General features: G+C 41.3%; 2 protein-coding genes and 1 pseudogene across 3 annotated transcripts; 2 read left to right on the plus strand and 1 right to left on the minus strand.

Moving 5' to 3' along the window:
• The first annotated feature begins 2584 nt into the window (after positions 1 to 2584).
• HIGD1C (HIG1 hypoxia inducible domain family member 1C) lies at positions 2585 to 16244 on the plus strand. The gene is made up of 3 exons (XM_027543632.1): positions 2585 to 2689; positions 7757 to 7891; positions 14846 to 16244. The coding sequence occupies exons 1-3, from the start codon at positions 2596 to 2598 to the stop codon at positions 14908 to 14910; spliced, it is 294 nt and encodes a 97-aa protein (XP_027399433.1). The 5' UTR covers positions 2585 to 2595; the 3' UTR covers positions 14911 to 16244.
• A 3585-nt stretch (positions 16245 to 19829) lies between these two features.
• LOC113893133 (natural resistance-associated macrophage protein 2-like) lies at positions 19830 to 57171 on the minus strand. Its single transcript, XM_027542849.1, has 17 exons — positions 57092 to 57171; positions 48173 to 48244; positions 45356 to 45507; positions 44522 to 44641; positions 43745 to 43864; positions 42417 to 42523; positions 41595 to 41665; positions 41428 to 41495; positions 38796 to 38951; positions 37994 to 38152; positions 37108 to 37194; positions 36108 to 36227; positions 35807 to 35956; positions 35196 to 35269; positions 32541 to 32694; positions 30466 to 30519; positions 19830 to 20531 (listed from the first exon to the last, which is right to left on the minus strand). Exons 1-17 carry the CDS (start codon positions 57135 to 57137, stop codon positions 20499 to 20501), a joined length of 1743 nt encoding a protein of 580 aa, XP_027398650.1. The 5' UTR covers positions 57138 to 57171; the 3' UTR covers positions 19830 to 20498.
• Positions 57172 to 68705: 11534 nt separating this feature from the next.
• LOC113893775 lies at positions 68706 to 69272 on the plus strand (annotated as a pseudogene). Its single transcript, XR_003511331.1, has one exon. The product of XR_003511331.1 is annotated as a methyltransferase-like protein 7A pseudogene (transcript).
• Positions 69273 to 72089: the final 2817 nt, after the last annotated feature.

The raw sequence follows: 72089 nt of genomic DNA on the forward strand, positions 1-72089 counted from the left end.
TCCATACCTCTTCCTCCCATCATCTCAACAGGTTCTCACGTGACACTGCTTTACTCATCCATCTCCCCAACTTGATTCTGAGCTTCTTGAGGACAGGGCATTTGTCTTAAGACATCTTTCTGTCTGCAGCACTCAATTAACCTTTGTTAAACAAACAGTTGATCCCAGCCATTTTCTTCCTCTGCTGCTCTCAGGAGAAAGTACAAAATCTGAGTTAGACTTTCATTGTTGCTAAGAAATCTCATAATTTGCCCTCAGTTGCCACAAAGGACAAACCTTCACCACACTCATTTCCACAATGTTCCTCTCAGCAGACAGCTTCACTCTTCATTTCACAGAAGGGGGGAAAAAAAAGTCACTGAGTAAGATCAGAAATTTAAGAATCTGCAACTACTAAAGCCCACTGAGCTCTAGAGTTCGTGAGACAAAACTAGAGGGTCCATGGCTTACAATGAAGATCCCGTGTGCCGCAGCTAAGACCCAACAGAGCCAAAGAAACAAATGAATATTAAAAAAAAAAAAAACCAACCCATCAATTCTGTTTCTCTGAAGAATCTTGAGTAATGGACCAACTAAGGAAATGTTCCAGATTAAAGGAGTCTAAAAGACACTTGACAACCAAATGTAATGTGTATTGGAGTGGACTGGATCCTTGACAAGAAAAAAAAATTTTTTTTTTTTGCTGTTAAGGATTATTGGGACCATTAGTGAAATGTGAATAAAATCTTGAGATTATCATATTATAGCACTGTTAATTTCCTATTTTTGCTCTTTGTACGACGGTTATGTAACAAAATGCCCCAAGTGCACACAAAGTACATAGGGGTACAGGCCTATCCGTGTGCAACTTTCTTCAGGTGGCTCATAGGAAGGAAGAAACCATATCCAGAGGAAAATGATAAAGCAAACGCGACTAAATGTTAACAAAGGGGGATCCAAGTTATCAGATATACAGTTTTCTTGTAGTATTCTGGGAACTTTTCTGTAAATCTAAAATAATTAAAAACTTCAAACTTCTAAGGTAAAAGCGCAAACTCTACCTGGTCCTCTGTCCTCCACCTGAGGCGTTCGTGGCTGCAGTTGGGAGACCGGAGTCAGAATTTCTCTGAGGCCTCAAGGCTGCACCCTCACAGAAGCAGCGAAGACAGCGTCCACCACCACCTGCAGGGAAAGACAGTAGCTTTGCGCCGAGCAGGCGCAGCTCACTCACACCGTCTGTCTCCCAGCCCCGGGCCTTCGGATTGGCCGAGGGCGCAGTGATGTCACGTCCTTCCTGGCAGGGCAAGCGTGCAGCTCCCAGCTCCACGTGGAGCTCAGGTGCGAGGGCTTGGCGGTCAGATGAGGTCCCAACAGGCTCGCGGCTCCTCAGCCTCAGATCTCGGCCACCGTGGGCGGCCATCTGGCAAGCGCACTAAAAGACAACAAGAATCTTGGCCTCATAAAGCTAACCCCACTCCCACCTACAAACCCACTGTTGTAACCCTGCCCCCACTTTCCATTCAATTTCTGGACTAGGAGTTGGGTAACGGGGACTCAACCACAGAGGGAATTGGGAGCACCCTTTTGAAGACAGAAGGAAAGGCCTTTTCTTGAAAAGCTTAATGTTTCCTTGAGTGTTATCTTCGAAAACCTAATGTTTGTGGTCCAGGTCCTGCTACTAGTAAGTTTCCAGCTGGGGCTTATGAAACCTTGGCCAATACCAGCCGGCCACTCCCCCTTGCTGGGGCGAGGGTACTGGCTTTCCCATTATCAATTAGTTAGAAATTGCACCTGAACGTGTCCCGTCTTTGCAAAGCCTGTTCTGATCCACGGCTTCCTGCTAAGCGAACACCAGAAGACAGGCTGCAGGTGGTGGAGTACGCTAAAGGTATTGTGCTTCTGCCGTTTACCAGATTACATTTTCTGATGAAAGCTGGTTGATATCAAAGAATGAAGCCATCGTATTTCAGATTTGAGGGTTAAAAATAGAGGGTTGCACGGATAACAAACAGATAATTCCAGCTCATGTTGATTGTGATTATAGTTGCTCTTGCTAGCTTCCTCATTCATCCTATGCAGACAAGGAAGATTATTTCAATTGACTAGGTACACCTGGTACATGGTAGGTGCTTGGTAAAAATCTCAATGACTTTATAGTACCCTACACATTCTGCAGAACTGGAGTGGTCATTCTCCCAGCAACTGTAAATCTGGAGTAATTTTTGCCTATGTTGGCTTTGCCATCATTCTTTGAAACTGTATTTTGTAATAGAAACTCTGCTCTTACTCTTTGTGGAAGTTCTGAGATTCCCAATGATTACAAATGCTGAACAGTGAAAGGGGACTGAGTAACACTCCTATGATGTATGGTTTTACTCTGTATTCATGGAATCTGATTATTATTTACCACTCTGTATATTTCTTTTTCCTCCACCCCTAAACAAAATGAAAGGATTCCACAATGCAGAGGGTGAAAGAAAGATAACTTTATTTCAGTTGAGCAGACAGTCATGTCAAGCAAATGAAGAACACATAAGAGTATATTGGAAGAGGGAAACGGATTCTTTCTGATCATTCATAGCAACCGCATTTATCCCCTAGTTATTAGAGAGAAGAATGTCTTCAGATAACCAGTGGTCAGCAGATGAAGACGAAGGCCAGTTATCCCGACTGATCAGAAAATCTAGAGACTCCCCATTTGTCCCTGTAGGTAAGTACAAGCCTTGACTGGATACTGTAGAACTGTAATAACACAATAATACCTCGACCAGTATCTTTGAGTATTGAAATATTTTATATAATTGAATACTTTCAGATAATTGAAGCTAAGCCCTGCTATGCATGTATGAGTTAAACTTTCAGCACGGTTCCTAGTATATGACAAATACTCAGTAAATGTTAGCTATTATTATTATGAAGCATCAGATTTTTATTCCATTTAATTCATTTTCATTCACAGTCTATTTAAAAGTACTCATTGCCAAGTACTTCCCTGGTGGTCCAGTGGTTAAGATTCTGCATGTCCAGTGCAGGGGGGATGGGTTCAATGCCTAATTGGGGAACTAAGATCCCACATGCCTCTTGGCACAGCCAATAAATAAATATAAAAAATAAAATTACAGTTTTATATAAAAAATTTTTTTAAAAACTTCCCAACCAGTCTAAATAGAATTGAGTGAATAGACTGTAACTTTCCTATAATGATTCAGAATCAGTAGCAGCCAAATCAGTTTATTAGACTGAGTCTGTTAGGAACTATTAAGATGTATACAGAGACTCTGTATACAGAGTTATGACTTTTTGACTTTGAGATGATGAGAAAGCAATGTGCATTCAAGTAGAAATCATCCTTTGAATGTTGGTCTTTTCCTGGGCTAACGATGTGTGATACAATACTCTTATGATGGTGCTGGCTAGCAGCAGCTCCCAGTCAGCCTCACCATCATGAAGGTAAACACCCAATACCTTTACAACCACTCTGTACCCAACATCCTGTTTTTCACTTTCAGTATGATATTCAATCAGTTACATGAGATATTCAACACTGTATTATAAAATAGGCTTTGCATTCAATGATTTTGCCTAACTACAGGCTAATGTAGGTACTCTGAGCACGTTTAAAGTAGGCTCGGCTTCAATAGGTGAGGTTGTATTAAATGAATTTTTGACTTACAGTATTTTCAACTTATGGGTTTATCAAGATGTAATCCCATCACGAGTTAAGGAAGATCTACATATCTCTTTAAGTTCTTGTGTCCAATGTTTATAGATTTTTCTCTTTCTTCCATTACTGTTGGGTACCATCAGAAACTTTTGCTTCTAATATTTTGTGTTGCCAGAAGCTAGATACCCAAGCTCAAAGAACTGTGAGTCAATTCAGAGTTAAGAAGCTCTGAATGAAAGTCTGGGCCTACCTATATAATTGAGAGCATGAACTTTGGTGTTCATTCTCTGAGGCTTGTTGTTGGCTTCCTGATGTGTTCCAGATGCTAAGATTGATGGTTAAATAAATGCTTGATGCAAGAAGTATCAATATTATTATAATTGTATCTGGAGTCTTGGCCTCTTTATCCTTTCCCAACACATTTAATGTGTTTACATTTTTATCAAATACTATATATATGTGGAATTAAAAAAAAAATCTAAGCACCAGTATTTTGTTTCAAAAGCTAAACTTTCTTTTCCTTCTCTTTTGGATACTTTAGCTGCCCTAAGCATTATTAGTGTATACTTCAGCCATCCCTCTCTCCTAGTGTTTAGTCTGGAAACTATTTTTAAAAAAAGTATTTAAATCATACATATATACAGGTAACTATACTCAATATAGTGTGATTAACTATAAATGGAAAAGAATATGAATAAGAATATATATATGTAAAACAGAATCACTTTGTTGTACAGCAGAAATTAACACAAGGTTGTAAATCAATTATACTTCAATAAAATTTAAATGTATATATATATAAATCAGACAAACATAAGTTTGTGATTAATTCCACAAAAGCTTCTAGATAGGTATAAGTCATATGTTTCCATTAAATGTCACTACAAATCTAGCAACTTTATGTGTCATTATTCACGTATCAAAAATAATCAAAATTTTACTTTAAAGTAGTATTCTGTGTTTAAAAGTTTCACTTAATTTGATTAAGGCTTGTAATAGCACAAGAAAGGGAGGCAAATAATTTTATAGTGATTATTTTATCATCTTTAGCATTTTTAACTAGAAAAAAAATTCAAGAACTCAGTGTCACTTGAACAGATCACTATAATGAACAGATTAATCACTGTATCTGTTGTAAATTAAATTGTTTTTCCAGAGACATTTAGGGTGATTAAAGTAGAAAGATGAAAGTGTTTCCAGCTAAACTCAATTATATACAAACTACAGAGATTCTGTATGGAAAACAGTAAAGGGTCTGACTTTAATCTCTAAAAGAAGCAAAACAAATTTCAGTAAGAACAGAGTCTTGATAAGGGAAGAGAGCCAAGTTTTTGCTAGAAAACTAAATGATAAAATTTGTGTTATATATTACTGGTTTGTTTTACTCGTTTTATTAAGAATATCTACTAAGTATTTTCTTCCGCAGGATGGAGTATTCTATGCAGATAATTTATAGAACGTTTTAATTTCTTATCTTGACTTCTGTCGTTATAATTGATTTATATTGTTTAAAATCTTATGCTCACTGCTAAGGTCTAAATAATGACACTTCAAAACATTACATGTTATTTAAACTCTGTGTCAATAGATTATTTATTTTTGCTTCTTTTACTTAATATTTCATAGTAGTATATTATACTATAATGTAAGCATAATTATATTTACAATTTTTTTTACAGCTCTGATAGTTTTTCCTCTGTTTGGGCCATTTGGGTTGTTTTGTTTTTCCTCATTCATAGTGTAGCCATAAACATCTGTGTCAACTTCTTGACTTTTCTTTTGCTTACTTCCTTGGAGTATTTTCCCCAAAGTAGAATTTTCAGGGCATGAAGCATGTTCAGTTTTTTTTTAATTTTATTTTTAATTGGAGGGTAATTACTTTACAATATTGTGATGGTTTCTGTCATATATCAACATGAATCAGTCATAGGTACACATATGTCCCTTCCCTCTTAAACTTCTCATATGTTAGTTTAATATCAATTATTATATCTTTTCAGATTTCTTTCCAGAATGATTTGGCTAAATCTTTACAGAGCTTTCAGCATTGTACCTGTTTCTCAGTGTACCTGCCATCACTGTTTTACTGTAATTTGTTTTTTGCTGTTTTTGTTTGTCATTTTTATTTCAATTTCACTTATTGCTAATTAGCATACAAAATTTTCATATAAATGTGATTATTTACTCTGATTCTTAGAATAAATATATCCTCACCCACCCATAGAGGCAAACACACGCCAACATAGTTAGTCGAAACTTGCTATTCTAGTTAAGCACCAATTGCATTTCCATATACTAACATCAAACACATGGAAGCCAAAATTAAAGCCATGAGACCATTTACAGTCACTCTAAAGAAAACGAAATGATTAGGGTTTTCCTGGTGGCTCAGACAGTAAAGAATCTGCCTGTAGTGCAGGAGACGTGGGTTCAATCCCTGAGTCAGGAAGATTCCCTAGAGAAGAGAATAGCTACCCACTTCAGTACTCTTGCCTGGAAAATTCCATGGACAGGGGACAGGGGAGCCTGGCAGGCTACAGTCCATGGTGTTGCAAAGAGTCAGACACGACTGAGCAACTAACGCTTTCACTTTCAAGCTTCAGAAAACATGTATAAAATCTGTATGGTGAAAAATACAAAATGCTAATGAAAGAAATCAAAGAAGACCTAAATGAATATAGAGACTGTTGTGTTCGTGGATTGTATGACTCAATAAAGATGTCAGTTTTCCCCAAACTCATCTATGGGTTTAGTGTAATTCCTATCAAAATACCAGCAATGGGGTTTTTTTGTAGATGTAAACAAACTTATTCTAAAATTCATATAAAGGCAAAAGTTCTAGAATGACTAAAACAACCTCTTTTTAAATTTATTTATTTTTTATTGAAGGATAATTGCTTTGCTGTATGGCTCAGGAAATTCAAACAGGGGCTCTGTATTAACCTAGAGGGCTGGGATGGGGAGGGAGATGGGAGGGAGCTTCAAGAGGGGATACATGTATACCTACGGCTGATTCATGTTGAGATTTGACATAAAGCAACCTTTTTGAGAAAAAGCGGGAGGAATCATCCTTACCTGAAGTTAAGGGTTACTATAGAGATATAGTAGTCAAGACAATGTGGTATTGATGAAAGTAGGTGCATAAATCAGTAGAACAGAGAGCCCCCAAATAGAGCCACGCTTTTACCATGCAGAAGTTTCCTTTATTCTGTCATCAAAATACAGCATTTTTGTCCTCACTTTAAGTCTACCTTACCCCTTTTTTAGATGTCATAAATATTCTGTTCTATTTTCTTCTAGATTTTCTTAATAAATTTGTTTTGTTTTCATACTTAACTCTAACCCATCCAGAGTTTTTTGGAGGGTCTGGTGTGAGATGTAAATTCAAGCTAATTCAGATAGTCATCCCCTTATTTGTTATATGGTTATTTTGATTTGTCATGGATTAACTTCTCACACTGTTTCAAATCACTTACTAGAATTTTCCCTATTCAGTTGATTGCTATTCAGGTTTCTGTTTTAGAGTCAACTGCATACAATCTTGGTTGTCACAGCTGTATATTCAGTTCTTGACATGTGTAAGGAATACAAAAATATTTGTATGGGCTTCTGGAATTTTTTAGAATCACAGTTCTTCCCAGATTCACAGGCTTCTCATGCAAATATTCACACCTTTTTACCTCTTATTAAAAATCAACAGGTCATTTTCACTTAAGATATTAAAGTTTCTTTCACTTCACTAGATTTACTCCTTATTTAATATTAATAAAAAGTAGAGAGGAATAAAGCCAAACACCCAAAAGCTTTGAATGCTGAGATTTTGGTTGGTTCACTCACTGGTTAAACAGCTTGCCCCAAATAAAAGTCTTACTGCTTACAAATTTGAAACCATGCCTCAGGAAAACACTAGACAAGTTTCTATACTATATAATTTGATTTTTTCTGAAAGAGTCAAAACTGCAGATACTGAATCCATTAATGAAGTATTTTTTTGGTGTTTTGCTTGCTTATCTTCCACATACTGATCCCATGGGCAGCCCTTTATTCAAATTTCTAAGTTCTTGGGAAATTTTAGCCTGCTATTTATATAATCTCTACTTTTTTAATTTACAGGGATAGCAGGCTTTGTGACTGTGGTGTCCTATGGTCTTTACAAGTTAAAATACAGAAGAGATCAGAAAATGTCCATTCATCTTATTCACATGAGAGTTGCTGCCCAAGGATTTGTTGTAGGAGCTGTGACTCTAGGTAACCTACTTAATTTGTATATGATTTAACCATCTTTGAGAGTATTTTCATTATTCATTCATTCAGATTAGAGTATTTTTATTTATTCATTCATTTATATTCATTCATGAATATTGGATCAAGATGATTAATGGAGGAGGATTGGAAAGAAAGGCAGCGATCTTCACTTGGTTGAGGTTGCTGCCCAGTTATAGGCTTAATGTCGTGGTATTTTAAGCACTGAAAAAACCTCAGTAGGCAAAGGTACAAAATTCCAGTTATAAAATGCATAAGTCATGGGGATATAATGTATAGCATGGTGACTATAGTTAATAATGCTGTATTGCATATTTGAAGGTTGCCTAGAGAGTAGATCTTGAAAGTTCTCATCAAAAGGAAAAATTCTGTAACTATATCTGGTGATAAATGTTAACTAGGCTTATTGTGATGATCATTTCACAATACATACAAATACAGAATCATTATGTTGTATACCATAATGTTGTATGTGAAATATACTTCAATTTTTAAAAGGAAAAACCCGGTAAATAACTAAGTTATAGTTTGTATTATCCTCTGTGATAAAAGGACCAGTGAATAGTTTATACCCTATGTAACTCAGCTATTCAGCTTGAGCAATAGGCAATTTTTTTTATTAGTCTGTAAATTAAGTGACATTTACACAGTAAAATCCAAAGAATGGTGTAAAATTATCTGGTTTATTCAGGCTATATCAACAGCTAAATCAGATAGTTCAGATAGACAAAGAATTTACTTTGGGACCTAAATTATCTAGGGTTTTTTGTCTACATTAATAAGAACAAGTCACAATGTTCTTAGCTCCCCTTCATACTGTGCAAAGTAGATTCTGCCTGAGTAGATCTAGGATTATGAGATGATGAGTGTGGGACTTGCCTAGAGGGAGTTATATGGTAATTATCTTCTTACTATGAGTTGTGATATGTGATACTTGAACAAAATACAACAGGAAACGTTACTACAGAGTAATGTGTTCTCATTTTCATCATTCAGCAAACACTGAGCACGTGCTCTGTGCAAGGCACTGTGCTGGTCTAGGGATATAAAAAGTAACTCCCTGCCCTCCAACAGTTTAGTCTCCTTAGGGAGAGAGACCAAGAGCTGCTGCTGCTGCTAAGTCGCTTCAGTCGTGTGCGACTCTGTGCGACCCCATAGACAGCAGCCCACCAGGCTCCCCCATCCCTGGGATTCTCAAGGCAAGAACACTGGAGTGGGTTGTCATTTCCTTCTCCAATGCATGAAAGTGAAAAGTGAAAGTGAAGTCGCTCAGTCGTGTCTGACTCTTAGCGACCCCATGGACTGCAGCCTACCAGGCTCCTCCGTCCATGGGATTTTCCAGGCAAGAGTACTGGAGTGGGGTGCCATTGCCTTCTCTGAGACCAAGAGCAGGAAAAGACAGTATAAAGTCAAATGGACGACAGCAAAATAACACAGGTTGCCATGGAAGCACAAGCACAAAGGAGGGGCATCTAGAGCTGAGAATCCAGGGGAGGCCTCTCTAAGGATGCAAACCATGTGGTGAGCCAAGAATATAGAGGAAATAACTAAGCAGAGAAGGAAGTTGGGGCTCTAGGCAGAGGAAAAAGTCACAAAAGCATGGCATGTTAGTGGAACTCTACATAGCTTGGTATGGTAGGAGATAAATCTGTGTTTGTTGAGACTGTAGAACTACTAGTAGTAACATAAAGTAAGAGAATTGTTATAGGTATTTGGATTTATGTAATCGTAAGGCTCTTGCTTATGTATCAGGAACTGGGACCTGAAGTGGTCAGAGCAAGCAGTTATTAAGAAATGGTAGATGAAAAATGAGAAAAGCAAGGAAAATCTAGAACCTACAAGGATGACCTAGAACACACAGGATATTCTGGAATCCTTGTGGAGTTCTCACCATTTCTAAGCCTTCAAAGTAGATGCTGGGAGTGACATAGAAAAAGCTGATGCCCCTCATCCTGGAACTAAACACAGACCTGGCCAAGGAGTCAGAGAAAGTGAAAGAGGAAAGTCAGCGGGAGCCATGGTAGCTGCACTCCTGATTGCTGCCCCATGCCAACGAAGTGGTCCAGCAGATACGCAAAAACACGCTGCAGCAGTGCCTTGTCGGGTTAAGAGACCTTGGCTGTTGCTTTACCTCTGCCTTCTAGGCTCATGCTAAATATCTCCTGTGCAGTTTTTCAGGGAATGAAAGTGTCAACTTAAAAAAATGCACAATGTGACAGTTGCGAGTTGAGGTTTATTTGGGGCAAAATGAAGATTTCAGCCTGGGAGGCAGCACCTCAGATAGCTCTGAGAAATTACTCCAAAGAGGCAGGGGTCGGGTGGAGTGGGGGTAACATCATTCTGTATGTGATTTTGGTGAAGGGGGAATACATGGAGTCAAACACATATCTTCCAGAAGGTTTCTGCTAGTCTTGTGAAGCTTTCTGGTGGTCACAAAGAATAGTCATCACTATGAAGGATTTTAGTGCTTTTCTAGATAGGAGATATAAGAATTGGGCTCATTAAGTCAGCTCCTGAAAATATCTAACTATCTGAAGACCTGCCTTCCCAGTTTTTCCCTGAGCACAGAGTGCCTCATTTCTGCTTTCTACCCTAAACTCCTTTCGGGGGGTGTTGAAAATCAAGAGCTGCAGCAGCAGCGCACGATTTAATACTTATCAAGGTAGATGGCAAGTTCCAATTTGTAGTTGACAAAAGGAAAGGAATTTTGGAAAACCTAGTTACATTTTAGCTAAGTTGACACAACACAAATCCATCACCTTCTACTACTTGTCCACCTGGCATCCATATATACATCTCTTAATACACTTACCTTCAAATAAAAACAAATGGCAAAATCAAACATGCCTTGTATAACCGAAAACATGCTCTCTCCCCAAGTTTCCCTTTGGGTGATGTTGATTCATTTTTGAGCTGAGTCATGTTCCCTTTTGATATCCTGTGACTTAAATACTGAGATATAAGTTTAACTACTATTAACACTTTTTATATTAGATGGTAGGTAAATGAAAGTGGCAAACAGTAAAAAAAAAAAAAAAAAACAAAAACAAAAACTGGTGAATATACACAAGTGTATTCATATAAAAACAAGGAATAAATATTCCTAACCATCACAGTCTTTGTTTTTGCAACTGGTCAGGTAAGCATGGCTCATATTATAACCATGTTTTTCCACTAGGCATTTTTCCATCCTTTGCCTTCCAAAAACACCTTGGCTATTCATAGTTATTTGACTGGGCTGTTAACCCAAACCTTCATTCTTAAATGATGTGGGTCATTAATCATCCTTCCTGTATTGGGTGTAATTTTCCACCTTCTTTAATCACAGGACATGGGAGTACTAAGAAATGCCCCAGAAGGTATACATTCCAGACACCCTTTTCCCTAGCCTAACAATATAGCAGCAATTTCCCCTTGATAGATCAGATCAGTGTAATGGACTGATATGCTATCCTGTGGAACAGAGATGATCAAGGTCCTACAGACTAGATTGTGGCATAGGGCTGAAAAGTTCACACAGTCCTGAGACTGAACACTGAAAGTATACCACTGACCCTGCCAGATGAAAGCAAACTGCTTCTGACAGTCTTTTTATACTAAAAGGTGTACAGAAAAAAGCAATCCATCAGATTAACAGCTGCAAATCAGGTAGCAAAAATTATGTTGGTTTGCTATAGCACTGAAACCACACCTGTATGATAGCTGCAATTAGACTGATCACCTGATTAAGTTTTTATAAATCCATTATCATTCTCTAAGATCTCTCTGCCTTCTGGCAAAAGAGGCAAAATGAATAGAGATGTGGTAGAAATCGCCACCCTGGCATCTTTAAAGGTGTTGCTGATGACACTAAGCTGTACAGTCCCCCTGGGAATGCAGTATTACTTTGATAATAGATGCATATAGAATGGTTTACACTTAGCTTTCCCTACCATAAGAGCCCTTACTCCACAGGTCAGAAGAACCACTGCTCTACCATGGAAGTATACTAAGGAAGTTCTGGTATTTCAGCTTCATTTAGTGGAGACTACTTTTTGGTCCAAGTTTCAATCTTTCTCAGACAGATGTAGAGGACTGTTTCTCCTGGCAAAGGAGTGTCAGTAAGATATCGGGGCTCAAGGACCCACTTTCACTGAAATCTGACCATATGTCCCCATTTCAATTTTCAGAGTCCCATTCCTTCCAAAGCAATGCCCTAAACTTTAATATAAGAGGTGTTGTGAGGTTGGGAATTCATTTTGTGTTGTGATTAATCACTCACAAGATGAGACTCTGTGGATATTTTTCAAAAGTAGCAATCTCATGGCCATAGGAATTGAGTTTCTTTTTGGAAAGTCATAAAGCTTTCAGATCCCTCCTGCAAACCTGAGCTAGGAATTAAAAGCTATGAGCCCAGGGACTTCCCTGGAGGTCCAGTGGCTAAGGCTCCAAGCTCCCAATGCAGGGACTTGGGTTTGATCCCACATGCTGCAACTTTGTGAGACCTTGTGTATCTAAATAAAAAAATAAATTGCATCTTTAAAAAAAAAAAAGCCATGAGCCCATTGTATAGTTTTCCCAAGTTTTCCAGTACACTTAGAAGTAACCAACTATATTATACTTCATATTCCCACTAAATGTTCTGCGGCAGTATATACTTGATCACCTAAGGTCTTGCTTTCTATAGGCACCTGGTTAAGGGTATCTGCAAGGTGATAATTTTTTAAATGTTTAGCTAATGTATGCCATGGACTGCCAGCATACTCTTAGCCACTGAAAGTGGGGAGAAAGGCCATTAATACCTTTAAATCTAATCAGATTAGAGAACCAACTCCAAATAACCCAGAACTAATTCACAGAACCAATCCTCTGGGTTATGTTATGTTATGTTAGGGTTATGTTCCTCTGGGAGCTTCTAATACCAAATTCTGTATCATTCTGTTCAATCCGATAAGCAAACCTACTAGCTGTTTTTGTTGTTAGTCACTAAGTCATGTCCAGGTCTTTCATAACCTCATGAACTATAGCCAGGCTCCTCTGTCCATGGGATTTCCCAGGCAAGAATACTGGAGTGGGTTGCCATTTCCTTCAAAAACTACTAGTAGTGATATAGAAAAAGGGATTTATTATAGAGATATGACCTTAAGCAATTTGGGGAGCTGGTCAAACAGTCCATGTTAGGCTGTTGGTTATATTTCTAATCCTGGCACCTGAATAACGCAGCAGTTGGGAAGGAAAAAGAAACTAGACTCTGCAAGGATGAAGTGGAACCCACAAAGACAGGTGGAAACTTGAGTCAGAATCTTGTCGACTCTGACCTAGATGGCATGCCTGTTCAGAAAAGCTGGCACCTTCTATTATCCACATCTGGCCCAGGAGCCAGAAAAGCTAATAGAGGAGATTCACAAGGAGCTGAAAGGCCTGTGGGCTTGACTGCTGCCCAACAGTAGCAGAGACAGCCAGCAGATAAACAACACACACAAACTATAATAGCACCTGGTCCTCTATACTAAGCTTAACAAGTGCAAAAAGTATTTGGCAGGTGCTGCTTCACTTTTCACCTTCAGATCTCAAGTCAAATGTCTCTCATGGCCAAGCTAACTCAGAACTATGCAGAAAAGGAGGCTTCCCTAGTAGCTCAGTTGGTAAAGAATCTGCCTGCAGTGCAAGAGACACGAGTTTGATCCCTGGGTCAGGTAAGATCCCTGGAGAAGGAAATGGCAAACTACTAGAGTATTCTTGGACAGAGGATTCTGACGGGCTACAGTCCACGGGATCGCGAGAGTCGGACACGACTTAGCAACTAAACTACCACCACCACCATGCAGAGAAGGGAATCCTGGAAAACATAGTGACAGCTGAGCTAAATTGATATAAAACAGATCCCCCTGTAGATTTTCATGGTTGCTAGTTGAGGAGTAACAAGATGAAGTAAACCAGCGAAGGGTTTAAACAGGGGAGGGTTTAAACATAGTCAGGATAACAGTTTAGAAAGATGCCTGTGGGGGGACTTCCCTGGTAGTCCAGTGATTAAGACTCCCCACTCCCAATTCAGGGGGCATGGGTTCTATCCCTGGTGGAAGAATTAAGATCCTGCATGCCTTACTGAGCTTCCCGGGTGGTGCTAGTGGTAAAGAACCTGCCTGCCAAGGCAGGAGATACGTATTTGATCCCTGGTTCAGGAAGATCCCCTGGAGGAGGGCATGGCAACCCATGCCAGTATTCTTGCTTGGAGAATCCCATGGACAGAGGAGCCCAGTGTGCTACAGTCCATAAGGTCATAAAGAGTCAGACACAACTGAGATGATTTTGCACCCAAGCACACATGCCACACTGCGCAGCCAAAGCCAAAAACAAAACAAAACAAAAAAGATTGATCAGTATATTGACTGACTATAGTACATTTATTTTGTTTATAAGTGTACATTTTGAGGGGCATGCTCAACATATTTGCTTATATACAAGTTTTGGAGACCATCTACATATGGGATGTAGAAATGTCACATTTAATATAGTCTATATGTGGGTCTCACTCTCAGAAGAGAGATCTACTTGCTTACAAGTGAAACAACAGGTGTGAATGAGGTGAGAAAAGCATTGGGATCAGAACTCCAGGAAACACCTACATTTAAGAGGTAGCGTGCATGTGTCCAACTCTTTGTGACCCCACGGACTGTATAGCCCAGCAGGCTTCTCTGTCCATGGGATTTTCCAGGCGAGAATACTGGGTTGGTTCAAGTGTGTTGCTGTTTCCTACTCTGGGGATCTTCCCAACTCAGGGATCGAAGTTGAGTTTTGTTTTGTTTTTTCCTGGAGCCACTTGTATGATCTAAACCCAAAATTAATAAGATAGAGGGTGTTTGTTTTTAATTGTAGGTTAGTTTTAGAAAAAATACAAGTGAAGAAATGCAGTGTTTGTTTCCCGTGAATACTCTATTGATATACGTATTTTGTTTCTAGGTGTTCTCTACTCTATGTACAAGGATTACATTAGACCTCGATTCTTCAATAGGTACAAAAAATGAAGTTACACACAAGAAAAATAAGAAGCCTTCTGAAAAGTACCTACGAAGAATGAGTTTTCAATATGTGGCCAATTATACTGCAGAAGTTTCAGCCAGCATTCTCATAGCCTTCAATTGTGTAAGATGTTGACTTCCAAATCAACAATCATAAATAGTCAACTAAAAAATGTATTTGTTGATGTCTTTTAGAACCTAGGACATGATTTTCTAACTTTTAAATTTCTTATTTTTTAGTTAGTGGCAGAAAATAATCTATATTATGCCAAATCAATCTGAAAATTAGAAGTTATATAATGGCTATAGAAAAAATTTCTTCATATTAAATGTGATGCTGTATTCATCGCTTAATTCTCTCCAGACAGGGCAGGGTAATTAAGGCTTTCACAAAGTCCTTTTTAGAATCGGCAAAAATTACATCAGAGGCAAATGAATGGCCACGTTGTTATTTAAATTTGGTTCTGCCCTGAGGGCCCCTGTGGGGCAGCAGGGCTGTGCACTGCAAGGGGGTGCCAGTGAAATTAAAAAAAACAAAAATTGGTTTACCACTCTACACCTCACTCTCATACAGAAACTTGACTTATTTACCACAAACATAAATGTCTAACATTAAATACTTGTGTATTCATCTTTATACTTTTTGAAAGTATTTCTAAGAATACAAAGGTAAATTGCTACAACAATCCCTTTTCCCTCAAATGGCAGTATTGTGGGAGTGGAAAGATTTAGTCCTTTTGGGCTACTGCTAATCTGGCATGACACTGCAGAAAACACAAGAAACAAAGAAGATAATAAACGTGAAGTATACCTGAGGCCCCAAGCTCCTCTGTAAGCCCTAGGGTTGTAAAAACTAGTTCCATCTTGTTGAAGTCCTAACTGCTATGCCTCAGATTTATTCTGACTCCAGGCATGGGAAAGAAAACCAAAGTGGGGAAAAGAAAGTACCCACTGAGATAAAAACAAGAATGCAAGGTAAAAAAAACAAAAAATACACTAAAATGCATGTAATATGATCTGTGGTGATGATTTCCTCTTCCTTGATATTTTCTGTAGTAGAGAAATACTCTGACTGGAAGGTGAAGTCTAGCGTTTGGGGAAGGGAAAAATGCAGGAATGTTTGAACATCTATCTGCAGTCTAGACACTAACTCACTGTTCTATGTATTATATGCACTCTTCTCTACTGGCTCAGGGTAATTATTTTTAAAGTTGCCATCTGCACCTACTATGAGGCTCTTCAGGTGCCACCAACAAACAGACGTGTTTCAGTCAACACTTTAGAAAACATGATGTGGCCAAAGTACTGGAGTTTCAGCTTTGGCATCATTCCTTCCAAAGAAATCCTAGGGCTGATCTCCTTTAGAATGGACTGGTTGGATCTCCTTGCAGTCCAGGGACTCTCAAGAGTCTTCTCCAACACCACAGTTCAAAAGCATCAATTCTTCGGTGCTCAGCTTTCTTCACAGTCCAACTCTCACATCCATACGTGACCACTGGAAAAACCCTACCCTTGACTAGACAGACCTTTGTTGGCAAAGTAATATTTCTGCTTTTGAATATGCTATCTAGGTTGGTCATAACTTTCCTTCCAAGGAGTAAGCGTCTTTTAATTTCATGGCTGCAGTCACCATCTGCAGTGATTTTGGAGCCCAAAAAAATAAAGTCTGACACTGTTTTCACTATTTCCCCATCTAATTCCCATGAAGTGATGGGACCAGATGCCATGATCTTCGCTTTCTGAATGTTGAGTTTTAAGCCAACTTTTCCACTCTCCTCTTTCACCTTCATCAAGAGGCTTTTTAGTTCCTCTTCACTTTCTGCCATAAGGGTGGTGTCATCTGCATATCTGAGGTTATTGATATTTCTCCCAGCAATATTGATTCCAGCTTGTGCTTCTTCCAGCCCAGCATTTCTCATGATGTACTCTGCATATAAGTTAAATAAGCAGGGTGACAATATACAGCCTTGATGTACTCCTTTTCCTATTTGGAACCAGTCTGTTTTTCCATGTCCAGTTCTAACTGTTGCTTCCTGACCTGCATACAAATTTCTCAAGAGGCAGATCAGGTGGTCTGGTATTCCCATCTCTTTCAGAATTTTCCACAGTTTATTGTGATCCACACAGTCAAAAGCTTTGGCACAGTCAATAAAGCAGAAATAGATGTTTTTCTGGAACTCTCTTGCTTTTTCCATGATCCAGTGGATGTTGGCAATTTGATCTCTGGTTCCTCTGCCTTTTCTAAAACCAGCTTGAACATCTGCAAGTTCATGGTTCACGTATTGCTGAAGCCTGGCTTGGAGAATTTTGAGCATTACTTTACTAGCGTGTGAGATGAGTGCAATTGTGTGGTAGTTTGAGCATTCTTTGGCATTGCCTTTCTTTGGGACTGGAATGAAAACTGCCCTTTTCCAGTCCTGTGGCCACTGCTGAGTTTTCCAAATTTGCTGGCATACTGAGTGCAGCACTTTGGCAGCATCATCTTTCAGGATTTGAAATAGCTCAACTGGAATTCCATCACCTCCACTAGCTTTGTTCATAGTGATGCTTTCTAAGGCCCACTTGACTTCACATTCCAGGATCTCTGGCTCTAGGTGAGTGATTACACCATTGTGATTATCTGGGTCGTGAAGATCTTTTTTGTACAGTTCTTCTGTGTATTCTTGCCACCTCTTCTTAATATCTTCTGCTTCTAATAGGTCCATACCATTTCTGTCCTTTATTGAGCCCATCTTTGGATGAAATGTTCCCTTGGTATCTCTAATTTTCTGGAAGAGATCTCTAGTCTTTCCCATTCTGTTGTTTTGCTCTATTTCTTTGCAGTGATCACTGAGGAAGGCTTTCTTATCTCTTCTTGCTATTCTTTGGAACTCTGCATTCAGATGCTTATATCTTTCCTTTTCTCCTTTGCTTTTCGCTTCTCTTCTTTTCACAGCTATTTGTAAGGTCTCCCCAGACAGCCATTTTGCTTTTTTGCGTTTCTTTTCCATGGGGATGGTCTTGATCCCTGTCTCCTGTACAATGTCACGAACCTCCGTCCATAGTTCATCAGGCACTCTATCAGATCTAGTCCCTTAAATCTATTTCTCACTTCCACTGTATAATCATAAGGGGTTTGATTTAGGTCATACCTGAATGGTCTAGTGGTTTTCCCTACTTTCTTCAATTTCAGTCTGAATTTGGCAATAAGGAGTTCATGATCTGAGCCACAGTCAGCTCCTGGTCTTGTTTTTGCTGACTGTATAGAGCTTCTCCATTTTTGGCTGCAAAGAATATAATCAATTTGATTTCAGTGTTGACCATCTGGTGATGTCCATGTGTAGTCTTCTCTTGTGTTGTTGGAAGAGGGTGTTTGCTATGACCAGTGCATTTTCTTGGCAAAACTTGATTAGCCTTTGCCCTGCTTCATTCCGTATTCCAAGGCCAAATTTGCCTGTTACTCCAGGTGTTTCTTGACTTCCTACTTTTGCATTCCAGTCCCCTAAAATGAAAAGGACATCTTTTTTGGGTGTTAGTTCTAAAAGGTCTTGTAGGTCTTCATAGAACCATTCAACTTCAGCTTCTTCAGCATTACTGGTTGGGGCATAGACTTGGATTACTGTGATACTGAATGGTTTGCCTTGGAAATGAACAGAGATCATTCTGTCGTTTTTGAGATAGCATCCAAGTACTGCATTTCAACTGTTTTGTTGACCATGATGGCTACTCCATTTCTTCTAAGGGATTCCTGCCCACAGTAGTAGATATAATGGTCATCTGAGTTAAATTCACCCATTCTAGTCCATTTTAGTTCGCTGATTCCTAGAATGTCGATGTTCACTCTTGCCATCTCTTGTTTGACCACTTCCAATTTGCCTTGATTCATGGACCTGACATTCCAGGTTCCTATGCAATATTGCTCTTTACAGCATCGGACCTTGCTTCTATCACCAGTCACATCCACAACTGGGTATTGTTTTTGCTTTGGCTGCATCCCTTCATTCTTTCTGGAGTTATTTCTCCACTGATCTCCAGTAGCATATTGGGCACCTACTGACCTGGGGAGTTCCTCTTTCAGTATCCTATCATTTTGCCTTTTCATACTGTTCATAGGGTTCTCAAGGCAAGAATACTAAGTGGTTTGCCATTCCCTTCTCCAGTGGATCACATTCTGTCAGACCTCTGGGTCAAAATAAAAAGCTATAACCCACATGCAGGCAGGCAGTTTGTGACCTGTGGACTAATCTTCCAAGCCCCAGTCTAGTTGTAATCTCATACCACTTGCTATAAATAACTTAAAATGCTTAACATTCCCTAGGAGAGTCAGCATTAGAAACATTAGCCACTACAGAAATAGACTTTGACCTAGAAATCATGTCTGGAGTATTAATGGGAAAAGGGGGAAGAAAAGACATGGTGGGACTATACATACATTAGGAAGAAAATTATCATTATCTTCTGTTGGGCCTTACAAAGCTCAGTGTTAGAATTCTTTTTATACCCACAATGTTAGAATGGGCTGAGTTACAGTGCAGAATGGAAAACTGATCATTGGTTAAAGTATAATTTCTGGATCCTGTTCCTAGGTATTAAGCTCTTTGGAAAATACCATCATATCTCTGGGGAAAAAATTTCAAGAAAAACAATAGAGAAAATGACAATCATGGAGGATACTGACAACCAGGATGAAATATAACTGTCAAATAAAGAAAAGTCTTCTTTGGAAATGATGTGCTAATACTGGAGAAGGCAATGGCAACTCACTCCAGTACTCTTGCCTGGAAAATCCCATGGACGGAGGAGCCTGGTAGGCTGCAGTCCATGGGGTCGCTAGGAGTTGGAAACGACTGAGCGACTTCACTTTCACTTTTCACTTTCATGCATTGGAGAAGGAAATGGCAACCCACTCCAGTGTTCTTGCCTGGAGAATCCCAGGGACGGGGGAGCCTGGCGGGGTCCATCTCTGGGGTCGCACAGAGTCGGACACGACTGAAGCGACTTAGCAGCAGCAGTGCAAATACTAGTAGTTACCAAGGGCTGTTTAATTAAATCCAAGTCAAGTTTAACGGGCCATAGTCAAGTATCACTTTAAAAATAAGTCAATTTGACCAGTTCTTTCTGCAAAAGAACAGTGCTCTTTTTCTTTTGTCATTTGTGATTCAGACAAAATAAATATCTGATTTATCTGAGCAATATTTGTTTTAAAAAATACAACATATCTATCATGTTTATATAAAACTCTACCCAAACTGATATGTTCAGGTTTACATAAACATAGACACATATATATTTTTAAAAAATCTGAAGTCCAGGCAGAAGCCCATAGGGGTGTGTGGCCACCATAGGCTAATCATTTAACTCTGGCAGCTGTAGGACTGTTGTGAGGTGGTGGGTCTCTGGCCTACACTTGACAGCTTTCAGCCTTTCATGCCCTTCCTATGAGGAAATCTTTACCTTTTGTTCAAAATGTTTGAACAAAACTCACCACTGAACAAACATTTATTAACATGACACTTTGCACAAAGGACTGAGAGAAAGTGGGTCATATTAGTTGGTCAGGCTGTCGCCATCTAGACACAAGTGAGTCAGCGTCCGCGGTGTTCACAAGGTAGAGTTCATTCAGGTTGAACTGTCAACCCCAGATGGTGCTGAGGACAAAAAGATGGAAAAGGCTTAGACTGATTTGCTAGTTTCTAAAATTGGAATTTAAGTACCTATAATCAGCATATAAAAGTAGCTCTTGTTTCTGCTATATTGATTTTCTTTCAGAAAATAAATGGCTTACAGACAGATGAATGGTTTATTGTATATAAAATAATCTATATGAGCTAAAATCAAGATTGAGGTAATACTAAATGCAAAATTTTCACTTTAACTATTCTTATGACACTCTACCTCAGGATGGGTGTTTCTGATCAGGATATTAAGAGCAAATGCACTGTGAGCTTTTATACTTTAATACCAAGTGTGTTAGAAATAAAATTTCAGGGAATTCTCTGGCAGTCCAGTGGTTAGGATTCTGAGCTTTCCCTGCTGAGGGTTAGCATTCAGTCCCTGGTGAGGGAACTAAGATTCCATAAGCTGCACAGCGTGGCCAAAAAAGAAAAGAAATCAAATTTCAAATGGTGTAAATCCTGAGCCCTATTATCTGGGTCTTAATATCCTTTGACACCTGAGCCCTATTATTTGGGCCTTAATATCCTTTGACACCTGAGCAGAGAAAAGCCTTTCATTAAAAATAATAATAAAATGGCATGTGCTAAAAGAAAAGGAGATGACTAATGGTCCCAAACGTTTATCAGATTGAATAAGAAGTACTTTAGCTGCTTCTAAAACACATTACCAGGAACTTCCTTGTGATCTAATGGTTAAAAATCCACCTTGTCAGGCAGGAGACGTAGGTTTGAGCCCTGGTCTGGGAACTATGACTCCATATGCCTGGAGGCAACTAAGCAAGCTCTGGCTCTGGAGCCCACAAGCAGCAACCAGAGAGAAGCCTGCGCATGGCAATGAAAGATCCTGCGAGATGCAACCAAGACCCAGTGTGGACAAAAAATAAATATGAAAACAAAGCAAAAAAATATATTGCCAGACTCACTCCTAGAGACCTAATCCCAATGGTTTGTACTGGCATTTGTGAAGTTGTATCTTACTCTTTTTCTCTCCTCTGCATTCACCATGGGACAATCACTGAGTCTCCTTTTAGCCCACTGGTATTACCTGGGGTTTTAGGAACGTTGTTGCCGCTAGGTACCAACAGCCTCTTTTTGGCCTTTCAGTTACTTCATCTGTATAGAGGCTAATTCTTTAGTTGTAAGAATTAAAATGAGATCATATGAGTGCTCAGGACACCAAATGCACACTGTAAAATCATAGAAAGAAAACATTTCTAGTATAGTATAGTGGAAAATGAGATATCAAGGTGGCAGAGTAGAAGGACGTGTGCCCATTGTCTCCTGCAAGAACGCCCAAAACACAACTAGCTGCTGAGCAACCTTCGACAGGAGGATGTTGGAACCCATGAAGAAAGATTCCCCGTGTCTAAGGACCAAGGAGTAGCCACAGTGAGATGGTGGGAGGGGTGCAATCATGTTTCAGTCAAATCCCATACTGGCCAGGTGGGCAACCCACAAACTGGAGAGCAGTAATCCCAAAGAAGATCTCTCACTACTGTGAAGGTTCTAGGCCCCATGTCAGACTTTCCAACCTGGGAGTCCAGCAAAGGAACTGGGAATCCCCAGGGAATCTGACTTTGAAGGGCAGCGGGATTTGATTACAGAACTTCCACAGGACTTGGGGAAGCAGAAACTCTTGGAAGCTACAAACAAAACCTTCTGTGGACCAGGACCCAGGGAAAGGAGCAGTGACCCCACAAGAGACTAAGCTAGACCTGCTTGTGACTGTTTGAGAGTCTCCTGTGAGGCATGGGTCAGCAGTAGCCTGCCACAGGGACAGGGGCACTGGCAGCAGCAGTCCTGGGAGGCACCTGTTGGCATAAGTCCTTTTAGAGTTCACCTTTAGCCCTACAACAGAGCCTATAGACTCCAGGACTAGGCCTCCTCAGGCCAAACAACTAACAGGGAGGGAGCACAGGCCCACTCATCAGCAGAAAACTGGATTAAAGATTTACTGAGCATGGCCCTGACCACCAGAGCAATACCAAGCTTACCCCACAGCCAGTCCCTCCCATCAAGAAGCTTGCACACGCCTCTTATCCTCATCCATCAGAGGGCAGAAAGAAGAAGCAAGAACTACAATCCCACAGACTCCAGAACAAAAATCACAATCACAAAGCTAACCAAAATGAACATATGGATCACAGCCTTGTGCAACTCAATGAAACTATGATCCATGTCGTGCAGGGGCACCCAATGCAGACGGGTTGTGGTGTAAATTCTGACAAAATGTGGTCCACTGGAGATGGGAATGCAAACCACTTCAGTAAGAACACACTGGTCATAGTAAACACTCTCTTTCAACAACACAAAACTCTACGCATGAACATCACCAGATGGTCAATACTGAAATCAGATTGGTTATATTCTTTGTAGCCAAAGACGGGGAAGCTCTATACAGTCACCAAAAATAAGACCTGGAGCTGACTGTGGCTCAGATCGTGAGCTCCTTATTGCAAAATTCAGATTTAAATTGAAGATAGTAGGGGAAACCACTGGACCATTCAGGTATGACCTAAATCAAATCCCTTATGATTAGACAGTGGAGGTGATGAATAGATTCAAGGGACTAGATTTGGTAGACAGAGTGCCTGAAGAACTATGGACAGAGGTTTTAACACTGTTCAGGAGGTGGTGACCAAAACCATCCCAAAAGAAAAAGAAATACAAGAAGGCAAAGTGGTTGTCTTAGGAGGCCTTACAAATAGCTGAGAAAAGAAGAGAAGCGAAAGGCAAAGGAGAAAAGGAAAGATATACCCAACTGAATGCAGAGTTCCAGAACAGCAAGGAGAGGTAAGAAAGCCTTCTTAAGTGAACAATGCAAAGAAATAGAGGGAAACAATAGAATAGGAAAGACTAGAGATCTCTTCAAGAAAATTGAAGGTATCAAGAGAACATTTCACACAAAGATGGGCACGATAAAGGATAGAAATGGTAAGGACCAAACAGAAGCAGAAGAGATTAAGAAGAGGTGGCAAGAATACACAGAAGAACTATACAAAAGAGTTCTTAATGACCCAGATAACCACAATGATGTGGGCACTCACCTAGAGCCATACATCCTGGAGTGTGAAGTCAAATAGCTCAGCTGGAATTCTGTCACCTCCACTAGCTTTGTTGGTAGTGATGCTTCCTAAGGCCCACTTCACTTCACACTGCAGGATGTCCAGCTGTAGGTGAGTGAGCACACCTCTGTGTTTATTTGGATCATTAAGACCTTTTCTGTATAATTCTTCTGTGTATTCTTGCCACTTTTTAATATCTTCTGCTTCTATTAGATATTTACCATTTCTGTCCTTTACTGAGCCCATATTTGGATGAAATTCCTTTGATATTTCCAAAGACATATCAATAGATTGATATTTATATCAAATATCAATAATTGATAGACTCTTGAACAGATCTCTAGTCTTACCCTTTCTGTGGTTTTCCTCTATTTCTTTGTATCGTTCACTGAAGAAAGTCTTCTTGTCTCTCATCACTCATCTCTGGAACTCTGCATTTAGTTGGGTGTACCTTTCCTTTTCTCCCTTGCTTTCAATTCTCTTCTTTCCTCAGCTATTTGTAAGGCCTCCTAAGACAACCACTTTGCCTTCTTGCATTTCTTTTTCTTGGGGATAGTTTTGGTCACTGCCTCCTGTACAATGTTACAAAGCTCTGTCCATAGTTCTTCAGGCACTCTGTCTACCAGATCTAGTCCCGTGAATCTATTTATCACCTCCACTGTCTAATCATAAGGGATTTGATTTAGGTCATACATGAATGGCCTAGTGTTTTTCTCTGGAAGTGAAAGTGTTAGTCTCTCAAACGTGTCTAATTCTATGCATCCCCATGAACTGTAGCCTGCCAAGTTCCTCTGTCCATGGAATTCTCTAGGGAAGAATACTGGAGTGGGTAGCCATACTCTTCTCCAGGGGATCTTCCTGACCCAGAGATTGAAGCCAGGTCTCCTGCATTGCAGGCAATTCTTTACCATCTGAGTCACCAGGGAAGCCCCAGTGGTTTTTTCTACTTTCTTCATTTAAGCCTGAATTTTGCAATAAATAAGGAGCTCATGATCTGAGCCACAGTCAGCTCCAGGTCTTGTTTTTGCTGACTGTATAGAGCTTCTTCATCTTCAGCTGCAAAGAATATAATCAATCTGATTTCAGTGTTGACCATCTGATTTTAGCAACCAAGAGCAATTGTCAGATACATTGACAATTCACTGCAGCCTTTTCTCAAGAGAGCTAAGGTTGGGGGGTGGGTTCGTAGTAAACAAGGGCTGGTTCTTTAGTTCCATGATCTCCAGGTTGTATCATTTGATGACTTAGTAGAGGGAACTCCTTCATTGGAGAAGTTTGTTGTATCTCTGGGGCTAAATGGTAGAGGAATTGGCTAAAACTTTCAAGGGCAGTGCTGTGCTGTGCTTAGTTGCTCAGCTGTGTCTGACTCTCTGCAACCCCAGACACTATAACCCACCAAGCTCTTCTGTCCATGTGGATTCTCCAGGCAAGAATCCTGGGGTGACCATAACCTCCTCCAGGGGATCTTCCCAACCCAGGGATGCAACCCAGGTCTCCTGCATTGCAGGAGGATTCTTTACTGTCTGAGCCACCAGAAAATGAATAAGCTATCAGTTCTTACTTATTGCTGGGATAGGATCATACAGGACCCTGCCACTTTCCACATATACCTGAAAAAGCATTCAAGTAGTTTGGAAAATGTAGGACAGGCCAAACAAAATTAGCCTATCAATTGGCAGCTTTTGACCTAAAACATATTCTAACCCTAATCAGAGTATTAAGCAAAGTATCTTTGATATGGTGCTGTTCTTGGTGCTGTTAAACACCAAAGTTGGTGTCTTAAAGTATATACTATGAAATAAATACTGATTGGTAATGGTAACATGGGCTCTGGAATTTAGCTAGTGAGATTCAAATGACAACTACACAGTTATTAGTGATGTTATTCTACTTTTGGCCCTTCAGTTGTCTTATTTTTGTCTTTTGTTGTAAGAATTACAAGAGATCTTATGAGTGTTAAAGGCTTCCCCAGTGGCACAGTGGTAAAGAATCCTCCTGCCAATGCAGGAGGCCCAAGGACACGGGTTTGATCCCTGGGTCAGGAAGATACCCTGGAGTAGGAAATGGCAACACACACTAGTATTCTTGCCTGGAAAATTGCATGGACAGAGGAGCCTGGTGGGCTACAGTCCATGGAGTCACAAGGAGTCAGACATGACTGAGTGACTGGGCATACATACACACACGAGTGCTTAGACCCCAACTAGCATAGTAATGTGTTAGTCATTTTTAACATTCCAAAGCTAAGATGTCAAAAGAAGGTGACACGTCTAGACTCACTGGTTCTGTCCAAGGAAGGAACAGAAAGCGCTGCAGAGGGCAGAGCTAAAGCAGGATCTTCAAATGGTTATGCATCCTATTTTAGTTCTGAAATTAAACCCAAATAAGGAGTTCCCCATGGCTTAATGGTTACGATTCCAGACTGTCACTGCCATTAGTCTGGGTTCAATCCCTGGGCAGGGAGCTAAGATCACATAAACCACATGGCACAGCCAAAAAAAAGAAAAAAAGAGCTAAATGAGAAAGGACAACATGGAGAACAAAATTCTCATAACTTCTATGGTGGTACTTATAGAATTCAGTTCCTGTTAAGACAGACAGGGGAAGCTTGCAACACAGAAAGGGAAAATGAAGTTCTAGTGACACCTCTGGAGCAAATTAAGTGCTGACTTAGCTTTTCCTGCCCTGTGTTTGGTGACAATCCTAGCAGTTTACTGTTTCTGAGCTTTGTCCCTGTATTTATATCTGGTCTCCAAAAATGTTTTCATTTCTAAGCTAAACAATTTTGGCTTCTCTTTTCAAATACACATACTTTTCACTGGCCGCATATACAGAATATAAAACCCTACATCAATGGTAAAACAAGACTACAGACAGAAAAATGTTCAGTTTAGAGTGGAGAAAGGCAGAATGACAATTATCTTTCAACTTTATTTTTATTTATTTATTTATTTTTTTTTAACTCGCCAGGGAGAAGGGCTCCCCGCGAGAAGCAACAACTCGGCAGCGGGGTTAGGTGAGGCGCCTAAGAGACCCCTCCCCCACAAAGCCTCTTTCAACTTTAAATATGGTAATGATGTCATCTTTAGCAATGGCAAAACTAAATTGGTGATAGAGATTAGTGTTTGGTGTCAACAATTCATCAAGTCTTCTGGGAACTAAACCTATGTTGAGCCTTGAACAACATGAATTTGAACCCCATGAGTCTCCTCATACAGGGATTTTTTTCAATGGTAAATACGACAGAAATACATGATCCCAGACAGGGTGAATCTGAGAATGAGGAACCACAGATTTGGATGAACACTGGCCATGGAAGGCCAAGTATAAACATGAAGAGCTGACTATAAATTACATGCAGATTTTCTATTCCATGGAAGATCGACACGCCTAACCCCTGCATGTCCAGAGATCAGGTGTATACCTCTATACCTTCTAAAGAGAAAATCACTAACAGTATGAGTCTAATATGTCAATCCAAGTGGTAATTGATGTTTCAGTATTTCAAAGTTGGTGTGTGTGTGTGCTCACTCTGTGTCTGACTCTTTGTGACCCTTTGGACTGTAGCCTGGCAGGCTCCTTGTCCATGGGATTTTCCCAGCAAGAATACTGAAGTAGGTTGCCTTGCCCTCCTCCGGAGATCGTCTTGACCAGGATTTAAACCTGAGTCCTCTGCGTATCCCGTGTTGCAGGAGGATTCTTTACCGCTGGGCCACCAGGTGAAAGTAGCTCAGTTGTGTCTGATTCTTTGTGACACCACGGACTGTAGCCCGCCGGGCTCCTCTGTTCATGGAATACTGGAGTGGGTTGCCATTTTCTTCTCCAGGGGATCTTCCTGACCCAGAGATTGAACCCGGGTCTCTCTCATTGCAGGGAGATTCTTTACCACCTGAGCCATCAGGGAATCCCCACAAACTGTTTACATATTGTTAAATGTCAGTAAAAGTTCATTGTAACCACTCCTAAAACCACTAGCAGGACCTCACAGGAACCAAAATACAGCTCTTCCCCATCCCTGTTAATTCCCAGTACACTGTAGCAGCACAGTTTTATGGAGAACAAGGACCAACTTACATACAGTACAATTGTATATCCTTAAACATTTCACACAAACAGAGTGCACACGCTGGCACTGGAAGATGTCAGCTCTAAACACCGTGTACTGTACCCGAAGTAGTGGCTGAAGAGAAAGCACACTTTTCATGTGAGAGCTCAATGGAATACAGCTTGGGAGTGTTGTTAACACTGTAAAATACTACACACATAGTGATATAAACTGCCGTTTAACTGGGAAGAAATTTTCATCATCGCAAGTCACATATATAACTTCTAAAAGAGAACTAACAGCTTTTACCTGGGCTTCTGAATATTTGTAAATCTGAGACTGACTGGACCCACTCAAACTCCCGGCAAAGGTAAATGTTAGTGTACCACCTTTACAAAGAATTTCATCAACATGGCCCTCACCTACTGAGGCCAGATGAGAGCTTAAGAGGTCAGTCCCCGATGTCTCCAGAGTGCCCTTGTGAACAGCTTAGGGGATGATGGGAGGGGAGAGGGAGGAACGGTTGGGGAATCTGTCTCTCAGGATTCTGTGCTATGTCACTGGAGGGGCTGAGGTAAAGGTTTGGTCAGTGGAACACACAAGTTTACCCTTAAAGCCATGTAAAAGACAGTCCATTCAGTCTGTGCTTTTGACTGTGTACAAAGTACTGGAAACAATGCCTTTAGGGGCTCAGGTGATCAGAGAACATCAATCAACAGGCACTTCAGAAGGAAGACACCAGAAATGCAAAGTCCTTCAATTGCATTCCCATTACTGTTCTCACCAAGTCAGTGGCTATAAAAGACCTGATTATTTATCTCCACCGGACAATGTGACTTGGTTTGACATAATCACATGGTGTCAGGCTCTACATGTAAAAACATCAGAAGTGGCTGAAGAGCAGCAGCTCCATGCTGAAGGGACCCATTTCCTCTGACTCCAGAGCTCCACCATCTGGTCTCAAAGTTTTTCCCTCTGAGGGAATGGCTGAAGAGAGGTAGCCCAGTGCAACCCTGCAGAGAAAACTTGGAAACCAGTGACACCAAAGGACTCGCTGAGAGGGAGTGAGCTTTTCAACGCTTACATCCAGAGCTCCTGAGATTGCCTTGCAAGTCGTCTTGGGCATGCCTCAGAAAAACATGACAATTCTGGAAGAAGTTGTTTTTTAGGAATAAAACAGATGGCTCCTCTTCTTTCAAGTTTTTTCTCCTCACTCCAAAGTCTCTTGAGAACATCAATTCATAAATGCTACCATCTTTTTCTATCACTACCATCCTGGAGATGGAAGGGGAAGGTTTCCCAACTCTAATTGCTCAAGAAGAAATACCATCAAGAGAGCTCTGTAACATGAGAGTTATTAAAATCAGGACTCCCAAGAACATTTCAGTAAGCTCTCAATCTCTGAGGGAAATCATCAGAGTGATTTTCAGAAGAGATTAGTATTAGTCACCATGACCACAAGTGAGTTTTACCATCTGTCCATTTATCATCTTAATGCTTTCTCACCCCTCTTAACTTCCACTGAGAAATTTAAAGTGAAAATAAGTTAAAAAAATCCTGAACCTGATAGATGAAGATTATCTCATAGTTAAATATAATATGAATCAAACTACTCTAGTTGAGATTTTATTTTTTATAATAAAAATAATTCAAAGGATTTGTATAAGGAAAGTATTTCTCAGCCCTTTATTTTTTTGCTGTATACTTTTTATTTTTTTCAAACTTTAAACTTTTTGTTTTGTATTGGAATATAGCTGATTAACAATGTTGTGGAGGCGGGGGTGAACAGTGAAGGGACTCAGCCATACATATACATGTGTCCATTCTCCCCCAAATCCCCCTCCCCTGCAGGCTGGCACATAACATTGAGTAGAGTTCCATGTGCTATACAATAGATCCTTGTTGGGTATCATTTTGACTATAGCAGTGTGTACATGACCGTCCTAAACTCCCTAACTATCCCTTCCCCCAGCAACCACAAATTCGGTTTCTTTTTTTTTTTTTTTTTTACTTTACAATATTGTATTGGTTTTGCCATACATCAACATGAATCTGCCATGGGTGTACACTTGTTCCCAATCCTGAACCCCCTTCCCACCTCCCTCCCATACCATCCCTCTGGGTCATCCCAGTGCACCAGCCCCAAGCTTCCTGTATCCTGCATCGAATCTGGACTGGTGATTTGTTTCTTATATGATATTATACATGTTTCAATGCCATTCTCCCAAATCATCCCACCCTCGCCCTCTCCCACAGAGTCCAAAAGACTGTTCTATACATCTGTGTCTCTTTTGCTGTCTCGCATACAGGGTTATCATTACCATCTTTCTAAATTCCATATATATGTGTTAGTATACTGTATTGGTGTTTTTCTTTCTGGCTTACTTCACTCTGTATAATAGGCTCCAGTTTCATCCACCTCATTAGAACTGATTCAAATGTATTCTTTTTAATGGCTGAGTAATACTCCATTGTGTATATGTACCACAGGTTTCTTATCCATTCATCTGCTGATGGACACCTAGGTTGCTTCCACATCCTGGCTATTATAAACAGTGCTGCGATGAACACTGGGGTACACGTGTCTCTTTCAATTCTTTTCAAAAAATATATGAAACAAAGTCTTTCCCAACAAACAGCTGAGTCCTAAATGCAGCCTGTGCAACAGCACATACCTTTGACTATGTTCACACAGTAAACAGTAGAAACACTGGCTCTGATGGCTACCTGTGAATAGTGTTTACTTAGTACAGCCACTGGTGGTTTCTTTGGTCAGCAGGACTTTAGAGACGCTTACCGTGTGCCCACAGTCCAGGAAGGACATGCCCAGTGCAATGAAACACTGCCAACCCTGGAAGAGAAAATATAGTTGGTCATCATTCACTGACCCCTCTGGAGAGCCCTCTTACCCACCTCAACGCCCACACTGCAATGCTCAGATGCAAAACTCTTTGTTGTACTAATTTCAATACTCAGCTCCCTCTGTTCCTACTGCTTTGCATTTGTTTCTTTTATCTGACTGGGAGAGGTCCCTGACAACCACTTTTTTTCAGTCCTACACTATTCTTCACAATATGAGTAATGACTGACTGGCTAAGAACAACTGTGATAGTCTTCTGAATAAAAGAGTAGGATAGTAATTCATTCTAGAATCCGTCCTCAGCCTTAAAACTGGGTCTTCAACAATTTCTATAGCCTCAGGCTGACTGAGAACAATTGAGAGCACCTTCATAACCAATTTGCATACAGGAAGGATCCCCTTAACTTCTACAGAAACTTCCTTTTGGCCATGCTGCCTAGCTTGTCAGAGAAGGCAATGGCACCCCACTCCAGTATTCCTGCCTGGAGAATCCCATGGACGGAGGAGCCTGGTAGGCTGCAGTCCATGGGGTAGCTGAGGGTCAGATATGACTGAGCGACTTCACTTTCACTTTTCACTTTTCACTTTCATGCATTGGAGAAGGAAATGACAACCCACTACAGTGTCCTTGCCTGGAGAATCCCAGGGACGGGGGAGCCTGGTGGGCTGCCGTCTATGGGGTCACACAGAGTCAGACACGACTGAAGTGACTTAGCAGCAGCAGCAGCCTAGCTTGTAGGATAGGATCTCTGTTCCCTGACTAGGAACTGAACCTAGGACTTTGAAGCAAAAGTCCAAAATCCTAACCACTAAGCCACCAGGAGATGTCCTACAGCAAATTGTTAAAACAGTTTCTGTCAAGGCCATATTCAGTTATTTAGGTTTCATAGATTGAGGGCAGGAGGAGAAGGGGGTGACAGAGGATGAGATGGTTGGATGGTGTCATCAACTCAATAAACATGAGTTTGAGCATACTCCAAGAGATAGCAAAGGACAGGGAAGCCTGGCATACTGTAGTCCATGGGGTTCCAAAGAGTAGGACACAACTTAGCAACCGAACAATAACAACTGTCCCTATATTATAGGGTCAGCTTAATCTAAGTGTACCCATGGTTTACCGGGCAAGAAAAAAGAAGAGATATATCTATCCAAGACATAATTTCTCAGTATTCACTAAAATGTTTTTGCAATCAAGACATTGTGGTAGACAATGACATGGGGACTAGGTAAGTGTTATGAAAGTGAGCAGGGCATTTCCACCCTACTGCCTTGCCACGCTTTGTAGTAGTCCCTAATCCTCAACCCTGTGTTTTTTTAGAGAAACCTGCGTAGAATAGGGAGATGGATGTGTTGTTGCTATAGCTACTTTTCACTGATATAAATAATATTACAGAAGAATTGGAAAAGAGAAAAAAATATTTCCATAATCCCACAATCAAAGGCAACTACTATTACTATTTTAACATAATTTACTCTAGACTTTTGATAATTTTTTTATTATCTAGGTATACATAATTCTCTATTCTTTTTCTATGGAGCACTATGTTTTACAACCACCATTTTTAATAATTCATTGAGAGATTATCACAATTTACTTGTGTCGTCATTGGACAGCTGTTAAGCAGTAGAGCTCGCCAGAGCTGTGAACCCACATGTGCTGCCCTCCAAAGATTTGAAATCACACAACACAGCTCCCTTCTCCAACCCCATCTTGTACCACTCTCTACTTTTACAGGGCTGATCTTCTTCAAGTTCTTCAAACATACTACACTCTCTGGTTAGGAATTATTAGAATGGAAATCAGACAGAGTGACAGAAATAGAAAAATGACAGCTCTTAGGAACCAGGGGAAATTTATGGCTAAAAATATTCTTTAGTCACAGCTGATTTAACAATTTCATGTAAATTGTGTCAATAACCTGAAGATAGATTGGTAAGTGCTCTTTGGGATCCTTTTTCTTCTGAGCATTAGCCCCACCTCACCACCCCTGCCCTCTCGCAACTGGACTTACCAAGTAAAACACAAAGCTCAGATAAGCTACGCTGACCACTGCAGCCACCACGTACAATGCCACGTGCCCTAGACCCTGGACATAAACCACGACAAAGTACATGTTGATGAAACAGATGACAAGGACCACAATACCGCCTATGATCCTCCAGCCTCTGTCAAAAGAATCAGCACAGTTATTGGTGGAACAGTTTAACCTATTCATAAACAGAAAAGAACACTGTGTCTTTTGAGGTCACAAGACAGGAGTAAGGGGCATTTCAAAATAAACTGAAAAGTGTTTCTTTTGTCCCGGATTAGATTAAATGAGCAAAAATTACAGAATGATGGGAGAAAGAGAAAAAAAAAAACACTATCAAATAATCTATATCATCAGTTCAGTTCAGTCGCTCAGTGTCCAACTCTTTGCGACCCCATGAATCACAGCACGCCAGGCCTCCCTGTCCATCACCAACTCCTGGAGTTCACTCAGACTCACATCCAGCAAGTTGGTGATACCATCCAGCCATCTCATCCTCTGTCGTCCCCTTTTCCTCCTGCCCCGAATCCCTCCCAGCATCAGGGTCTTTTCCAATGAGTCAACTCTTCGCATGAGGTGGCCAAAGTATTGGAGTTTCAGCTTTAGCATCATTCCTTCAAATGAACACCCAGGACTGATCTCCTTTAGAATGGACTGGTTGGATCTCCTTGCAGTCCAAGGGACTCAAGAGTCTTCTCCAAAACCACAGCAAAAGCATCAATTCTTCGGTGCTCAGCTTTCTTCACAGTCCAACTCTCACATCCATACGTGACCACTGGAAAAACCATAGCCTTGACTAGACAGAACTTTGTTGGCAAAGTAATGTCTCTGCTTTTCAATATGCTGTCTAGGTTGGTCATAACATTCCTTCCAAGGAGTAAGGGTCTCTTAATTTCATGGCTGCAATCACCATCTACAGTGATTTTGCAGCCCAAAAAAATAAAGTCTGACACTGTTTTCACTGTTTCCCCATCTATTTCCCATGAAGTGATGGGACCAGATGCCGTGATCTTAGTTTTCTGAATGTTGAGTTTTAAACCAACTTTTTCACTCTCCACTTTCACTTTCATCAAGAGGCTTTTTAATTCCTCTTCACTTTCTACCATAAGGGTGGTATCATCTGCATATCTGAAGTTATTGATATTTCTCCCAGCAATATTGATTCCAGCTTGTGCTTCTTCCAGCCCAGCGTTTCTCATGATGTACTCTGCATATAAGTTAAATAAGCATGGTGACAATATACAGCCTTGACGTACTCCTTTTCCAATTTGGAACCAGTCTGTTTTTCCATGTCCAGTTCTAACTGTTGCTTCCTGACCTGCATATAGGTTTCCCAGGAGGCAGGTCAGGTGGTCTGGTATTCCCATCTCTTTCAGAATTTTCCACAGTTTATTGTGATCCACACAGTCAAAGGCTTTGGCACAGTCAATAAAGCAGAAATAGATGTTTTTCTGGAACTCTCTTGCTTTTTCCATGATCCAGTGGATGTTGGCAATTTGATCTCTGGTTCCTCTGCCTTTTCTAAAACCAGCTTGAACATCTGGAAGTTCACGGTTCACGTACTGCTGAAGCCTGACTTGGAGCATTTTGAGCATTACTTTACTAGCATGTGAGATAAGTGCAATTATGCGGTAGTTTGAGCATTCTTTGGCATTTCCTTTCTTTGGGATTGGAATGAAAACTGCCCTTTTCCAGTCCTGTGGCCACTGCTGAGTTTTCCAAACTTGCTGGCATATTGAGTGCAGCACTTTCACAGCATCATCTTTCAGGATTTGAAATAGCTGAACTGGAATTCCATCACCTCCACTAGCTTTGTTCGTAGTGATGCTTTCTAAGGCCCACTTGACTTCACATTCCAGGATGTCTGGCTCTAGGTCAGTGATCACACCATCATGATTATCTGGGTCGCGAAGCTCTTTTTTGTACAGTTCTTCTGTGTATTCTCGCCACCTCTTCTTAACATCTTCTGCTTCTGTTAGGTCCATACCATTTCTGTCCTTTATCGAGCCCATCTTTGCATGAATCTGTATCATATAAGTCCCTAACAAATGCAACAAGCCCTACAACTGAAAAGGTCATGAGTCCCTAGAGATACAACAAGTCATTTCAAATACCCCATGTCCTATGGACATGTATATAAAATGTTATTAGCTTATGCCTCTCTCATCAAGATCATTCAACATGGATTTAAGATGCTTTAACCTTCAGTGGCTGAAGTTGAAGAGTTAAACCACTAAAAGCTGAAAAACTTACCCCAGAAATAAAACATGTGCTTGCCCTCCTTTGTTACGTTTACCATCTCTGTTTTCTTTTCTTTAATTTATTAAAATTGAAATATAGTTGATTTACAATGTTGTATTCACTTATTTTTAATTTTGGCCACACCCTGTGGCATGTAGGACCTTAGTTCCTTGACCTGGGATCAACCCCTCACCCCCTGCACAGGAAGGCAGAGTCTCAACCACTGGACCATCAGGGAAGTCCCCAGAAGTCTCTCTTTTCTTAGAGATTGAGGAGGCAGCTCTAGCAATCACCCCTTAAAGCACATGGTCCCCTATGACTTATTTCCTGACTGGCCTGTTTGATGAAGTTATCCTTCCCCCCCACACCTTGGGGAACAAAAAGAAGTACACTCACAATCCATTGGCAAATTCGCTCATCACAGGCCGCAAACTCGTAAATGTGAGGATGGGTATAAGAGCAAAGGGAAGCTGCAAAATAAAAAAATAAGATAGGGCTACAGGGGGTCCTTGTAACACCCCAGAGAGCAGCACTGTTAGCAAAAGGGAACCACAGACCCTGCCTCATCTATTCTGTGAGAAATTATTCCTGTCATCACAACATGCTGGAGGGTTATGTGGAAATCTGTAGCATGAACCCAGCATCAATTATGATCACAGTGTCTTTAAAAAATTTGTATCTGCCTTGTCTTCTTAATCTCCATAAAGCCCAACAGTGTCCTATACATTATTTAAAGTTTGCTAGGATTAACAAACAATGATTGTATTCTATGTATAATTATAGCTTATAATTCCCATTCAACAGGCTTAAAAATAAAGCCATTTCTAAAAGCCTTCTAGATGCCAGAGATTTCATATGCATTCACCGTAGACCAAGACTGTGCCTCTTTCTTCCTCTGAATTTTCCCCACAACCACACTAGGCTTGTTATCTAAAAGCAATACAGAATAAAGGTACAGAATCCTTCCTGATTTAGTGAGATGTGAGTTTCCCCAGCTCCCTTCTCACTTGTAAGCTCTGAAGAACATTCAGGAAGTCATTCATCCCTGTTAGATGCTCCACATCTTGGAAGACAGCAATAAGCAGAGCGGGGATGATGGCAATAGAGCGGGTCAGACTCACTCGGGCGAAGCGTGACCACTTTAGGTTCAGGAATCCCTGGAAGAAAACACAGAAACAGGATGAATGTCTGAAAGGAAATAGCAAAAGGGCTGGGAGGTTTGGAAAGACCTTAGAGGCATGGGATTAAGAAAGAACAAAAGAGCAACGTCCTCTTCCTCTCGTCTATCCCAGTCACAGCAGCACGTACCTCCATGACAAACTGGCCAGAATAGGTTCCTGTCATGGTCGAGCTATGCCCTGCAGCCAGGATCCCCACTGCCCAGATGTAGAGAGCGGCAGGCCCGAAGTAACACCCCAGCACAACACCCTGGAGAGACAAGGGAGAGAGATCACCTGAGACAACACCCCATAGTGCTCCTCTGCGTCACCTCTCCCCATTCCTGGCTACACACCCACCTCTACCAAGCGCTGTGCTGGCACTGTCCCAGAAGCTAGACTCGGGTCCTGACCCCATTCTAGAGGCTTTCAACCTAAATTCTGCTGGATGGGCCCCCATTCCTCTTCAGCCTAGTCCCTTCTCTTCTCTAGGCTCCTAAAGCCTTTATCCTCAACTTATATGTTAACTATTAAAAAAACCTACAACACATTTCCCACATTATATTCCTTAACACAGTATTCTGGAAGATGGTAATAGGAATGAAGAGAAAGCACAAATGAATTTTGGAGATGCTACATATTCTACTCTTGGAAATTCATAATGTAACCAGCATAAAGGGACAGAGAGGCCACAATAAAGATGACTCTACAGGGACTTCCCTGGTGTTCCATTGGTTTAAGACCCTGTACTCCCAGTGCAGGGGGTATGGGTTTGACTGCTGGTCAGAGAACTAGGTCCCACATGCTACACAGCACGGCCTAAATAAATAAAGTGTCCAGCCACTGGGGCTAGGTGGGGAACAAGTATAAAAAATAAATCACTTTACTAAGAACACTTTCTCTAGTCACCCCAATTAATGCCTATAGCAGCACAAGTTTGGGAATTGCTGATTCAATTAACTCATCTTTTCAGCAGATCTTCTATTTCCTTCTACATAATCCAAAAGTCTTATCTGGTATCTGGACCTCTGAAAAAAAACAACACTTCAGAGAAGATATGCTGAGCTCTGAAGTGAACCCACGGCAAAGACCAGATATTATGCTAAGAATATTGATCCAGGAGCAGAGATCAGAAATCTGAACAGGTTTACCCCTTTGTAGATGTCCACAGTCAGTGTTGAGTTATCATCAGGGAAAAGGTGAGCATGGGCACTGCTGCTGTTTTTACAGACCGCAACCTGGAACCAAAGCAGTTTAGGAACAAGTTTTAATTTTGAGTCCAGGACTCAGATAAGAAGCCCTCTCCTATAGATCACACACAGGTCATCTAAGAGATAGATGCTGAAGGTGAGACACTGGGCATGGATTGATGACAGCAGAGACTGGCAGCAATGGCCTTGAGGTCTTCCTTGATAATTTTTCTACACTCCCAGGTCATCAAAAACTTTTCCTGAGTTACAGTATGCATGGTAATACATGAATGTTAGGTCAATTTAAATGGTGACATGAAGTGAGGGTCCTTAGAAGGCTTCAAATATGAAAGGACACCCAGAATAGAGTCCTTATTCAAAGCAGAGCCAGGAATCAGAGGTCCTACGATGGGAAACAAAGGAGTGATCAAAACTAGGTTGGCAATCAGGAGTCAAGAGGACAGAGAATTCAGCGTGATAAAACAGTCTGTCTAGCCACAGATTCTATTTCCTGTGTGTTGACTCCTCCCAACCTGTCATCACCAAATGGCAGGGCTGGAAAGCAGTCAGGAGTTGGAAGCAAAAGGGGATGAGAAAGAGCAAATAGACATGAAGCCACTGACCACAGCATGAGGCAGTCTTTATCTGACTTCCCAGTCCAAAGCTGAGAATGATGGGTGTGGACTTGGCCACTGCCCTAGACTATAAGCCTGACTAGCGCAGTGACTTAGGGGCAGCACTGAGATCCATTTCCCCTGAGCTCTAAGTCACTGTCACGTTTTCCTGCCCCAGTTAGCCTCCTCCTTACCCTCACATTCACTACTACCCAGGTCCCTGGCTTACTTACCACCTGCTTGTTGGTTTTCTCAAAAAATGCTTCGGCAAACACTGAGATGACAAAGATGTTGATGATAAAGGAAACAAAGAGAGCAATGCAGGAATCAATGAAGAAGTACTTATTGGCTTCTTGAACTTCCTGCTTATTGGCTCGGTCTACCTGTCTGGACTAGAGAGGTAATAGCAACAGTCATTTTTTGACTAGCTGAAACAAGTTTCCTTGTAATATTTCATGAGTTAGAGTCAGCTGGAAGTCCTAGAGGTCAAACAATTGACCACATGAAATGTGAGAGACCCCACATACATCCTGGTTCACTGAGTTCAATCATGACCCTTTGATGACATCACACACACCCAAACAGGGGAAAGTGACTGAGTGACTGATGAGCCCTCAGTTACTGTGGCTTGAAGAACCGCTGACCTACAAAAACAACCTGATTTAGATCTAAGGGGGAGTTATCCTTAATTACAAAGGTCTCTGAAATCTTCCAGCAAACAATTGTGTTGGACTGACTGGTAAAAGCTAGGTTGGGCTCCTTCCTCCTGACCTCCATGAGGCCATTGAGGTTTCTGAGATTTAAAGACAAGAGACACGGTGCCCCTTCAGATCTTTTAAGGACTTTAGTCCCTTCTCTATGGGGTCAGTCATCTCTGGTCACCTTGGTGATACAAGAGTGTGGTGTCCAACTGTGGAAAAGCACCGTGCTCCTTCAGGGCTCCAACAATTGTAAACTAAGTATGTGTCCCTTGTAACGAAAGGAAAAGATGCCATGAACTACATAAGTCACTGGGATAAGACAGGTCTTGCTCACCTTGACTAAGGCAGAATGCAGGTATATGTTGTGTGGTGTGATAACGGCGCCCACAATGGCCACAGCCTGAATGATCTGTGGCGTACGACAGCCTGAACAGGATGGCAGGAACATGCCTTGGAGGACCTGGGTCTGGCTGGGTTTCACTGTAACATACTACATACAAAGAGAACAGCTATTAGCCTTTTCTGGAACTTGACACTAGGGAAGTAACACGGTACTAGATAACATTGCATCCTTTACTCCTTAAACCCCTTCATCAACACTATTTAGGAAATAAGGGACATAGAACCATCCAAAAAAAACCAAGCAGCACAAGGTTAGAGAATTTATGACTGGGGTATCCAAACATTTCATACTGTATTTTATATATACTAAATAGATGTGTAAAGAATATAATTAATATTCTAAAGAAATAACATGTCTGCTAATGGCCTTATTGATATTAGTGCCACAATAACTCCTGTGAGACACACCTTAGAATACAGTCAATTCTTGATTACCCACACTAACCATGCTTCTGTGCTCAGTTCAGTTCAGTGGCTCAGTCATGTCTGACTCTTTGTGAACCCACGGACTGCAGACACCAGGCTTCCCTGTCCATCACCAACTCCGGGAGCTTGCTCAAACTCATGTCCATTCAGCTGATGATGCCATTCAACCATCTCATCCTCAGTGTCCCCTTCTCTTCCTGCTTTCAATCTTTCCTAGCATCAGGGTCTTTTCCAACGAGTCAGTTCTTCACACCAGGTAGCCAAAGTATTGGAGTTTCAATTCATCATCAGTCCTTCCAGTGAATATTCAAGACTGATTTCCTTTAGGATTGACTGTTTGATTGCCTTGCAGGCCAAGGGACTCTCAAGAGTCTTCTCCAACACCACAGTTCAAAAGCATCAATTCTTCAGTGCTCAGCTTTCTTTATAGTCCAACTCTCACATCCATACATGACTTCTGGGAAAACCATAGCTTTGACGAGATGGACCTTTGTCAGCAAACTAATGTCTCTGCTTTTTAATGTGCTGCCTAGGTTGGTCATAGCTTTTCTTCCAAGGAGCAAGTGTCTTTTAATTTCATGGCTGCAGTCACCATCTGCAGTGATTTTGGAGCCCAAAAAAATAGTCTCTCACTGTTTCCATTGTTTCCCCATCTATTTGCCAAGAAGTGATGGGACCAGATGCCATGATCTTAGTTTTTGAATGTTGAGTTTTAAGCCAACTTTTTCACTCTGCTCTTTCACTTTTATCAAGAGGCTCTTTAATTCCTTTTTGCTTTCTGCCATAAGGGTGGTGTCATCTGCATATCTGAGGTTATTGAAATTTCTCTCAGCAATCTTGATTCCAGCTTATGCCTCATCCAGCCTGGCATTTCGCATGATATAATCTGCATGTAAGTTAGATAAGCAGGGTGACGATATATAGCCTTGACATATTCCTTTCCCAATTTGGAACCAGTCTGTTGTTCCATGTCCAGTTCTAACTGTTGCTTCTTGACCTGCATACAGATTTCTCAGGAGGAAGGTTAGGTGGTCTGGCATCCCCATTTCTTTAAGAATTTTCCACAGTTTGCTATGATCCAAAATCAAAAGCCTTGGCATAGTCAATAAAGCAGACGTAGGTGTTTTTCTGGAACTCTCTTGTTTTTTCGATGATCCAACATCTGTGCTCACATATGTATATAAAAATCACTTATGCTTGCCACTAGCATCTGCTGACGGAGAAGGCAATGGCACCCCACTCCAGTACTCTTGCCTGGAAAATCCCATGGACGGAGGAGCTTGGTAGGCTGCAGCCCATGGCGTCGCTAAGAGTCGGACATGACTGAGCGACTTCCCTTTCACTTTTCACTTTCATGCATTGGAGAAGGATATGGCAACCCACTCCAGTGTTCTTGCCCAGAGAATCCCAGGGACAGTGGGGCCTGGTGGGCTTCCATCTATGGGGTCGCACAGAGTCAGACACGACTGAAGTGACTAGGCAGCAGCATCTGCTGAGACTCACTCAGAAACACTTCTCATACACTCTTTTTCCTGGTTCAGCATTTCTCTTGGAAGCCTTAGGCCAAGCTGTATCATCTACTTATAGAGTAGACATATATTCAAAAGCTTAGCTAGTCCAATAAACAGAAATCAGTTTATAATAATTGGACACAGAAAGGTGCTGGGTTTCACTTCACTGCATATAATGAATGATAAGATTAGACTTAACCCAATGCAGTTATTGGGGCTGGGGCACAAAACAGGAAACAGGCACTGTTTCATTAACTGTTGCAATACAGAGAAAGTCCAAGCTGGAATTACTGTCAACCAGGATGTGCAAAAACAGAACCCGTCAAGGTAACAAACCAAGAATAACCCTGCAACTCCTCTCCTAATCTTTACCAAGGCTGTTCTGTTGTTGAGATGGCCAATTTGCGACCAGGGAGTCTAGTCTGGAAAGTCCTAGAAATTCTAGTCCCTGCAAAACTTCCTGGACACTAGTCTTTCCTACATCCTTATTCCTTTAAAATTGGCCTAGTGCTGAATTTGGGTTTTGTTAACACACACTGTCTTTTATAATAAAAGGACAAAAATTTTATTTAAAAAGCTAATGAAAAAAAGACAAACAACAGCTAATGATCAGCCTGTAATACTTGCCTCATAGCCAAACGTGAGGGCCATAATAGTGATGAGAAAACCAAAAAACGCTTCTAGCTTCCGCAAACCTGAAGGGGAAAATGTAGCAGTGAGTTCATAGAAGGCAGATTTCCCTGTAAGCCACATGATGGAACTTTCAGTGACCCCTCTGTTCCCACTGTCCTTACCATATTTGTCCAAAAAGAGAAATATAAGGGTATCTGCAATGGTGATGAGAACTCCACCCCATAGAGGAATCCTAGGTCAGAGATTAAAAAGGGAGATTAAAGAAAAGAAAAGAAACATTAAGAAAAAGACTCTCTTCACAACAACACTCTAGATATATGACACTTGAAGGAGCAAGGACCTGGGGAAAAGGGAATAGTGGTAAGGAGGCCAGGCCTTGGGTGTTTTAGGATCACAGCACTAAGCAAAGTAATACATTCATTCAAACTTTATCTACTATTACAGACATTCAGGACACAAAGCTGTAAAGTATGGGTCTTATCTCTCAAGGAGTTCACTTTACAAGTGGGATAAACTACATACAAATTAATTATAATATACATTGCCACACACTGGATAACACAGATATGCATGACCAAACACGAGAACATGGGAAATAAAGAGCCAGGAAGAAGGTGGTTCCAGAGTGATTACACAGAAAAAATAATACTTGAGTTGAATTTTGAAAATTGAAAATGACTTGGGTTTTTGTTTTTTTGTTGTTGTTTCGTTGCTAAGTCATGTCCAACTCCTTGGTGACCCCATGGACTATAGCCCACCAGGCTCCTCTGTCCATAGGATTTCCCAGGCAAGAATACTGGAGTGGGTTGCCATTTCCTTCTCCAGTGGATTGTCCTGACCCAGTGATCAAACGTGCATCACCTGCTTGGCAGGCGGATTCTTTACCACTGAGCCACCTGGGAAGGACTTTTGTTTTTATACTTGTGGGATTTTATACAAAATCCCACAAAATATTGATTACTTTCTGGAGAAAAACCCCTCACCTTCCTACAGACAGGAGATTGATGGCAATAGCTGAGCCAATAACTTCTTGCATATCTACGCCAATGATAGCCAACTCCACCATCAGCCACAGAAGGATTCGTGGAACCTAAACATCAAACAGCAGAAAGATGTGGTTCTAATTAATCATTTCTAAGAACTTCCCCCATAGTTTGGAATTCACATTTTGGCACTGATCCAATAACAGTCCTTCGTTAAACCTGAGGTCTAGAGATGAAGGACCAGAACTCAGCTGCACTTGGCACCCTGCTGGAGAGGGCCAGGCTGCTCTTTGTGGCAGAGCCTGTGAATCAGGGTCAGGGCAGCAGCTGATGCCAATTTCTTTTCCTTCTGTTTTACTTGACAGAAGAATGGAATTTCCATTCACTTTTTTCCACTTAATTTTTGATCTAAAAACAATCCTGAAAGTTTTAGCGGAAAATGAGAATGCTAGGATGGTCAAAGTATTGTTCATGAGAGAATAAAAATACTGCCGAAGAAAATATCTATCCTGACCACAGTTGAAGAGACAAAACAAACGTGAAGAGGCTGGAGTCATCCTTAGTGTAATAATACACAAGTAAGTGAAAAACACAGATAGGCAAAGGGACTCGGGGCAAAGTGATGGGATTGGGTGTCCTATAATAAAATCTGGGATCAAATCTGGTCAAATAATCGAACAGAAAGAAATTTAGTAGACCAGGACTGAGGCCAGGAAAAAAAACAACCTCCATGTATCTACTACCTAAAATATATGTCACAAAAAAACAACCACTAAGATACATGAAGAAAGAGAAGATAAAACAAACTATAAATTACCAAGTTTTTGTTTTTTTTTTTAAAGAGGCATATAAGATAAAAAGCAGGTAAGGATACTCTCGCAGCCAAGAAAGAAGATTGAACATTTAAGACAAACTGGAGGCAGATTAGTACTTATCCAAAGATCAAGTCAGTTTAAACCTGTCTTCCAGACATTGTTGCTGTTGTTCAGTCGCTCAGTGGTGTCCGACTCTTTGCGGCCCCATGGACTGCAGCACGCCAGGCTTCCCTGTCCTTCACCATTTCCCGGAGTTTGCTCAAACTCATGTCCATCGAGTCGATGATGCCATCCAACCATCTCATCCTCTGTCGTCCCCTTCTCCTCCTGCCTTCAATCTTTCCCAGCATCAGGGAAACATGGTTTAGCAGCAAGAGGAGCTACAGAATTTCCCTTGGGATTCCCAGCCCTCAGGGCCACGATCCCCACATCCTCCACTATTTTAGTATACAGGGGGCTAGCACAGATTGCCAGACACACAGCTACCTATGATATGAGACAAACACTGCTTACCCTGGGATACTGGCGGTGACACACTTCAGCCAGATGCAGCCCAGTGACCACTCCCAGTCGAGCTGCAAGGCTCTGCAGCAGGAGGCCCATGATGGTGGAAAACAGGACAACCCAGAGCAACTGGAGAAGAACAAAGCCCCACCATTACACTCTTGAGCCAACTGGAAGTTCTGGTTTGGTTGTTTGGCAATGGGAATGGGAAAGACACTCAGGAAAGAGCCCCATTCAGCAATCCAATGACCTGAGTTTTGTATCACATTCTACACAGAACTTGCTAGGTCACCTTGCACCTTTCTGAGTTCTAGTTTTTCCCATCTGCTGTTTCACTTTTGTTCAAGGAAACTACCTGGGTAAATAAAATAAAACTAAAAACCAACTACGTGATAAACTAGAATTTAAATACAAATCGAAAAGTACTTTTCATCAAAGTGTCAGAGCCAATGAAGAATCAGCATGTAGCCACCAAGGTTTATATCCAATAGGCAGAGCAGAGGAAAAGGCTGTGATGTGCTGTGTGTGTTTAAAAAGGAAAGAAGTCAAAGTGTTAGTCACTAAGTCTTGTCCGACTCTTTGAGACCCCATGGACTGTAGCCTGCCAGGCTCCTCTGTCCTGGGATTTCCTAGGCAAGGATAATGGAGTGGGTTGCCATTCCTTTCTCCAGGAGATCTTCCTGACCCAGGGATCAAACCCGTGTCTTCCTCATTGCAGACAGATTCTTTACTACCTGAGCCACCAGGTAAACCAAAAGAAGGGATGAGGGAAGAGTTTATGTTCACCTTAAATCCAGCCAGTGCTCCAGACTGCAAATCACATTCAATGTTTCCTGGATCCACAATGCTCATAAGAAATCCTGGTCCCGTGAAAGCCCAGAGTTTGCGAAAGCTAAAACAGGAGTGCTGTACGAGAGAGGAAAACAGAGCAAAATGATTGTCACCTCCAGGGGGAGAATAGATACATGCCTGTGTATGGCTGACTCCCTTTGCTGTCCACCTGAAACTACACAGTATTGTTAATTGACTATACTCCAATATAGAAGAAAAAGTTTTAAAAAATAATAATAAAAAAAAGTGTCTCTTGGAGAAAAAAAAAGATTATCACCTCCAAACTGCTGATCTAATTTATCTATTATTTTATCACATAAAAGGCAACAATATCAGTTTCATAAGAACAAAGAGTTCAGAAGTGGGACATGGGTGGGTCCAAGTTTCTCCTCCATCTCATCCATTCCTTATCAATAACATGTTAGCTCTCTGTACAAATAAGAGCTCTTGTCTTACCTGCCCTTCCAACAGCCTTTCAGTCTAAAACCCCAGCAATAATAGCAGTACCTCTGTGCTCAAACACTACCCAAATGGGACAAACGGTACCATACAAAAGGGAACATGAAAATTTCCCTTTCTGGGTCAAAGAATGCTCACTAGTACAACTTGGCAATTTTTCAAGGGCCTCGGTTTCCTTAAAAGTTTCTGTGTACTCTCTACAAAAATTCAGTCTTCAGAGACTGCTTGCCAGAACTGACTCTGAGGTTGCTGATCCTGAGTTATCCAGCAGACATTGTACATAGGTTTTCCCTAGATAATAATATTTTTCTCTAAGGACCTGTCACTAACCTTCTCCTCAGGAACGGCGATCTTCTCATCAAAGTAGGTGGTAAAGGGCTCCTCTGTGTATACCTCGGGGGACTGTGGAATTGAGGAGTTACTGCGGGCAGGGTTGATGGCACCAAGACTGACAGAGACCCCATGGTCTCCAGAAGCACTTTCTGAATTAACAGATTTGAGAAGAAATGAGTTAAAATTAACAGAATACACTGGTATTAGTAATCATCATAGAAATACTGAAATTAAACCTTTTTAATACCTAAATGCACAAGATTAACCTGACTCTATATCAATTTTTGGTTCAGATCAGTTCAATCGCTCAGTCGTGTCCAACTCTTTGCAACCCCATGAACCGCAGCACGCCAGGCCTCCCTGTCCATCACCATCTCCCAGAGTCCACCCAAACCCATGTCCATCATATCGGTGATTCCACCCAACCGTCTCATCCTCTGTCGTCCCCTTCTCCTCCTGCCCTCAATCTTTCCCAGCATCAGGGTCTTTTCCAATGAGTCAGCTCTCTGCATCAGGTGGCCAAAGTATTGGAGATTCAGCTTCAACATCGGTCCCTCCAATGAACACCCAGGACTGATCTCCTTTATGATGGACTGGCTGGATCTCCTTGCAGTTCAAGGGACTCTCAAGAGTCTTCTCCAACACCACAGTTCCAAAGCATCAATTCTTCAGTGCTCAGCTTTCTTTATAGTCCAACTCTCACATCCATACATGACCACTGGAAAAACCATAGCCTTGACTAGACAGACCTTTGTCGGCAAAGTAATGTCTCTGTTACTTTATTTTTATTTATATTTCTAATAAATTAATTTTTGAATAGGCAACACATTCACATGGCTGAAAATTTGAGAAATACAAAATTGCTTATGGTGATAAAGCTCCCTCTCTACCCTCTTCCCCGGTCACTAAGCTCTACGTGAGTTTTCAACACTAAGCTCACAAATGGTCTCCCCCTACTTTCACGCTTCTTTTGTACTGCACTGTGAAAGACACTCAGTCATGTCTGACTCTTTGTGACCCCATGGACGATAGAGTCCATGGAATTTTTCAGGCCAGAATACTGGAGTGGGTAGCTGTTCCCTTCTCCAGGGGATCTTCCCTACCCAGGGATCAAACCCAGGTCTCCTGCATTGCAGGCAGATTCTTTACCAGATGAGCCACTGGGGAAGCCCTCACGCTTCTACTGCCACTTGCCAATTTTTAGAATAATTTTCTTCTAAAATCACTGATGTCTAGGGCTTAATATAGAACATCCCTAGACTAGCCGCACTGATAAAGTGAAAGTGAAAGTGAAGTCTTTCAGTCGTGTCTGACTCTTTGTGACCCCATGGACACCAGGCTTCTCTGTCCATGGGATTTTCTAGGCAAGGGTACTGGAGTAGGTTGCCATTTCCTTCTTCAGGGAATCTTCCTGACCCAGGGATCGAACCCAGGTCTCCCACATTGTAGACAGATGCTTTACCATCTGAGCCACCAGGGAAGTCAAAATCTTAACTTTTAGAAGGAAATTGTCAGGCTAATGGGACACTCCAATCTCTACCCCCCACCCATTCTTTTAGTAGGATTTACTCAAAGGATCATCCTTGGACATGATATCTCCATCAGGCTGCCCCCAAAATGAGTAACTTGCAAAATTCTGCCACATTTCAGGCTAAAAACTGAAGTTTCAGGGAAACCACCAAACAGGAACCTTTTGCCACCTGACTAAAACTCTGGTCTGGAAGAAGCACAAGCTCGAATCAAGATTGCTGGGAGAAATATCAATAACTGCAGATATGCAGATGACACCACCTTTATGGCAGAAAGTGAAGAGGAACTAAAAAGCCTCTTGATGAAAGTGAAAGTGGAGAGTGAAAAAGTTGGCTTAAAGCTCAACATTCAGAAAACGAAGATCATGGCATCTGGTCCCATCATTTCATGGGAATTAGATGGGGAAACAGTGGAAACAGTGTTGGACTTTATTTTGGGGGGCTCCAAAATCACTACAGATGGTGACTGCAGCCATGAAATTAAAAGACGCTTACTCCTTGGAAGGAAAGTTATGACCAACCTAGATAGCATATTCAAAAGCAGAGACATTACTTTGCCAACAAAGGTCCATCTAGTCAAGGCTATGGTTTTTCCTGTGGTCATGTATGGATGTGAGAATCGGACTGTGAAGAAAGCTGAGCACTGAAGAACTGATGCTTTTGAACTGTGGTGTTGGAGAAGACTCTTGAGAGTCCCTTGGACTGCAAGGAGATCCAACCAGTCCATTCTGAAGGAGATCAGCTGGGGGATTTCTTTGGAAGGAATGATGCTAAAGCTGAAACTCCAGTACTTTGGCCACCTCATGTGAAGAGTCGACTCATTGGAAAAGACTCTGATGCTGGGAGGGATTGAGGGCAGGAGGAGAAGGGGACGACAGAGGATGAGATGGCTGGATGGCATCACTGACTCGATGGACATGAGTCTGAGTGAACTCCGGGAGTTGGTGATGGACAGGGAGGCTTGGTGTACTGCAATTCATGGGGTCACAAAGAGTTGGACATGACTGAGCAACTGATCTGGACTGAACTGATCCTAAGACCTGCAGTGAAGAGCTTGAGGAAGGGGGAGTGTCACCCTTGTGACAGGAGGGCTCATCGCTGACTAATCATCAGTGTCCCTTGTGTGAATGGAGCAGGTCTCCATGATATAGTTGGCTGGGGGACAGGAGATGGCGATAATATTTGATGAAACAGAGGACAAGAAGGACAATATGGTAAATTTCTGTTACTGGCTTAAGCGTAATTCCAAACAAAAATGAGTCAATAACACCAAGTTGTAAATTACCATCTGGCATCTTCTGTTCAGGACCCAACACCGTGGTGGATACCTGAGTGCCTGAGTTCACAGAATAGGATTCTGGAAAGGAGAGAAGAGAGGGAGAGGAATTAGCAAGAACAAATTAAAACAAGTTTCACGACCAGCATTCTGTGACTCTGTATGACTGAGCCCTTACTATGTGAAAAGAATAATTGTTCTACTGAATTAGATAACCTTGGAAATAATCACAGTTTTCAGACTATGATTAGGAGATGTTTAATAGAAAAAATATAAAAGTCTTAATCATATTTTTACTGGCAAGACTTCAAAAGAAAACTGAAGTAAAAGCTATTTGAGGGAAGTGGGCAAGTAGTTGGTAATAAGCATCCACGGGAGACAGTGAGGGACCGCGACACCTGGCGAGCTGCAGTCCACGGGGTCGCAAAGAGTCAGACACGGATTAGTGACTGAACAAGACGACAAAAGCATCCACAGAATGGCTTCGAGGCAGTTTCCCAGTCTCTGTCTTTGTCTCCAGATTAACCCAAATATTTAAAAGACTGACTTCCCACCATTTTGATGGGTTTCTAAGGACAGAGATCTTTTAACTCTCTTTGATCTAACTAACAGCTTAAGCTCATATTTCAAGATTTTGGCGGGGGTCAGGGAGAGGGGGAAGCATCTCAGGAGCACACTGGTAGAAGACAGCCACTGTTTCACAGCCTCACCTTTCCCTGAACAGAGACTTCAGCTCTAAGGTTTCAGGTCTCATTCCCAACACTTCAACGCTGAGAGGAAGATGAATAACCAGCCCCGCCCCCCGCCCCCCAGAGGCACCCGGAGGACAAGGCAGAGTCCACAGACCACCTGCGCTTCTCTCCATCAGCAATAAGCAGCCTGGGAAGGAGAGTGCGAGGATCACCCGGTTAAGTTTAACTGGGGGTTAGAGCGGGGATATCAGTAAGTCCATTGGGCCACAGATCTATGGCATATTATCCAGTCAACTCCATCAATAAGGCTAAATTTTTTTTTAATTTTGATCTACTGATTAAGGAATCTACTTCTCAGTTAAGTTCAAACTTCGAAGGGGAAAGGTAAATAATACTAATTGTTAACCACTCCCCTTGAACCCCAATAACTATCCTACTAAAAAACTGAGGAAGCCTCCCCTTCTCTATTCTTTACTAGTTTTTTTCCACCTTGTACCATTATTGCTCCTGTGAAACAGTGCTCTACTTTTCTTTTTAGATATTCTAATGACATATTCTGGGACTTCCCTGGTGGCTTAGGCGAAAAGAACCCTTTTGCCAGTGCAAGAGACTTGGGTTTGAGCTCTGGTTGGGAAGATCCCCTGGAGAGGGAGATGGCAACCCACTCCAGTATTCTTGACTGAGAAATGCCATGGACAGAGGAGCCTGGTGGGCTACAGTCCATGGGGTCTCAAAAGAGTCGGACATGACTTAGTGACTAAAACAACAACAACAAATTGACATATTTTGTACCTATTTTGCAAAATTACAGAATTAAGACCTGAAAGGGGTGTTAGATTTCATCTGTATTCTGGAGTGTAAAACATACCACCTCTTGCCAAATTAGAAAACATAATCTTTCATCTCTATAGTCACCAATATCAATAACTTTGTTATAATTAACAGTACCCAAGTCCTTCCTATCAGAGTTTGAGCTACCAGATGGTTTCACAAGCAGACCTCAATGTTGCTGACTAAATCCCACCCCTCTCTCAGCCAGCACCTCACCTAAATGGGACTTACACATCTGACCACTCAGCATACCACTTGAATTCCAATCACAGCACAGCTTCTAGACCCCACTCAGAGCATTTTTACTTTAATTTTACATTAATTCTAAGAAGCCAGGATAACACACAAAAAACTAGAAACCACAAATCCGATCTGGGACTATGGCTCTTACATGGAAAATCGTAGGCTATTTATATGAGATAACTTTCATATACTTCAACCACTCTGAAACATTATTGTGAAGATTATTAGGAATTCCCTGGTGGTCCAGAGGTTAGGACTCCACGCTTTCACTACCAAGGGTGTGAGTTTGATCACTGGTCAAGCAATTACGATCCCACAAGTCACACAGCACAGGCCCCCTCCAACCCACCTCCCAAAGAAGAATATTATTATGGGAGTCACCTGGTGGCATAGTGGTTAGGAGTCCAGCCTTTCACTGCTGTGGCCCAGGTTCAATCCCTGGCTGGGGAACTGAGATCTTGAAGCCACGCAGCATAGCCAAAAAATAAACTAATTAAATAAATAAAATAAAATAGGAAGAAGTGCCAAAATGTCTTGAATGATTTTTTTAAGATTAGTGTTATTAATATTATATTAGTAAGAATAACTCAAGTTTCTAATTGCTGCTCTACTCAAGAAGGACCAATTCAATTAGATTAGTTTTGTCTTGATGATTGATATCTGGTTTCAGAAGGCACAGAAGTATTCAATACATTTGAAGAAGATTCCTATTCAAAACAGGCCTTTAAAGGTTATATTTAAAAAGCAAACAATTGAGACAGTTTTTCCCCAAGAATCATGTGTGAAAGGGTGATAGTTTAATAATTTTAAAAAGAAATGTCTGACCACAAAATAGAATAATTGCAATTAGTATTCTAAGTGATTATTCCCATAATTATTTACAGAACTTTTAAACACAAGAGTCTGATCTTCTTTCTGAAATCTCTCTCCAAGAAAGAAAATGGATTCTAGATTTCAACTTCTTTCTTTTTTCTTTTTTTGCTGCGCTGTGCAGCTTGTAGGATCTTAGTTTCCAGACCGAGGATGGAACCTGGGCCTGGAAGCAAAACCCTGAGTTCCAACCACTGGACCATCAGGGAATTCCCTAGATTCCAACTTTCTCATCAAAACATTGAGTCAACAACTATAATTTTCATTGCTTGCAGTGTCTAGAGAACATAACTAGAGCAAGGAATGGAGAGTCAGTAGGCTCTGGGTGCTGCCCAGTGTTAAGGTCTCCACGAAAATCCAACACCCATACAGAAGCAGTTGAGTTAATATAAGACCACTCTGCTCTCTAGGACCATACCACCAGGTCACTTCAGTCATTAAATTTCATTAAGAAATAGATCAAGTGGAGATACAAGCAACAAGATTCAACCCTGCAGTACTAGGACAGTTATGATTAACAATGTGCCTTGACTTTCTAGCTCTCCCCCAACCACTAAGTGTCACCTTTTCTTAAAGCCAGTAATTTCCTCCTATCAAACAGCCATCGACAGCAGGGGGAAGAAAAGGCACTCACGGGTCAATGTATTATAACTATTTTATCCCATTCCTTATCAAAAAAGTTTTAAGACTGTTTTACAAGATAAGAATGCTAATTACATTTTCTGTCTAAATGTCAAAAGTCTACATATCCTTTGACCCAGCAATTCCATTTCTAAGAAAGCATACTAAAGAAACTAAAGAATACTAAAGAAATACTTGTACAAGAAGCATCAATATGTGCAAGAATATTCCCCACAGCACTGTCTGTAGTGTCAAAAGACTAAGACAACCTAGAACACTCATAGGATGGAACACCGTAAACAAGGCAGATCTAAGCGGATTGACAGGAAACAGTCTCCAAGATACACGGTGAAGTTAAAGACACTCAGAACAGTATGCTATCATTTATGTAGCAAAAGAGAGACACAGAATATACAATATACGTACAAACAAAATCCAAAGGACATGCCAAAAACTGGTAATGCCGTCTCCAAGAGGAAGGAGTGGAGGAGCACAAATGAGGTCAGGCTAAAGGACCTCTCATGAATATACACTGTATACGGTTTCGCAATTTAAAAAAATTTTGCCAAGTAAATATATTGTTTATTTTTAAAAAACATAAAGAACATGCAGATTTACTCAGTTTCCCAACAAACACCTCAGGAATCTTCTGTTTCTCAATGAACACTTCAGGGATGAATCAGTTCTCTCTGATAAGCGTCTGCAGTGGATAACCAGAGATCTGAAGCTGTCGGTGGGCAGGCATATGTAGCCTTAAGCTTAACTTACTAATACTTTGACTTAGTGTGCAAATAGCCATGCTCTGAAATTGTGATTTGGAAGTTTCTCCTGAATCCAAAGAAATTAAAAAATCTTCCCCAGCAAAGTGTTTCCTCACTCCCTAACCTGGGTTAAATGGCCCTCTTTCTTGCTCCCCCAAGGCATCTGCAGCTTACTATGATCATACCATGTTACCCTGAAAGCATTCATTCCCTGATACTACTCTTGCAACTTTTCTGCAAGTTTTAAATTATATCAACATAAAAAGTTATATCCCCCAACACTTACTGCTGCTGCTGCTAAGTCACTTCAGTCGTGTCCGACTCTGTGCGACCCCATAGATGGCAGCCCACCAGGCTCCCCCGTCCCTAGGATTCTCCAGGCAAGAACACTGGAGTGGGTTGCCATTTCCTTCTCCAATGCATGAAAGTGAAAAGTGAAAGTGAAGTCGCTTAGTTGTGTCCGACTCTTAGCGACCCCATGGACTGCAGCCTACCAGGCTCCTCCGTCCACGGGATTTTCCAGACAAGAGTACTGGAGTGGGTTGCCATTGCCTTCTCCGCCAACACTTACCAGCTATCATAAACTCTGAATATTTAATTGACAATATTCCAAGTGTTTTCTTAGCATTTACAAGAACTCTGAAGAATAATTTGGATAGCCTAAACCTGGTTTAAAAATTGCCAACAAGAAAGTGTGAAATACTGAGTATTAAAATACATACAATTTCAACTTTTCCCCCCCATGGTTTAAAAAAATTGAATTTAAACTAATATTTATCTTATTAAACTCTCTTATAAAGAGCAAAGTCACCCAAAACCATTTCATTGATTTTAGAGCTGTGTTCAGTGTTGCAAAGGTCTCCCTAAAATTAATCTTAGTTTTGGAGAGGAATGTTTTTTGAACGGTCTTCTAATTCTTCTCCCCTTCTTTCACTCCTTTATATAGATAAAGCTGGAGACAGCATTAAGAAGGAAAAGAAGTTTCATAGGGGCAAACAGAAAAGTGTGCATGGAATCAGCTGATTAGACAAATGCAAACAGGAATATTTAAAGCTGAATGGCAAAGCCACCTCTTCTTTCTCTTGATGTTTCCTCAGCCAATGTTCAGTGTTCAACATGCTGGTGACAAAATGGAAACTGCTGAGACAGGCCTTAAAATCATACCCAAGTTGTTTATTAGAGCATAAAAAGGAGTTGTGACTTAAAAAAAAAAACACAGAATTCCATTTGTTTTGAAGAAAATGTAAAGATGTCCAGATCCTTCTAAAATTCTCTTTCCTCTAAAGGTCTACTTTAAGGCTAAAATACTTGATAATCCTGCTGCTGCTGCTGCTGCTGCTGCTAAGTCACTTCAGTCCTGTCTGACTCTGTGCGACCCCATAGACGGCAGCCCACCAGGCTCCCCCGTCCCTGGGATTCTCCAGGCAAGAACACTGGAGTGGGTTGCCATTTCCTTCTCCAATGCATGAAAGTGAAAAGTGAAAGTGAAGTTGCTCAATCGTGTCTGACTCTTCTGACCCCATGGACTGCAGCCTACCAGGCTCCTCTGACCATGGGATTTTCCAGGCAAGAGTACTGGAGTGGGGTGCCATTGCCTTCTCTGTTGATAATCCTACTAAACCATTATTTTTAGTATAGCTTTTATATTGTATAAGATGCTCTTCATGAAGGTGAGCTCCTGCCCCTGTATGATTAGGAATCAACAAACTAAAATATTCTGTGTTTCAAACAGAGCTCACTGCTGTCTGAACTTATGGATTTTAATAAGGAATATTACTGGCCATGTTTTAGAATGAGAAACGATAGCTTCCTCTGTTTTTCCATTCCAGGTCAATAAAGAAGCATCAGTTTCTGAGTCTTTCCATCAGGATATTTATCTAATTGATTCTGAAACTCAATCTGCCCCTACTAGGGGTGATGAGAGAGAAACCATGTGAATTTCTAAATTATAATTGAGGATGGGAAATTCAGAATTATTTTTAAAATTTTAATACTAAATAATCCCATTTTTCTTTCATAAAAATGATGTTGATATAAAATGACATAATAAAAAAAGATAGATTGGAGACAGATTACATCTACTTCCTGACAAGCTTCCCTGGTGGCTCAGATGATAAAGAATCTGTCTGCAATGCAGGAGACCTGGGTTTGATCCCTGGATCAGGAAGATTCCCTGCATAAGGGACTGGTTACCCACTCCAGTGTTCTTGCCTGGAGAATACAGGCAGAGGAGCCTGGTGGGCAACAGTCCACGGGGTCTCAAAGAGTCAGAAACGACTGAGCAACTAACACTTTCAATGTCTGTCACCTGACAGAAGAACAAAGGGAGAAGCACCTCTGGTGTTAGTTTAAGAAAAAGGCCTTGAAACTCTAACCCTCTCTACCCTAGTGGTTAATATTTCGGTAAGCTGAACATCACACACAAGCACACCCAGTTCATAAATAGTGCTGCTACGGTACAACATGCTTAAGAGCCTGTGCAGAGCTACTGTACAGCATGCTTAACTTGCTTCAGAGCCTCTCTCTTTCTCTCTCTGTCTCTGACACAATGGCCACTGAGAAAGATCATGTCACTGACTTTTTATGTCATGGTAATAATCTCAAAATTGGAGACATCTCAATTAGTCAATCGGAGAACCACAATTTCAACTCAGCACCAAGTTTGCTGTTTCCACTTGACTTAGACTTTTGAAAATCTGTTTTATGGTTGAAAGGAATATCTGACATGCAGAACATCTAATGATTAAGAAAAAAGAGAAAGAGAAAATGTTAGGCAGCAAGAAGAGGAGAGGGGGTAAGATACAAGGAGGAAGAGTACAGTTGAAAATAACGTCAACTGCCTCGGTGTCAAAGGCAATAACAGTGGGGAGAAATGTGGCCAGGCTGTCAAGAAGTACTGAGTTTTTAGACAAAAATAATCACTCATCAGCCAGAGACTTTAGAACTAGAATGGCCAAACTAATACCCATTAAATAGGGCTCTTCACTTTCTCTGCTCAGCCCTCTGAGGCTTTGCCAGCTTCCAAACCTCCTTGCCTGCTTATATGTCAGGGCCACTAATATCTTACTTTCAGAAATTATAGCTTGGTCTTTGTTCCTCACAAGTCTCACTTTAAGCTTCTCCTGATTTCCTCCCAACCCAAAGTTCACAGCAGTGTATTTCCCTCTGACAGCCCAACCTGGCCTCCTGTCCTGACACAACTATCTCAGAACACAACTCCAAGCTCTGTAAAAATTTCAAAGACTCCTTTGCCTGAAGTAAGGAAGTCTATTAAACCAGTCTGTACCCACTTCTTACTTCAGAAAAAAATGGTTTGCCCTTATACTTAAGTAGCTTTTCTCTTGCAAATGTGAGGAATGATTACCATTAGGTTACATTCAACTTATTTATTCCAGTGACAGATACTGGCTGCCTCCAATGTAGACTGACCTTACAATTTTTAGCACATATGTTCCTCAAAGTTGTCTGTGATAACAGACTATATATATATATATATATATATATATATAATTCTCTAGTGTGTGTGCAAGCATGCTAAGTCACTTCAGTCATGTCCAACTCTTTGCCACCCCATGGACTGTAGCCTGCCAGGCTCCTCTGTCCATGGAATTCTCCAGGCAAGAATACCGGAGGGGGTTGCCTTGCCCTTCTCTAGGAGACCCTCCTAAGCCAGGGATCAAATCTGCATCTCCTGCATTTCAGGTGGATTCTTTACCATCTGAGCCACCAGGGAATCAAGACTCATACATTACTCCTTCTACCATTTGGAACCTGCTGAAATTTCAATAGTTAACTTTCAGCCTCCTTTTATTACCTAGAAATTTTATAGACACTTTATTATTAGTGACAGATGAAACAAAAGAAAACAAAAATAACCCATACAAGATGACCTACTAGCAATAAGAACAAAGACAAGACTGAGAACCCTAATTTTCCAGTGTAAGTCTTTACTGGAAACTGATCCTTATGCTAAAAAATGTAAGTTACTCTGACCTTAAATTAAAAAGGGAAGAGGAATTAGACAACAAATATATTTTTATCATTGCCCAACTCTTTTATATTCCATTCTGATGGTATTACAGTTTATAATTCATGTTTATTGTTTTACTATGTCCACGATATTCCCAATGATACCCGTAGGGCTCTTCCTGTGTCTCCAGGGGCCAATAAACATTAATTGTTCAATACATGCTTGTTAAATTATCAAAAGACTAAATGGCATTGGATGGCTGAGAGAGCAATGGTCTAGTTCTTCTGACTCCTTATATTCTGCACATTTAAATGTTCCCTAACCAGAGAGACTCCCATGATAAAGAAGACAACAATAATAAGGCAAAAGGCTTCCCTTTCGGCCTCAAACACTCCACTCTTTAAAGATGTCACTCCCTGTCTTCCTTATATAAACAGGATTCATAAAGACAATATCCTCCACTCAAACCAAGCCAGTATCCAACTTTCAACACTATGCAAGTACTAAGCTGTCTTTATCCAAAGCTAAATAACTAAGCTTATACTACGTGTGTGTGTGTACTCGAAGTTGCTCAGTCGTGTCTGACTCTTTGTGACCCCATGGACTGTAGCCCACCAGGCTCCTCTGTTCAGGCAAGAATATTGGAGTAGGTTGCCATTTCCTCCTCCAGGGGATCTTCCAACCCAAAGATGGAACCTGAGTCTGCAGCATCTCCTACATTGTCAGGTAGGTTCTTCACCACAAATTAGTTCTGAGAAGCTCTCTGCAATGCATATGGAATGTTTCAGAAAGGCTTGATGAAGCCCCAGAACCTTTTCTTTGGGAACCTCTGCTGCAACAAGAAAATAAAATGGCTGGACCCTCCTTTTCATATTCCAGGTCTGCTCTCAGGTGGGCAGATTCCCTGGGCTGCTTATATACTTACTTGCTGGCTACTTACTTAGCTCACAGTGTGGGACTGCCTCCTCCTTAAGCTGGTTCTTCATTGTGCAGGCTCGGTCTGACTTTTCCCAGGGCCGCTCCTGTCTCTTGCCTCTATATATGGAGACAAATGCGCCTCCCCTTGGTTAGACAAGGCCACTTACCCTGCTCTGGGCAACACATTGTTAAAGACACCACAGGGAATTTCAAGAAGCAAACCACACCCTTCAAAACATAATCAAATTTCTTCTTTGACCTGTCATGAAAAGGAAAGCATTATATATCTTCGGGAGCTTCCAAGGAGGCTCATAGTAAAAAATCTGCCAATCAATGCAGGAGACAGGAGATTTGGTTCAGTCCCTGGGTTGGGAAGATCCCTTGGAGGAGGAAATGGCAAACCACTCCAGTATTCTTGTCTGGAGAATTGCATAGACAGTGGATCCTGGTGGGCTACTGTCTATATAGTCGCAAAGAGTTAGACATGACTGAGAAACTGAGCATGCACGTGTATATTTGCCACTCCTGGATATTAGCAAACAGTTAATTACATTTAAAAACTTTTATTCTAAAATTTCATCTCTGTCTCATTTTGCAGGTGCGAGAGGCCCAGAACAGCCGTAGCACCACAAGATGAAGAAGATTCCTTCTTTTCAGGACTAGAAGCCATCTCATTACAACTGACCTATCTCTTTGTCCTTGTTCTACAGCAGACAAGTTCCCTAAGGCAAAATGGCCTTGGATTGGGTTGGGCTCAATTTGCCGCCTTCATGGAAAAATAAAAGAAGAAATATGAAATCACCTAAGAACTAACCTGTTGCAGGAAAAGTCCCTGTTGTGGTTTGCTGCTGCTGCTGCTGCTAAGTCACTTCAGTCGTGTCCAACTCTGTGCGACCCCATAGACGGTAGCCCACCAGGCTCCCCCGTCCCTGGGATTCTCCAGGCAAGAACACTGGAGTGGGTTGCCATTTCCTTCTCCAATGCATGAAAGTGAGAAGTGAAAGGGAAGTCACTCAGTCGTGTCCGACTGTTAGCAACCCCATGGACTGCAGCCCACCAGGCTCCTCCATCCATGGGATTCTCCAGGCAAGAGTACTGGAGTGGGGTGCCATTGCCTTCTCCGCTGTTGTGGTTTAGGACTCCCAAAATAGGAATTCACTTTACAAGGAGACTCTGTCATAGTACTCCTGTGGCCTTTACTCAGGAACTGCTCCCAACATACACACTCCAGTCTTGCCTGCTGGGTCCCCAGTGCACTTACAGTAACATTAATGGAATCCTTACTATGTGTCAAATACCATATTTAGGACATTATAAACAAGAATTGCTCTTCACAATAAATTTGTGAGGCAAGGACTATAATCTTTATTTTGCATATTAGGAACCTGAGTTTGCGGGAGGTTAAGTAATTAGTTACTTAAGGAGGTAAATTAATTAAAGTTAATTAATTTAACAGCATGTTCGTGGTAGAGTCAGGCTTTGAATAAAAATTTGTTGGATCCAAAAGCCAGCACCCCAACTACCAAATCACAGTGCCTCATCTTACACACCTAAAGCAGTTTGCTTCCATTCAAATCTCTAGCTCAGAAATAATTTCTCTTATAAAATCCTATTCGTGTAAGTTCACTGAACATTTCACATTATCATAATAGCCAACTGATTTCTACATAGATATTAATATGTATCTGTATCATGTGTGGTTTTATTTAAATAGGAGACTTTTTCTTCCATGCTCACTTCCCATCCACTCTCCCAGTATTCTTTTTCATGCTTTTTTTTCCCCCTGAACAACTGCTTGAAATTAACTCCTCCATGCATGCCTACTCAGAAGTTCGGTACTGTCTGACTCTTTGCAACCACATGGACTATATAGCAAGCCAGACTCCTCAGTCCATGGGATTTTCCAGGCAAGAATATTGGACTGGATTGTCATTTCCTCCTCCAGAGGATCTTCAAGACCTAGGGATCAAACTCAAGATCCCAAGACCCCCAAGATGGAACAAGAACCACATCTCCTGTGTCTCTTGCATTGACAGGCAGGTTCTTTACCATTGAGCCACCCAGGAAGCCCCCTCCTAAGTCCTCCCACCCCTCCCTTTTTGTTGGAGGACAGAGGGAACAAAAAGCACCCATCAAACTGAGATGGCATCTTGAGACAGGAAAGCAAGACAGGCAGTTCCATATAATCATGTTTCCGTTTATTATATGGTAACTTATTCACAGGGTGGGATTGGGTGAACAATGATCCAGAAGACCTCAAAACTACATTCCACAACTGTCCATTAGGGCAATTTTATTCTTAAACTAGGGTATGGGGGTAGGTGCTCAAAACAGGACCTGTATTCCCAAGTCAAGACTTATGAATGGGTAACTAGTCTCATGGGAATACATCAGCAAAGGCTGTCATTGTTTGAGGATCAACAGAGCATAGGGGCCACCTGATCCTAACGATTATTAAACTACACCTACTAACTACAAAGCACTTGACAACAGAGAAGTGAGTAATAGCACAGCACAGTCCTGGATTGGGTCAGGGTAAAGACAAGAGGAACTTGGGCGTGATGGCATCAGTTATGCTAATAGTTATACACATTTCTTACCTGGAAAAAACCCTCATTATTATGTTGTTTTTTTAATTGTTATTATTATTAGTTCCATTAAAACCCCTCCTCTAATGAAGCATTTGCTGACTCCCTCCTCCAGGCAGCATTAGCCCTATATCCTGTCTGCTACACAAGCACTTCTTACTCTACTCTAACACCAACTCATTCTGAATGCATTTATTGAAAATCAATTACCTACCAGGCAGAAGATGGGTGGAACAGACGCAATACAAATAATATAAGCACAGCTCCTTAGTGGGTTAATATTTTATGCTTTCTTCTCCCACAAAAATATGAGCTTCTCAAAAGAGGAAATTATCTTTGTACACCTGGTATTAACAAAGTCCAGATATATAAGAGGAGCTCCATAACTATGTATAATCCCATTGTTTTAACATGTTACGGCTCAAGCAATGAAGACTAATAACTAGGGTATATCTGTTTATATTTATGTATCTATTTCCAAAATTGAGTCTTTGTATGTTTGTTCAGTTGCTAAGTCATATCAGATTCTTTGCAACCCAATGGACTGTAGCCCACCAGACTCCTCTGTCCATGAATTTCCCAGGAAAGAATACTAGAATAGGTTGCCATTTCTTCCTCCAGGGGATCTTCCCAACCCAGGGACTGAAACTGAGTCTTGTGATATTTTTATCTATCCTAAAAGTATTCTTGTGATAATGCTGGAATGCACTAGAAGTATGCCCTGTGAGAATGAAGGACTTATTACCCCTGTTTCAAGTGGGAATGCTGTTGGCCTCAGGCATGACCTCTTATGCCTCTCTTAGGCAGCCCACATCAAATAACTGATCTAGGTGGGAAGATGAAGATTCACCCCTCTTCTCCCAACCAGGGACAGCTCTGATGGTCGGCTCAACCTGTATCCTACATCACAGCTCAACTCCTGTGCAGACTGCTTCCTTCCTTTCCTTTAGTGTCTATCTCAAGATCACCTCCAAATAACTGACTGCCTCCATCTTGAAGTTGGTTTCCCTTTTCACTACTTCCTGCATCCAGAAACTAATGTATCTGAAAAAGTGATCTGCACTCCTCTACTTCTCCAACACCCTTTTTTCCATCCTTTTGTGACCAACCCCCTAGAAATTACGTTCTCATTAGCTAAATGAGATCATCGCCAAGTAGAGTCAGAAAACCCACTAACTCTTCAACTCTCTCCATCTTTGAAATGTGATACCATTCCTCTTACAACACTTTCTTTGGCTTCCATCACGCTGTGCTGTTTGAGTTGTTCTTTTTGAATTGTTCTCTCTCCTACCTTCACTGGGACTTTCTTCTTCCTACTCCTCACATGAAGGCATTGCTTAGGTTCACTCCTTCATCCTCTTCTAATATTAAACAACCTGTATGCAATTTCAGTGTAATAATACTGAGGACCCAATCAGCATTAGAGACATTCGTGGGGCAGTGAGAGTAAAAACAGCCTCTTAAGAGTAAAATAGACCTGGATTCCAGGTCAAGCCAACTGAGAAACTGTGGGTAAATCATCAAATCTTTGTTTCGTTTCTTTATCTGAAAGGATGCTCCCTATATTTTTTGTTCCCCAAATGCATCGATGTTCCCTTTACCTCCCTGTCTTTCACATGTTGTGCCTCTGCTGCAGCATTCTGGCTCTGCTCATCCTCCATCTAGCTAATTCCTACTTACCACTGATGTCCCACTTTGCTTTTATAAAAAATAATTTTATTTATTTATTTTATTTTTGGCTGTGCTGGGTCTTCTTTGCTGCACAGGCTTTTCTCTAGTTGCAGAGTTCAGGGACTACTCTCCAGTTGCAGTGTGCAGGCTTCTTATTGCGGTGGCTTCTCTTGTTGCAGAGCATGGGCTCTAGAGCACATGGGCTTCAATAGTTACAGCACATGGGCTCTGTAGTTGCAGCTCCCCAGATCTAGAGCACAGGCTCAATAGTTGTGGCTTATGGACTTAGTTACTCCATGATATGTGGGATCTATCTGGATCAGGGATCAAACCCATGTCCCCTGCATTGGCAGGCAGATTCTTATCCACTGGACCACCACGGAAGTCCCTAATGTCTCACTTTAGATGTTCCTCCCTCTAGGGGGGCCATCCCCGGTGATCCAGTGGTGAAAGTAATGTCACCAGTGGCCCTGGTGGTAAAAGTAAAGTCTGATGCTAAAAAAAACAATATTGCATAGGAACCTGGAATGTTAGGTCCATGAATCCAGGTAAATTGGACATGATCAAGCAAGAGATGTTAAGAGGCTTCTCAGGAGGCACTAATGGTAAAGAACCTGCCAGCCAATGCAGGAGACATAAGAGATGCAGGTTCGTTCCCTGGGTTGGAAAGATCCCCTAACTAGGAAATGATCACACACTTCATATCCAAGCAAGTATTCTTGATCCATTCAGTATTCTTGCATAGAAAATCCCATGGACAGAGGAGCCTGTCAGGCTACAGTCCATAGGGTCCCAAAGTGTTGGACAAGACTAAAGCTACTTAGCAGGCATGCAAGCAGAAGACAACAGTGAACATCAGCATTTTAGGAATCAGTGAACTAAAATGGACAGGAATGGGCGAACTTAATTCAGATGGCCATTATATCTACTATTGTGGACAAGAATCCCTTAGAATAAATGGAGTAACCCTCATAGTCAACAAGAGCCTGAAATGCAGTACTTGGGTGCAATCCCAAAAATGACAGAATGCTCTCAATTCATTTCCAAGGTAAACCATTCAATATCATAGTAATCTAAGTCTATGCTCCAACCACTAATGCTGAAGAAGCTGAAGGTGAAAGTTTCTGTAAAGACCTTCTAAAACTAACACAAAAAAAGCTGTCCTAACCAAGGATCCCACCCAGGCCCCGGGGCCCTAGTGGTGATAGCACTTGAGTGCTAACCATTGGACCCTCAGGAAATTCCTTTGTTTTGGTTTCAGATTACCTGTGATAGAAATCCAGTTCAGACTATGCTCAAAGGGAAGTGAATCACACATAACACAATGGTACAGTGAGTTTGGACAGGGCTTCATCTGGGAACTCAGATAATATCAACCAAGCCACTGTCCACTTATCTCTTTCTTTCTAACGCCCTCTTGCTCTGGGCTCTACTTCAGTCCCAGTGTGGTTTATTCCCAGACAGGTTCTGCCTGCATGGTGGGATGGTGGCCACCACCTGCTCTGGGCTGGTGGAATCCTCACCACTAGCAGATAGGTATCTTTTCCCTTATTGTTCCAGCAAAAATCTCAGGGAGGGCTCTGTCTGACACCTAGCTTGGGTTATGAGTCAAGTCCCAAACCAAAAATAGCGGTCAAGGGTGCCTAGGACACAAGCTGACCATTGGAGTTAGAGGGTGAGGCACCCAGAGTAAAAAGAGGTTGGGGAGGAGTCTTCTCAAGAGGTAGGGTCAAAGATTCAGAATGACCAAGTTTCCAAAGCTGAATAGATTAGTTTAGAAAGACATCTCAGTCTCTTCTATTTAATGTCACCAAACAACATTAGGTTGAGGACACACAAACACACGTTTGTTCCATTTCATTTCATTCATATAATACAGCATTGAGGATCTACTCTGTGCCAGATACTATTCTAAACACTGGAAAATAGCAGTGGTTAAGACATACAGGGACTTCCTTGGCATTCCTGTGGTTAAGACTTTGTCTTCCGAATGTAGGCTGTGTGGGTTCAATCCCTAGTCGAGGAGCTAAGATTCCACATGCCATATGGCCAAAAACCAAAACATAAAATAGAAGCAAAAGGAGAAAACTGAAAGCATATCAAATATCTTCTTCACCACAGTGGAATGAAACTAGATATTAATTTCGAGAAGACTGGAAAATTTACAGCTATATGGAGGTTAAAAAAACATGCTGTTGAACAATCAAAGAGTCAATTAAGAAATCAAAAGAGAAATTGAAAGATACCTTGAGAAAAATAAAAAAGGAAATACGAACAAACCTAGTGGAGGTGGTGGAATTCCAGTTGAGCTATTTCAAATCCTGAAAGATGATGCTGTGAAAGTGCTGCACTCAATATGCCAGCAAATTTGGAAAACTCAGCAGTGGCCACAGGACTGGAAAAGGTCAGTTTTCATTCCAATCCCAAAGAAAGGCAATGCCAAAGAATCCTCAAACTACTGCACAATTGCACTCATCTCACACGCTAGTAAAGTAATGCTCAAAATTCTCCAAGCCAGGCTTCAGCAGTACATGAACCATGAACTTGCAGATTTCAAGCTGGTTTTAAAAAAGGTGGAGGAACCAGAGATCAAATTGCCAACATCTGCTGGATCATCAAAAAAGCAAGAGAGTTCCAGAAAAACATCTATTTCTGCTTTATTGACTATGCCAAAGCCTTTGACTGTGTGGATCACAATAAACTGTGGAAAATTCTGAAAGAGATGGGATTACCAGACCACCTGACCTGCCTCTTGAGAAACCTGTATACAGGTCAGGAAGCAACAGTTGGAACTGGACATGGAACAACAGACTGGTTCCAAATAGGAAAAGGAGTACATCAAGGCTGTATATTGTTACACTGCTTATTTAACTTCTATACATCATGAGAAATGCTGGGCTGGAGGAAGCACAAGCTGGAATCAAGACTGCTGGGGGAAATATCAATAACCTCAGATATGCAGATGACACCACTCTTATGGCAGAAAGTGAAGAGGAACTAAAAAGCCTCTTGATGAAAGTGAAAGAAGAGAGTGCAAAAGTTGGCTTAAAGCTCAATATTCAGAAAACTAAGATCATGGCATCCGGTCACATCACTTCATGGCAAATAGATGGGAAAACAGTGGCTGACTTTATTTTCAGGGACTCCAAAATCACTGCAGATGATGACTGCAGCCATGAAATTATAAGATGCTTACTCCTTGGAAGGAAAGTTATGACCAACCTAGACAGCATATTCAAAAGCAGAGACATTACTTTGCCAACAAAGGTCCATCTAGTCAAGGCTATGGTTTTTCCAGTGGTCACGTATAGATGTGAGAGTTGGACTGTGAAGAAAGCTGAGCACCAAAGAAATGATGCTTTTGAACTGTAGTGTTGGAGAGGACTCTTGAGAATCCCTTGGACTGCAAGGAGATCCAACCAGTCCATCCTAAAGATGTGGAAGCTGAAACTCCCATACTTTGGCCACCTGATGTGAAGAGCTGACTCTTTTGAAAAGACCCTGATGCTGGGAAAGATTGAGGGCGGGAGGAGAAGGGGACGACAGAGGATGCAATGGTTGGATGGCATCATTGACTCAATGGACATGAATTTGGGTGAACTCCGGGAGTTGGTGATGAACAGGGAGGCCTGGCATGCTGCAGTTCATGGGGTCACAGAGTTAACATGACTGAGTGACTGAACTGAACGGAACTGAACATACCAAAACTTATGGGATGCAGCAAAAGCAATACTAAGAGACAAGTTCAAAACGATAGATGCCTGCCACAAGGAACAAGAAAAATTTCAAATAGCCTAATTTTAGGCTAAAAAAAAGAACTAAATAAACTAAACTAAAAAAAAGAACCAATAAACCACACGATTAGTAGAATGAAGGAAATAACAAAGATCAGAGTGGCAATAAATAAAACAGAGCCTAAAAAGACAATAGAAAAGATCAATGAAACTAAAGATTGGCTTTTTAAAAAGATTTAATAGACAAATCTTTAGCTAGGCTCATCAAGAAAAAAAGAGATGACTCAAATGAATAAAATCAGAAATGTAGAGAGGAGACTTTACAGTTGATACCACAGAAATACAAAGAATTGTTAAGTGACTACTATGAGCCAACAAATTGGTTAACATAGAAGAAATGAATAAATTCCTAGAAACATACCACCTACCAAGACTAAATCATGAATAGAAAATCTAAGAGATAGATTACTAGTAAGGAGATTAAATCAGTTAGGAACAATCTCCCAACAAACAAAAGTCTAGGACTAGAGGATTTCACTGGGGAATTCTATAAAATATGTAAAGTATTAGTACCAATCATTCTCATACTCTTCCAAGAAACAGAAGAGGAAGAAACACTTCCAAATTCATTTTACAAGGACAGCATTATTCAGATACCAAAACCAGACAAAGATGCACAAGAATTTCTGCATTTCTTAGCATACCATTAAAAAGACAAGCCATGGAGTAGGAAAACATATTTGCAAATCACATATTTGATAATGACTTGCAAAGAATTCTCAACATTCAATAAGAAAATAACCCTATTTTTAAATGTTCAGGGAATGCCCTGGCGGTCCAGTGGTTAGGGTGCCACACTTCCACTCCAGGGGGCACAGGTTCAGTCCTTGGTTGGGGATCTAAGATCCTACGTGCCACACAGCATAGCCGAAAACAATAATAATAATAATAAATAAAACGTTCAGAAGGTTTGAACAGACACTTCAAATAAGATACATAGATGGCAAATAAGCCCATTAAAAGATGCTTGATATCATTAATCACCGGGAGATGCAGATTAAAACTACAATGAGGGACCACAAGACATTTTTTAGGATGGCTAAGATTAAAAGGATGACCACACCAACTGTGGGTGAGGATGTGGAGCAACTCAACCTCTCATACACTGCTGGTGGTACAACCACTTTGGAAAACAGTTTGGCATTTTCTTTAACAGATAAACATGTACCTACCACGTGACTTACACATTCTACTCATAGGAATTTATCCAGGAGAAAGCATATGTACATGTATAAGACTTGTACACTAATGTTCACAGTAGCTTAATTTTTTAAAGTATATTTATTTCTCTGACTGCATTGAGTCTTAATGCGGCACACAGGATCTTTGTTGTGTCATGCGGGATCTTTTGTTGCAACACAGTGGATCTTTCCTCGAGGTTCACGGACTCTTTAGTTTTGACTAGTGGGTTCCAGGCTCAGCAGTTGTGGCGTGGGGGCTTAGTTGCTCCCCAGAAACTTAGTTGCCTGACCAAAGATCAAACCTGATTCCACTGCATTGCAAGGTGGATTCTTAACCCCTGGACCCCCAGGAAAGTCCCCATGGTAGCATCATTTGCAACAGCCAAAAACTGTTAACAACCCAAATGTCCATTAACAGGTGAGTGGATAAACCAATTGTTATAGATCCATACAAAGGAATACTAAGCAGGAAAACCAACGGATGCATGCAACAATATGGATGACTCTCAATTATGCTAAATGAAAGAAGCCAGACCAAAAAATGTAGATATTGTATGATTCCATTAACAGGAATAGGAAATGCAAACTAATCTGTAGCAACAGAAAACAGATCATTGGTGGCCCAGGAGCAGGGAGGACAGGAAAGAGGGGTTACCAAGAGGCAAGAGGTATTTGGGGGAGGTGATAGGTATATTCATTACTTTGACTGAAGCAATGACTTCACGGGTGTGTACATGCATGAAAATGTAACCAAACTAGACAGTTTAAATGTTTGTAGTTTATTGTATGTCAGTTCTACCTCAAGAAAGCTGTTAAGATGGAATATATATTTATAAAATATGTGTAGAGTATAACAAATAATAATGGCTTACCTGGTGGCTCGGTCTTTGAAGAATCTGCCTGCAAAGCTGGAGACCCTGGTTCCATCCCAGGGTAGGGAAGATCCTCTGGAGAAGGAAATGGCAGCCCACTGCAGTATTCTTGCTTGCTAAATCCCATAGACACAGGAGCCTGGTGGACTATAGTCCTTGGGATGGCAAGAATCAGACACAAATTAGCAACTAAACTATGGTAACAAATAATGAAACAACAGAACATTCTTTGTATCCATCACCTGGTTTTAAAAAGTAAATATTCTTTTTGAAAATTTATATGTTCCCCAACCACCCTAAAACCCAGGCTTTCCTGTTTAAAACATACGGATGTCTGGAAACATTTTTTGATGTAAATAAGCTCAGTAATGTAGTACATGCATGAATATGTGTGCTAAGCTGCTTCAGTAGTGTCTTACTCTTTGTGACCCTATGGACTGTAGCCCACCAGGCTTCTCTGCCCATGCGATTCTCCAGGCAAGAATACGGGAATGGGATCTTCCTGACCCTGGGAAAGAACCCGCATCTCTTACCTCTATTATTGAACTGCAGGCAGGCTCTTCACCCCTAGCAGCCTGGGAAGCCCCAGTAATGAAGTGGTTTGGCACAGTTTGAAGGTGAAATTTGCCCTTTAAAAGATGGGGGGGCCCAAAACAGTGATTTAAAAACACTTCCATTTTTGGATTTAATAATAGTAATCTCGACAGACAGCCTCTGCCGAGAATGCAAAAGGGAAAAGTCTTGCTAACTGTGACCAGACAGGCACGTACTTTCATTTCTTTTTTTTAAAAAAGAGGCATAGTGGGGCAAGATGGAACGGAAGTAGGAGGGGGCATGTAGTAATAACTAGGCTTTGGCATTGGCTTGCTGGTGTGGGTTTTAGCCAGGCTTCACCTACAGATCGTTTTCTTAGGAGGGGTCACTGGAAAACAGGCAAGCTGTGAGTACATTCTGCATTTAAAACTGCAGCAGTAGTCTCCAAGCAGGAATGCTGCTGCGGCTGCTGCTGCTAAGTCGCTTCAGTCGTGTCCGACTCTGTGTGACCCCATAGACGGCAGCCCACTAGGCTCCTCTGTCCCTGGGATTCTCCAGGCAAGGATACTGGAGTGGGTTGCCATTTCCTTCTCCAATGCATGAAAGCGAAAAGTGAAAGTGAAGTCGCTCAGTCGTGCCTGACTCTTAGCGACCCCATGGACTGCAGCCCACCAGGCTCCTCCGTCCATGGGATTCCCCAGGCAAGAGTACTGGAGTGGGTTGCCATTGCCTTCTCCCCAAGCAGGAATAGGGGGTTGTAATCAGCTTTCCTTCTAAGGAAAAGCTGGAAACTTTCTCATTTCACTTCATGAAAAATAATGAGGCAATTTCTGCCAAACATCTATTAATTGGATAAAACAGGTCTCTTGCCCAAGATCTGACTTCAGCTGTGTATTTCCAGCACAGCCAATTCTTCTTTCCTTTGCAGCTGATTGGCTCTGGAGTGTGACCAGAAACCTACTTCCTGCAATTAAAGGAGCAGATCTCTAACTGTTGACCTGTTTTCTTCTCTTCTGAGTGATGGCGCTCACCATTTTTATCCTCCGGCTGGCTGTCTGCATCCTGGCATTTCCCATGTACCTGCTGGACTTTCTGGGCTTGTGGAACTGGATATGCAAACAGTGGTTCCCTTACTTCCTGGCAAGGTTGACTGTGATGTACAATAAACAGATGGAGAGCAAAAAGCAGGAGCTCTTCAGCAACCTGCGGGAGTTCACGGGCCCCTCTGGGAAGCTCTCCTTGCTGGAGCTGGGCTGTGGCACGGGGGCCAACTTCAAGTTCTACCCCTCTGGATGCCAGGTGACCTGTGTTGATCCCAACCCCAACTTTGAGAAGTTCTTGATCAAGAGCATTGCCCAGAACCGACACCTGCAGTTTGAGCGCTTCATAGTGGCTGCCGGGGAGAACATGCACCAGGTGGCCTCAGGCTCCATGGATGTGGTGGTCTGCACCCTGGTGCTCTGCTCGGTGAAGAACCAGGAGCAGATCCTCCAGGAAGTGTGCCGAGTGCTGAGGCCGGTGAGTGTGGGCATGAGGAGGGCTGCTTAGTGGCAAGCACATCACCACGGGCAGTCCTCCCAATTTCAGTAGATCAAACACCCTAACATAGAAGTAAAGCTACTAGAAAAAATACTGTTGAATTTTTTAAGAAAAAAATCTTGGAGTGCAGAAGAAGCTTTAAAGAAATAGACTGATAGTACATAAATAAATAAAATTTTAGAACTCCTTCAGGGAAAAGAAATAGATTATAAACAAACTTAAAGTACAAAAAAATTATTAAAATATTTGCTAAGGATGATAGACAATGGGTTAACTTCCTTCATATTAAAAGACATTACAAATCAACAACAGGATTCTTCAATCAATTGGGTTTTTTTATTTTTTTAATTTGTTTATTTTAATTAGAGGCTAATTACTTTACAATATTGGTTTTGCCATACATCAATATGAATCCGCCACGGGAGTACATGTGTTCCCAATCAATTGTTTTTTAAAAAGAGAAAAAGAAGCAAATTACTGGAACAGAAATATAAAGATAGCCAATATGTGATTTAAATGCTTAGTCTTGCAATTAAAGAACAAATTAAAGCAAGATATTTTATAATGGAATCTTAAGAATAAAACAAGTGAATATAACAAAACAGAAACAAATTCACAGATATAGAGAACGATCTAGTGATTACCAGTTGGGAGAGGGGAGAGGGGAGGAGCAGCACAAGGATATGGGATGAAGAGATACAAGCTACTATGTATAAAATAAATAAGCAACAAGGATATATCCTACAGCACAGGTAAATATAGCCATTATTTTGTAATAACTTTAAATGGAGTATGTTGTCGTTCAGTTGTTCAATAGGGCCCAAATCTCTGCAATCCCATGGGCTGCAACACGCCAGGCTTCTCTGTCCTTTACCGTCTCCCGGAGCTTGCTCAAACTCATGTCCATTGAATCAGTGATACCATCCAACCACCTCATCCTCTGTCATTCCCTTCTCCTTCAATCTTTCCCAGCGTCAGGGTCTTTACTAATAAGTCAGCTATTCACATCAGCTGGGTAAAGTTTTGGAGTTTCAGCTTCAGCGTCAATCCTTCCAATGTATGTTCACGGTTGATTTCCTTTAGGATTGACTGGTTTGATCACCTTGCAGTCCAAGGGACTCTCAAGAGTCTTCTCCAACACCACATTTCAAAACCATCAATTCTTTGGCATTCAGCCTTCTTATGGTCCAACTCTCACATCCATACATGACTACTGGAAAAACCATAGCTTTGACTAGACAGACCTTTGTTGGCAAAGTAATGTCTCTGCTTTCTAATATGTGATCTAGGTTGGTCATAGCTTCTCTTCCAAGGAGCAACCATCTTTTAATTTTGTGGCTGCAGTCACCATCTGCAGTGATTTTGGAGTCCAAGAGAAGAAAGTCTGTCACTGTTTTCATTGTTTCCCCATCTATTTGCCATGAAGTGATGGGACCAGATGCCATGATCTTAGTTTTCTGAAGGTTGAGTTTTAAGCCAGATGTTTCACTCTCCTCTTTCACCTTCATCAGGAGGCTTTTTAGTTCCTCTTTGCTTTCTGCCATAACGGTGGTGTTATCTGCATATCTGAGGTTATTGGTATTTCTCCTGGCAATCTTGATTCCAGCTTGTGCTTTATCCACTTGGTGTTTCTCATGATGTCCTCTGCATATAAACTAAATAAGCAGGGTGACAATATACAGCCTTGATGTGCACCTTTCCCAATTTCGAACCAGTCCATTTTTCCATGTCCGGTTCTAACTGTTGCTTCTTGACTTGCATACAGATTTCTCAAGAGGCAGGTAAGGTGGTTCTGGTACTCCCATCTCTTTAAGAATTTTCCACAGTTTGTTGTGATCCACACAGTCAAAGGCTTTAGCATAGTCAATAAAGCAGAAGTTTTTCTGGAATTCTCTTGCTTTTTCCACAGTGCAATTCAGTTCAGTTCAGTTCATTTCATTTCAGTGGCTCAGTTGTGTCCAACTCTTTGCAACCCCATGAATCACAGCACACCAGGCCTCCCTGTCCATCACTAACTCCTGGAGTTCACTCAGACTCACGTCCATCGAGTCAGTGATGCCATCCAGCCATCTCATCCTCTGTCGTCCCCTTCTCCTCCTGCCCCCAATCCCTCCCAGCATCAGTGCAATAGATGTTGGCAATTTAATCTCTAGTTTCTCTGCCTTTTCTAAATCCAGCTTCAACATCTGGAAGTTCTTGGTTAATGTACTATTGAAGCCTTACTTGGAGAATTTTCAACATTACTTTGCCAGCATGTGAAATAAGTGCAATTGTTTGGTAGTTTTAATACTCTTTAGCCTTGCCCTTCTTTGGGACTGGAATGAAAACTGACCTTTTCTAGTCCTGTGGCCATTGCTGAGTTTTCCAAATTTGCTGGCATATTGAGTGCAGCACTTTCACAGCATCATCTTTTAGGATTTGAAATAGCTCAACTGGAATTCCAACACCTCCACTAGCTTTGTCGTGAAGCTTCCTAAGGCCCACTTGACTTTGCACTCCAAGATGTCTGGCTCTAGGTAAGTGGTCACACTATCATGGTTATCTGGGTCATGAAGATCTTTTTTGTATAGTGGACAGGGAGGCCTGGCGTGCTGCGATTCATGGGGTCGCAAAGAGTTGGACACGACTGAGCGACTGATCTGATCTGATCTGTGTATTCTTACCACTTCTTCTTAATATCTTTTGCTTCTGTTATGTCCCTACCATTTCTGTCCTTTATTGTGCCCATCTTTGCATGAAATGTTCCCTTGGTATCTCTAATTTTCTTGAAGATGAGAGAGTTAATTCTTAGGTAGGTTGATGAGGAGTCCAGGGCCCTCAAGGAGGAGAAAGCAACAAAGT

Source organism: Bos indicus x Bos taurus, chromosome 5 (assembly GCF_003369695.1).
Source record: "Bos indicus x Bos taurus breed Angus x Brahman F1 hybrid chromosome 5, Bos_hybrid_MaternalHap_v2.0, whole genome shotgun sequence".
Lineage (NCBI taxonomy): Eukaryota > Metazoa > Chordata > Mammalia > Artiodactyla > Bovidae > Bos > Bos indicus x Bos taurus.

Bases quoted from the DNA above. Each gene is read 5' to 3' on its own strand.
- HIGD1C (XM_027543632.1), top strand. From the start codon at position 2,596: ATGTCTTCAGATAACCAGTGGTCAGCAGATGAAGACGAAGGCCAGTTA. The intron at 2,690-7,756 runs GTAAGTACAAGC...TTTAATTTACAG, and splicing joins CTCCCCATTTGTCCCTGTAG to GGATAGCAGGCTTTGTGACT. The intron at 7,892-14,845 runs GTAACCTACTTA...TTTTGTTTCTAG, and splicing joins TGTAGGAGCTGTGACTCTAG to GTGTTCTCTACTCTATGTAC.
- LOC113893133 (XM_027542849.1), bottom strand. From the start codon at position 57,137: ATGAAGAACCAGCTTAAGGAGGAGGCAGTCCCACACTGTGAGCTAA. The intron at 44,642-45,355 runs GTTAGTGACAGG...TCTCTCGTACAG, and splicing joins TCGCCGTTCCTGAGGAGAAG to CACTCCTGTTTTAGCTTTCG. The intron at 37,195-37,993 runs GTAAGTAAGCCA...CTTTGGTTCCAG, and splicing joins AGAAAACCAACAAGCAGGTG to GTTGCGGTCTGTAAAAACAG.